We start from the raw sequence: 72,089 nt of genomic DNA, 5'->3' as shown, positions 1-72,089 counted from the left end.
ATGCTTGCATGCATATGTGTGTGTGTGCATGTGTGTGTACATTGCTGTGAGTTTTATTAGTGTGGCTCACAGGAGCATGAGAGGATATTTGCAGCATAAAGTTTGGCATTTACAAAGGGTAGATTGAGGGGCTATTATGGCTTTGGTCTAGATCTTCTTTTTGGAACAGTAGAACGAACAGAAGCCCAGCGAGTTCATACTGCCTTGCACAAGAGCCCACAGTCCCTGATGTACCTGAGGTCACAGCTATATCTTCTGTCTACTCGCTCCTATTTAGACAAAGGTGAGGGCTCCAGAAAGCATTTGGTGCCTATTTCTGTTGACACCCAAATAAACCATCTTCTTAACTGCCTCCTGCCTCCCTGTTCCTCAAGCCTGAAGGTGGGGCTGGTGGATGACTGGCTACAGGCCCATGAGCACACACTCCTCTGTTTTATGCCTCAGCTTCCTTCTAGGGTTTGAGTCATTGGCTGCCAAGGCCAACAAGAGGCTTCTGGTCTTTAAAACTGATGAGATCCATGCTATTCAATGTGAAAGGCAGAGTGTCTTTCCTAGAGCTTGTAGAGTAAGCTCTCTATTTCCCTCGGAGGAGGGTGTCAGATTCTCTAGGACTGGAGTTACAAATAGTTGTGAGCCACCACGTGGTTGCTGGGAACTGAAACCCAGTCCTTTGGAAGAGCAGTCAGTGCTCTTAACAACTGAGCCATCTCTCCAGCTACTGCAGACTCTTAAGTAAGCAGATGCTAGGCCTTGAGGTGAGGGTTTGACTATCCCAGCTGTTTCTGTCACCATGCCTCAAAAGTGAGCCATATGTCCTCGCGGGGAGCCTTAGCTGACCACAAGGGCTAGGGCCCAGGAGGTGCTATGGAGGGTACAGGATTTGGCTTTCTATGTCTCACAGAGGACACAGCTGATTGCCTCAGAACTGTGGGGTCTTGGTGAGCAGCCACGACTCAGCTTCCTCTGTAAGCCATGATGGCCCACTGAAAGATGGGGGTATTTGACAAAATAGGCCTCTTCAAGCCCTGTCATATTCCATTTCCTGCCACCAGAGGCCCCAGCTTCCTTTGAGACATGCTGTGGAAAGAAATTCTCTCTTCATATGTTTGCAGCATTTGACACTTTACAAAAAATATGACATCACGTTGGTTCATCTGATGTTTATTCAAGCAGTGAGAGAGTGTAACAAACCTGTTGCTACTGCAGATGGACATGGAGGAAAGCAGGATTCAGTCAGGGGAGGGTATTTGTTTAGGGGGTTGCTGGTGGAAGGTTGGTGCTTGAGTCCAGGGTTCTGGAGTATTCAGTTAGACTTTAGTTAAGAGGGTTTCAATGTATATCTCCTGATAAGTCTCAAAATGTTTATTGATTAACTTATCCTAATGTGAAGCCATTTGTAGGAGGAGGCTTTGGGAATGGAAAAGATGCAGCTGTGGGAGATGCCATTCAATTTTTACCTTATACTGGGATTCTCATGAACAATAGGACTTTAGCTAAGCCACATGTTTCTGAGCTGTACTCTCCTCAGGACAGGAGGATGAGAATTAGTGCCTATTTTCAAGGCAGGTCTGATATTTAAATGAAGTATTGCACATCAAGGGCCAGCACTGTGCATACAACCAAGGGATCCAGCACTTAAGTATTCTTCCCATCATCTTCACTCTCACACTTAATCTTTAGCACCTCAGAAGAGTCGAGTGTCATCTCACCCATACTCAATTTGTGCCTGGAACTCGTGTTTTTGCTCCATATTATGTTTTAAATGCAGATCGTAAATATACAAAAAAAAAAGCATGTGTAACACTGGCCCTTCATCAAGAAATAACCTTCATTAACCACCTGTGAGCTACCCCACATGTAAGGTACCCAGGGCAGGTCTCAAAAAATGGTGTACCAAGGTTTTATCATTTTGACTTACTTACTTTAGTGGAAAACACATCTGTTCTTAGAAGAGTGAAGCACATACTTTCACCATGCATGCTCAGCCCATGTTCTTTGCTCTTTGATGGACTTTTTGATGCTCACAGGTCCTAGCTTTTGTCCTGGCTGGCGTTTAATGGGACCTGAATGCTCCCTGGGATCATGATGAAGCCGTGGGTCAGATGCTTAGGCAATGCTGGTGATAGCACCGTGAGGCCATTGGATCACGGTGACACAGACCTTACCAGTAGATTAGTCAAGTAATAGCTTTTGGCAAGAGAAGCCAAGAGAGAGGAAGTGGGTCAATGGGGCATTTTAAGAGAATATCTTGTTCTAGACTTCTGCTTGTTCTCTATTTGCTTCCTGGCTGCTTTGAAGCAAGAGGCTTTGCTTTAACTGACCAGCAGCCCTCCCACAGTCCTGAAGATTTCAGTGCCAAGGCGAGCTGCAACTGCAGCCCAACATAGAGTTATAAACTCACTAAAACATGTTGAGATTTAGTTAGTGGTTTGTTTTGTAACTTGAATATCTAATTCTTAAGCTTGAACTCTATAGATGACAGCACTGTCCTGCAACATCAAGGGTTGGGCACATTTGCTATGACATCCTATGGTGCCCTACCACATGCTAGCACATGTTTCTACATGCTTCCTGCCATAATGTTATGCCTTGTCACAGGCTGACAGCAATGGAGATAAATAACTGTGAACAGTAACTTCTGAAGCCAAATGAACCTTTCTTCCTTTTAAGTTGACTTGCATAGGCCCTTGGACACAGCAATGAAATGTGAGCAACGCACACTGGCTCCACAGAGGAGGCAATAGGGTAGATAGAGATAGAGGCAAACACATTGATTTTTAAAGGGAGGGAGCAGATTCCTGAACAAAGGAAACCACCAAGGAAGGGGTTTTAAGGAGAGAGGTGAGATCTTTTGGGTGAGGAACCCACAGCACTTGTGGAGCCTAAAGAGGGATTATTTGTACTGGCAAATGCTTCTAACTGTGGGCTGGGAAAGATCTGTCCACGAAAGTGTAACCTTCAGAATACTCAAAGCCAATGAAGAGGCCCTTTTCTTTTTTCCTTTTGGGAACCTCCAGAGAGGGAGACTCCACCATTAGGCACATAGCTCAGCTCCTTGTGTCTTTCAAACACATACTCTGGCTAAAGTTGGAGCCAGATAATTGTGTCTTGATTCAGTGGCCAAGTCCATGCTAGGCCCAGGTGGAAACACTTAACGCCATCACAGTAAAATAGTCTATAAAAGAGAATGGCTTCCATACTTTCATAGGAGAAATTTATTTTTCCAAAGAGAGTGTGTATTTTGGAATGAGAGAGCCTTGTTTATTTTGGAAATTAGACACATTTCCAGGGTTAGGGGAGGCATTTGAGTTCTTTAACTTAATGTTACCAAGAACTCCCCAAGAACTGGTGGAGGAGGCCCTTTGACTACCATCTTCCAACAGGTGGAAAATCGAGCTCCAGGGATGAGGCAGGCCATCTCGGGGAGGGTTACGCTGCGATGATGGGAGATTGCTGGAGATTCCCAGTTAAACTGAGTTTGGGAGAGGGCCAAGGGAAGAGTTGTAGGGGAAAGGGAGAGAAGCAAGAGTATGAGGCAAGGGAGATGAAGTGTTCTTGAGCTTTCTCTAAAGACAGAGTCTGGAAACATAAGCAAGTGCCTTGTTTTTCTCTGAAACTACCAACTTGAGAAGAGTTTTTCCTTGAGATTTTTTTAGTTTGAACTCAAATATTAACACAGGTTGCTTTACAGAAAGGGAATTTCTTGCATTTCTGTCATTTAAAAATAACCACGTCTTTATTCCTGTTGACAGCCCTCTTGAAACACATGGACACAAGCCCATTCTGAAGGTTTTCAAAGGCTGGAAAAAGCAATGTTTACATAAGTAGGAAGCAATGCCTATTTGTTGGGTGTGTTTATAGTTGTATGACTTTGGCATTTAGGCTGGGGCAAACTTTCTTTGCAGTAGACAGATCAGCTTTGGGGACCGAGTGATATTTATAAAGAGTGAAGTGAAAAGTCCCATATTTACATTTCAAGAATGAAAAGTCTTTGCTTCATAGAAATCTCAGGAATGTCTCTGGAGTTTGAAGTGTGCTTTTGCTGAATTCATTCCAAGGAGACCATTGACACTACAATATATTCGTTTAAGGGATTTGTTTCCTACAAAATATGGGCTCAAATCCCTCCTTCTCTTTGTACCCTTGGCTATGAGATATATTAACCAAACAGGCCCATAGCTTTGATTTATCCACTTGCCAGCCAATCAGTCCTCACAGACAGTTTGAACTGCTTCTCACACATTGATGTTCTGTATTACCAAATGTCTTTTCTTTCTGGATAGGATGATGAAAGAATCATAGTTTTAGAAGGAAGAAGCCTTTAAGTGTGTTTCCACTGCCATCTCTTCTAAACCTTTTCTTGACATTGTCCTGGTTCTTTTCAGAGATCTGCTAATGTCTCTCCTTCTGGTTAATGAAAACTATAGGAGAACATTAGGAGATAATTGTCAATGGAGGCACACAGACAATAATGACTCTCAAATGACTCAGCAATGTGTAGAGCACATGTTTGGTAAACACGTGTGGTCCTTTGTGCCTCTGTCAGCATCACTCCCAATGACAGCTACCCTCAACTTTCTGTCATATGCTGTTTATTCAGTTTTTAGTATTTATTGAGTGCTTTACACATGCCAAATAATATCTAAAGTATTAGAGATATAGAAATGACAAACTAGACCAGCACTGGCCTGATGTATCTCACTTTGGGATCCACGGAACTCCAAACTCTCTTCATACATGAACACTCCATCTCTCTTGCCTCATACTCTTGCCTCTCTCCCTTTCCCCTACAACTCTTCCCTTGGCCCTCTCCCAAATGCATGACCTCTTCTTCTTTAATTATTATTGTTACACACACATACACACACACACACACACACAACTTTCTGTCTGTCTGTGTATATGCAATCTACTAAGTTCATATGTGTATGTGTCCAAGGCTGACTGTTTGGGATAGGACAACCTATGTGTGAGCTGAAGATAATCCAAACTCTTATGTGAATATTATAAGAAATTTTTGAAAATTACTTTATATTTGATAATAAATTAAAATATTAATAGGGTATTTCTGAATTGATGATTGTATTTAAAAACTCCTTCCATAGAATCTAGGTATATAGGTTCACATTAGTGTCATTGGCCACATCAGAACCAGTGCTCAAGTTGACAGTGAAATGCCTCTCAGGTTAGGGTGAAGGGAAATGTACGTGAGCTTTCATAGAGTTATTTTCCTCTGAGGGAGCTGCATGTACTTCTCAATTTTGAGAAGTGCTGGTGTGGAAGCAGTACAAAATCAGGCAGGCTTTCTGTGGCTGCTACACTGCTGCAGACATTAGTATTGTTTCATAATGTTAGTATTTCAGTGTCAAAAAGTCTCATCCCAAAGCTGTCTGCTGTGGTTTGTTTATGGAGTGTCCTCCACAGGCTTATGTGTTTGAACATTTGGTCTCCAGCAGGTGGTGCTGCTTGGAAGATTATGGATCTTTTAGGAGGTGGAGTCTTCCAGAAAGTGTGTCACTGGCTTCCCTTTCTGCTTTCTCTCTGTCTGACTGTCTGTCTATCTTGCTGTTTCCTGTGATCGATCTCCTTCCTGGTTGCTAGGCTAGTCCCATGCTCCTGCTACTATGCCTTTACAATTATGTCAGAATGTTCCCTTTCTGGAATTGTAAGCGAAAAGAAACCTTTTCACCCTTAACTTGCTAAAGTCAGGATATTTTATCATAGCCAGCAGAAAAGTAAAGAGAATAGTGTCCATGCTCTTAGGCCTGGAATCTGAAAAAAAAAAATGATAGCACATATTAGCAGGTGCAGTAAAGGGAGAAAATTTTGGAGTGTCTAGATGATATTCATAACAGTGAAGGCAGAAACAGATGAAATAACTGTACAGCAGTGCATGGACAGATGGATAAAATTGTGTCTGCTTATGCAAAGAGATTTGATTCAGTACTAAATGGAATTAAGCATCAAGGCATGGTACAATCTGGATGGGCCTCTAGCAGGGTCAGTAAAGGCAGGTACATAGGTACATATATATGAAGTGTCTGGAATAGGTAAATCCATTGAACTGGATGTCATTGCTAGGGGCTGGAGAAGAGGCATGGGGAGTGTGATCATTTGGAAGATGCTTTAGTATGAAGTGGTAGAAGTACTTTAGCACAGACAGAGGTGATGGTTATATAAAATATCCCGGTATTATTTACTCACAGTGGTTAATGTCTTATATTCACTTCCCTTCAAGTGGAGAGAAAGAATGGAAGATAAAGACAGATGAGCAGAGCAGAGAGGCAACAAGAGAAGAAGAGACGGGGGATATTGAGAATCTAAAATGAGCTCATCCCACTGCTGTTAACTTTGGAGTTTGAGGAAGGAGCCCATAATGCAAAGGAAGCTGGCAGTCTTTCGAGACTTGGAAGTGACCTTCTTTGACAGCTGGCAATCATATAAGGATCTTACTCTGGGAATCAGAAAAATGAGAGGGGGTAAAAATATTCCTCTCTGAGATCTCCTTAAACATATGGATTTCGGCCCAGTGAAATCCAGACAGGACTAAAAGAATGATATTCAGCAGAAAATGAATAGTAACTTTATGCTACTCTCAACCACAAAGTTTGTAGTAATTGGTTATAACAGTCTTAGAAAATGAATACAAGTCTCCTGCCTAGAGTTCTTGTTTGAATACGAGTTATAGAATGCCAGTTCTGTTTTCTCCTCTTCATTGGTCAAACCTATTCCCAGCATACTTTGGTCACCTGTGTCTTTCCGAGTCTTTCAATTGTCCACTGTTGGTTAAAAACTCTTCTGACATCTCTCAGTGTTCCCAGATTTGCCTCTGTACCTATACCTGGCATGCTGTCATGGTCTGTTCTCTGATTGTTGTTCTTCCATTCCCCTGAATGCTCTTGTGGTTACCACCACCAAGTAGATGCTAACTGCATCCTGCCCCAGCTTTTGGGTCTTCCCATTTCAACCTGAGTTAACTGGAATACAGGGACATCCAGGGTCAGCTACAGAACTGCATAGTACCCACTGTTCAGAATGGGTCTTTACATGTCCTTATGCTGTGCTGCTCCTTTTTTAAATTGGCATTTCTCCAACTGTACCACAGTGTTCCCTGATCCTTCGTGTGACATGGTGCTCCCTGGTCCTTCATGGTAAAACTGATTATGTGCATTTGAATCCTCATCAGGCTCACTTGGTTGAAATTTAGATTGCCTCTGGTTTTTGTATCCCCTGTTTGTGGTGAGGGGGAGATGATGAGTGTTTTGGGATTGGTGGGTGGCTATAATTAGAGTGTCTTCAACAGCCTTCCCTGAGAGGGCAGGTGTGAGAACTGGGCATACTCCAACCAGAAGACATGGAGAAGACTCAGAGGTTCTGTTTGCCCTGAGCACACCTGCGGATAACCATGTAGGAACAGTCTTCACAGCAATGCCAACCAGCCTGTCAGATGGTTGCATGTGCATGTAGCCAAAGAGTCATGGTTACACCCATTAGGCACAAGGTGTAGCTGGAGTGGTGCCCCTTTCCTGGATAGCAAAACTCAACTACAGGTATCTCAATGCAGGGGCTGGAGCCTGTGGAGTCACTCCATCTATTCCAGAGTTCTTGACTTCCTCCATATCATCCAAAAATGAGAGGACAATGGGTCCCAATTTGGAGGCACATACTGTATCACAGTATTTGTATTTTTGCCTATTAAAAATGGGAATGGCTGCCTTTGTTCTGTGTGGAAATGTCCCTGAGGTGCTGTATTTACTATGAATTGGGGTCATGTCTATGGGAGAAAAGTCTGGCTTTGGCTGTCAGGGTTCTTGGCCTCTTCCCTGGTGCTGTGGCTGGATGATGGTTACACACCCTGCTGATTTTTTTTTTCTGATCTTGCAAGAAGAGCCCTTCTCTGTCAGAGTAGACAAAGAAGGGAGGGGGTTGAAACCTGGGTCATTGTTCCCAGCAACCCAGGATATATGAGGGGTCCAGCCCAGGAGCCAACGTCTCATGGAGACAAGAGTCAAATAGCCTGAGCATTTTATCTTAGAAACGTCCCAAATCTTACAACATCAAGAAGACAGGGTTGAACTATGTTGTAAGCCACTTTGTTCTAAAACTTTTCTTCTTTGTATTTTCTTAACTTTTGTGAAAATAAAATAACTTTGACATGACAGTCAGTTGTGAAAATATAAGTCAATGAAATGGAATTTGTAAACGTTGAGTCAAGCAAATGTTTGGATTATCTTGTTTCAATTAAGATGCCATGATTTAGCCTTCCAAGAAGGGGCCTTTGTTCTCATCTGTATTTGAATATATTATGCCCTTAGATTAGCTTTTAAAGAGAAAGGACACAGAAGGGATGGGGGAAGGGAGCAACAAAGGCAGTGGACAAGAAGACCAATTCAGGGTGTTCAGAACAGGTTTGGAGTCAGAGGGACAGAGATTTAAGCCCCGGTTCTGACCGTGCCAGCTGTGTGCCATTGACTATCTTATTTGGCTTCTCTGAGCTCCTGTTTCCTCCTTATGTGAATGGATATATCTGGGCTTGCTATTAAGGAGGACTATTAAAGAGGATAATGTACATAATTTTGCCTCTTGCAGAAAGTCCCGCAGTAAATATTTACTAAACGAATGAATACTCTTGAAGTAGCAGTGTTTCTCAGTTGTGTGTGGAGTATTTCCTAGTGTTCAGTATCAGTCCACCATAGCCCCCTGCACTGATTTTGGAAGCAATAGACTTGAGTGCCCTTAACTATGCTGGCCCTTATCACAGAGCCAAAGGTGATTCCTTCCATATTTTTTTTCTCCTTTTCTTTTTCCTTGAAAATATAGACTATAATTCTGCTACATTTCAGCCACTGGGGTTGGAGTAGTGGTAATAAGCTAAGGAAGGTTGACCTGGGCCCCCGAGAAGGTAGCAGTGACAGTCTTAGGCACCAAGGAGAGCTCTTCTCTTCTATCTGGGTGGGGCAGGTGAGGGAGGCATCTGATTGTCTAGGAGATATGGATTTTATTGATGCTGGTGTGGAAAATAAAGCTCAGAATCACTACACACCAGATGAAGGAAGAGGAGAGTGAGTCCACTGTGCTTTTCCACTGGAGTCCACAGCTGATGGCTTCGGTCCCTTTTTAAAAATGCATTGAGTTAAGTGGAGTTGTGGATGACACCCCTGCAGAGACCAAAATCACCACCACAGGCTACTTGAACTGGGCTTGTTGTTGGTGATCTCTAGTTTCATGTGTGGAAGGCTTCTTCAGAGATCCTTCTTGGGCCTGGGCCTGTGGGGAGGCCAGGAGGTGGTGATGGGGACAAGGCAGGCCTTTGCTTCGATGTTTCTCATCTGTGTTTTCATTACTTTAGTGTAGAGCCCTGGTTTCCTCAGAGATGCATCATCTCACATCCATTGCCTGAGAATCAGAAGCTATATCCATGGGCAGGTTTGAGCCCGGCTCACATAACTATAGGCACTTCTTGTCCATACACAGGAAGGGGCCTTTGTCAGGAGTCTAAGTTAGGTTATTTTGTTGTTGGCTTTTTTTTTTTTTTTATAACTGAATGCACTGTGAACCCAAGCATTGCTCTCTGAATTGGCAATTTGCAATTCCATTACTGGCAATGTTGTTCCACGTGGAACCTAATTCATAATGATGGGATGCAAAAGCATTGAATTTCAATCTTGTCCCATGCCAGTGATATTCACTGAGACTCTCTCCATGCAGGGCATTCTTCCTTGCACCTAACTGATGTATTTTCAGCTTGCTATTAGTTAATCACGGTGCAAGTCAGGGAGTGTAAGGGCAGTGATTCACACACCTAACGCTGGGAGGGCACCCACAGTTACTGAGCGAAAAAAGGTGTGTATGATGGTCCCTTTAGACTCCTGGGTTCTGGTTTATCACAATAGAGAACTGATTTACTTATTTATTTAAAGTCAGATTGAGAGCTTGGGGTGTAACTCAGTTGGTGGAGAACTTGCCTGACACGCACAGTACTCTGGGCTCCCTCCCCAGCACTGCACACACTCGGGTGCACTTGTAATCCCATCTCTTGGGAGGCAGAGGCCAGAGGATTAGATGCTCCAGGACGACTGGGGCCTGGCTACACAGTGAATTCTCTATAACCAGCTATGCTGTATCAGATCCTTTTTCTTAGAAAAGCTATTTATTGAAACACACAGTATAAATTTCTAATTTTTCAGTTGATAGCAGTATGGATTTCAAAAACATTGCATATGGTCCTTTAGATACTCCTGCTCAAGACACACAACATTTCCACCATTCCAGATGCCCCAGGCTGTTCCCAGTGTGGTCCATACTGTATCCCAAAGCACAGCTGCTGTCAACCTTCAATCTACTTCTGCATTTTTAGAGGATACCATATAAATGAAATTGTACATTGGGTGCTGGCTTGAGCATTACTTCTTTTACGGAGCCAGATGCACCTGGCGCTCATCCTTGTTGGCTCACAGGTTATAGTTCTTTATTATTCTTGAGGACAGGCCACACCTGTCCACCCACTTCCCAGTAAGGGCCGTTCGAGTTGCTTCAGTTTTTCTAGAAGCTGTCAATAAAGGCTCAGATTTGGATGCAGCTTGTGTGTGTGTGTGTGTGTGTGTGTAGGGGGGTGTTTCATTTTCAGAAAATACATGATCATTGAATTGCTGGTTCTGACATCTATGCAAAACAAATAAGACAAAACAACAAATAAGACAAAAAAAATCCATACCCAAGTATTTTTCAGAATAGATGCTTCATTTAATGATTCAATATTATAAAATTTAATTTTATTTTGTGATTAAAAAGATAGAATCAAATGCAGTTTTAAGACATAATAAGAACAACCCCAAGATTCTGTGTTTCCTTACTCAGTTTCCAACAATGGAAACAAGAATGTCAGTCACAACCAGAGTGTTGACATCATTATAGCCAAGAGAGGAACATTGCATCACCAGTGACTTCCTTATGTTACTCCATCTTCCAGTCACACCCCTCTGCCAACCAATTTTATCTGCTCTTTATTTCTTAAATTGTTGCTACTTTAAGATTATTGTATGAATGTGATTGTATGGTATGTAACCTTTTAAAATTGGCTTTTCCACTCAGTCTCATTCTTGCTGTTGTTTTTTGAGGACAGGGTTTCTATATATAACTTCCCTGGATATCCTGGAACTCACTTTGTAGACTATGCTGGCCTTGAACTCGCAAAGATCTGCCTCCCAAGTGCTGGTCTTAAAGGTATGCACTGCCACGCCCAGCCAGTCTCATTATTTATAGATTTATCAAGGTTGTCTTATGGACATTGGTTACTTTTTGTTGCTGTGCTGTATTCCTTGTCATGGACATACCTCAGTTTGTTAAACCCTTTACGAGTTGAAGGCCATCTAGGTCCTTTGACACTGTTGGCAATTACAAATCAAGTTACTGTTAACTTTTGGTGCACAGAAATTGCATTTCTCTTGAATAAATATCCCAGTTTGTCTTAGCTTCCCTTCATGCTGCTGTGTGAAATACCCTAACCAACATAACTCAGAGAGAAAGGGTTTATTTCAGCTCCCAGTCCCAAGGGCACAGTTTACAATGGTAGTGAAGACAAGGCAGTGGGGACTTGAAGTGCTGACTACTCACATCTTCAGCCAGGAAGCAGAAAGGGATGAGTACCACTCAGTTCACTTTCTCCTCATCATTCAGTCCAGGACCTTGACCTACAGAATGCTGCCTTGGATTGTCCCATTGCAGTTAACCCAATCAAGATCCCTTAACACGTGTAACCAGAGGCTTGTCTTCTGAGTGATTCTAGATTCTATCAAGTTGACACTATTAAACACCCTAAGCATGTAACCCGTAGGCATGTACCTGGCCTTTTTAAGTGACAAACACTGCATGCATGATCCCACTTCTCTGCCTCCCCATCAGCTTGTTATTGATTCAGTGTCTCTTGGAGATTTTCTTTCTCCAGAGAGAGCAATGTTATGCCCTTGAATTTGTTATTTATGTAATTTAAAATGATTATTTCTGCTGTGTTCTTCTCCATGCAACTCAGTTGCTGTTCAACTACTGTCAAAAGTGAGAACAGTGGACAGTGAGTGTTCCTGTTCACTGTAAATCCGTGTGTTTGATTTGGCACTCCCTACAGAGCATCTTATTTCTTTTATTAACTTGGCTGCTGGGATGTTCAGTATAAAGACTTGTGTTGTCAATATTTATGGTTAGTCTTTTCTATGGCTGGTTCATGTCTTTTTTAAAAAATGATGCTTGCTATAAATAATTTACTTGTTAAAATTGTCACTGGCAGCCTTTTTTATTTGTATTTTTTGATACAGTGGACACTTAGCTTAGACTGCCATTGTGCTCCCAGATCTAAATAACAATTATGCTCATGCATTGGACTTAGCTCAGCTACCATGTGTGGAATCCATTGAGAGTATAACTATCTCCCAAAGATGCTTTGTTCCCCAAAAAGGGTTTTTTTTTTCATATTTTGTCTTTTTTCAGATGCTTAAAGATCATTTTCATGCACTTTGCGTGGGTTTTGCCTCAAGAATGTCCTGATTTAAGTGGGAAGTCAAGCTGTGTATGTGAACAAATGCAATCCAGGTAAAGTGATGTGTAATTGAAAATTGAGATGTCTAGGGAGTGAGATGGGAGGCTGTCATGTCCACATAGAAGATACAGGAGACATGGTTTTATGACTTTTTAAAAATATCTTCAGCCTCCACTATGTAAAGGTTCACTGGACTTGGTAAAATGTGTGACAAATCAGAGGAATGGGCAGGAAAATGACTAGGGTCCTTTGGGGTTCTGCCTGTGGATGATGGCATTGCTGAGGAGAGGTCTGGGCAGGACTAGCTAAGGTACCTTAGTGGGAGCTGAGCCCTAAAAGGAATATGGTTGGATTGATAGAAATGAAGGCATAGGCTACCATTTGAAGCTACTATGATCCATGAGGCATTCCTAGACATTCTAGGAATCAGACCAAGAAGAGTTGTGGGCTTGTATGCATCACAACGAGAATGTGGCAAGCTTACTGTTCTTGGTGGGTCCAGAGCTTATGAGAACCCAGACAAATAAAGTGTACTAGGTTGTAGCATCCTACTCTGTGTTCTTTAAAAAACAAAACAAAACAAAACAAAATCTGCTGATGGTACACATGGCTCCAAGAATCCTGGTATTGTACATTCTTACCAACCAAGAGCCTGTTAGAATAATATCATGACATTGGTAATTCTTAGCATTCAAACTCTAAACAAAGCAAATGGAGAAATGAAAGAAAGGCTTTCTGTTGGCTAAGTGGCCCAGATTTGGAGGAAATGAAAGCATGCTCTTGGAGATGCTGTTGACACATGTGGGCTGATTTCTGTTGGGTCCTCTGGGCCATGACTTCTAAAGACCAATTGGGCTTCACACTGGGGGTAGTCACCAGTGGGCTGTTATAGTCACTGTGATGAAGACAGAGGGACACTCTGCCATAACTCATTTTAAAGACTTGGACTTTTCCATGGTTCTTTTGGGCATGGGATTCTTGGATCATATTTTTGCCTTTGTGTTGACTGCCAGAAATTTCAAGTTGAGCTCATAGCTTCAGTGTTATAAGTATACTAGGCTTCATCTAAAAAATGCAATGGTCAATGGAGATGTCTTAGCTGCTTTTCTTTAGCTGTAAGGAAACATCATGACCAAGGCAACTTTTTAATTAGGGACTTGCTTCAGTTTCAGACAATTTGTCCATGATCATAAAGATGGGGGGCATGATGGTAGGCAGCTGTGGCATTGGAGACGTAGCCGAGGGTTCACATGATCTGAAAGTTGTTGACCGACGAAGAGTGAAACTGGATCTCATGTGAGCTTTTGAAAGCTCAATGCCCACCGCCCAGTAACACATCTTCCTCAACAATCCTCCTAATCCTTCCCAAATAGTCAAACATATTATTTAAGCATTCAAATGTAAGAAAATACTGTGGGGCATTTCTCATTCAAAACACAACAGCCACTTTAGGTCTTGCTTCATTTTAATCTAGTTTTGATTGACTAGCTTCCTTCCTTCCCTTTTTCCTTCCTTCCTTCCTTCCTTCCTTCCTTCCTTCCTTCCTTCCTTCCTTCCTTCCTTCCTCTCTTTCCCCCTCCCTTCTTTCTTTCCTTCCTTCCCTCCTTCCATCCCTTCCTCTTCTCTTCATTTCTTTTTCCTTCCCTCCATCACTCCCCATTTTCTTCCTTAATCCTGTTAAATTTTATCTTGCATTAAAGTTTTAAGTACTTTTAAGACAAGTATGATTGAATAAATAAATAAAGTAATTACTTTGTCACACACTGCAGTGATCTCACTTCTGTGAGAGTGATATTTACTTCTGAAGAAAATGCATCCTCCGGGAATGCTAACAAGACAACCTACTAAATTTCAGCATCTTTGCTCATCCTTGTAGAAATTTGTTTTATGTAATGACAACCTACAGTGGAAGATGCCTTTGCTGCCCTAGCTCACAGGAGAGGAAGCCCAGATGCAGAGAAGCTCAATGGCCTTTGCAAAACCCCAAAATTAGGCAGAGACACAACTCAACTTGAAATCAGGAAGATCAACTTGTCTTGAAGAAACTTTTATTCTCATCAGATCCTTATTACAGGAAAATGCATGAAAGGTATAGAGATGCAGGACAGGTTCTGACTCCAGTTAATCATTTAACACCTGAATAATGGAAGAAATTGACCACCTGCAAGCTCCTTTGCATTGTTTGAAAAGAGAGTTGATGTAGGTGTTTTCCTTGGTTGCCCTGCTGATCAGTGGCATAATGTGAGTTAACTAGATGAGGGAATACTACCAGCTGTCACTCAGTGACAGCCAAGGGTGGGGTGGGGTGGGCTCTGGACAAAGAGGGGTGCTAGAGCTAGGCTCAGCTTAGTCCCCCTGTAAAGGAAATGATGATGTTTTTACATGTTTCAGTAAGACCAGAGACAGGAACATACTTTGCAAAGGTCAGATGGCTGAGAAGTCAGAAGTCATCAGTCTAATGGGAAAGATGTGTTTGGACACTATAGACCTCTATAGGCCTCCCAGGCAGGTGGTAGGGGACATGTGTACTCACTTTCTTCAGTATGATTTTAAATTAAGAATAAGTTTTCTACAGTGTTAAAATTCTGTTAGAGTCCATCCTGAGAATTTAATTGTCTATGGCCACTCCCAGTCTTGCTTGATTTTAATCTACTTTTGTGGTTTTTTTTTTCTTTTCTTTTCCTATTCTTTCTAGAGTGCATATTGTTGTAGGATTGCTATTGTCCAGGACTCTGCAGGTCTCAGTTGAAGAGGGTTGCCTTGTCTTTGAGTCTCTTGTTGTCTGGGCTCCTGAAACTCAACACATCTCAGCACAAACTCATGTCGCATCACCTCAATCTGACACTTCTTTAGATCTTCCTCTCAGACACAACCGCCGTCATCTGCAGTACTCCAGAGAGGAGTTTGGATCTATCATTTGGTCCTGCCTTCTGGCCACCCCGGCTACCTAGTGCAAGCATACCAGGGTCAGATCTGTGGTACTGACCTTGCTGTTCTTCCCTTAACACATGCATGTTTCTCCATCCTTACTGCCAATCAATGCATGCCACCCACAGGAACTGCTCTCTGTAGCTGGTCATTCCTGATCACATTTTTCCAAACTCAGGAGACACTGTAAGAATTTTTCTTTTTATGTCCCAATCCCAAATTCTGATGGATTAAAGAGATCCATCAAAAGAAGCAATCCGTGTCCACCCTCTCTTCCTTTGCTTAAATTTCCTATCATCAGTTACATATTCTTCTACCACCCCAGTATTCTTAGGGTTGTATAGTTGGTAGTTAAGGATCCATAATGTCTTTAACTCTGAGAAGCAGTTGAAATGTCTGATCCTTCTTTCTGACACAGGTTGTAGCAAGGAGGCCCAACACTACAGCCAATGATAGAACAGGGCCAAACTCCAGGCAGACACTCTCGCATCACTCAGTTGATAACATTGTGTCTACCTGGAACTACCTGTCTCTGTGGCTTGCCCAGGCCCTCCACCTGATCTGCTTCCCTGCCCATCAAAAGGTGTAAGCTATTACACAGGGATGCTTTGAAGCAGGGTTTGATAGTGTCTAGTCGGTTCCCACCAGATAAGTATCCCAAGGCTGTACTGTCAGTCACCACCCAGAGGTCAAGGTGCCACGATAGTGAATTGAAATAATAGCCTGCTTCCAGATGAGGATATCATTGTTCTGCCTTTCCCCTGTGGATTCGGGCTCCTTGTTCTCAGCTGAAAGGCTGACATCCACAGTGATGAATAAGACATTTTTAATCACTAGTCTATATCCACAGGCATTCTGTCCAGGCACAATTGAAGATGGTATGAAGGATGGTAATAAGGGAAGCCAGGGCTACATCCTCACAAACAATACTGCAGCTGCTGGCAGGGAAGGTGAGTATTTTCTAATCCCCTGCCCTTGCATCTGGGACTAGATATCGATGTGCAAACTCAAGCCAGATTTTTTTTTTCCTGGCTTGCTTTGGAACCTGCTGGATCCCATTTTCAGAAAGAACAGAGCACCAGTTTCTTTGTGTACTTCCAGAGTCAAACAGTAATTATGTAAATGACTCACTGAACTGGGCCTGTTAGGCAACCACACATTTTAAAAAAATGATTCCTATTTCCTGGAAATCCATGAGTGTGTTTGGAAGAGGCTAATCGCTCTAAATTTCTCCATGCTGAGGCTCCAGGGCATGTACTCCTCTTTGGAGCTCTAGCACAACTCTTCAGAGTTCCCGTTCTGCCTTGCTTCTCTGTGGTTAAGGCCCAATTTCTCTTTTCACTTGATCTCACCAATCATTGAACGTATACCACCAGGGCTTTTATTTTAAGCTTTCCAAATCCAAGATTGTGTTAGAAATGTGGAAATTTATTTTTCTTGGGAGCTGTCATTGCTTCCAACCCTTGATGTTGTAAGAAAAACAGATGTCAGTTTTTGAATTGGTGCATAGCACACGTACATTAAATACTTAGAGATCCCTTGTATTTGTCAGCCTGTTAAAAATTTATGGTTATCTTTAAAGGGAACAAGATAGAAAATATTTTTCAGGATCCATGAATTTTTTTTTGTCCCTTTGCCATCAATATTTTATCACAGAATAATCTCATTTTTATTTCTATCAACTTTATTTAGACTTTCCTTGTGTCTGTGTGTATTGAGGAGGTATGCATGTACTACAGTGTGTGTGTGTGTGTGTGAGTGAGAGAGAGAGACAGAGACAGAGAGACAAAGACAGAGAGACAAAGAGAAAGAGACAGAGACGGGGAAGAAGAAGGGAGAGAGAGAGAGAGAGAGAGGACAAGCTCAGCTATCAGTTCTTACTTTCTACCTTATTTGAAATAGGTTCTTATAGTTGACCATAGCTGTATCCCTTAGACTAGCCCACAAGCATTCAGGAGTACCCGTCTCCACTTCCCAACTCCCTGTAGATGCTCACACTCTCATGTCCAGCTTTACTTGAGATCATTACTCCTGTCCTCTTCTTTGTGTGACAAGTGTTTTAACCACTCAGCCATCTCTCCACCCTAGATTTTCCTGCTTTTGAACTGTCTGTATACGCATCATGCAATTTTTGCACCTGGCTTCTTCTAGCAAAAATATGTTTTTCTAGGTTTATCCATTCATGTATTTATCGGTAGTTGGTCATCTTTTTGTGTTGCCATTATTTGATGATAGCATCTATGCATTCATCCCTCTGTCAATGGTGACTGCAGCTGTTTTCAGCATTGGACACCTACCAACAGACCCACCTTGGATATGCCTACCCAGTCAGCTCTCTCACTGGGAAGCTACTTGTTTCTCCTCTTTATACCCTGATGAGTAAGCATACAAGCTTGCAGTTTAACGCTATTCTTGATTTTAGTACGTACAATCAAATAGCTATCTACTTTGTCTGCTAGAATTCATATTTCAAATATTGACATTTATTGTACTAGATCCTCATAGAATTTATTGTCATAGTAGTATTTTACAAAAGTTTTAGTCTATTGATTTTTTTATTTACCCAGTAGGTATTTGAATGCATTTGCTCTTTTTCTCAAAAAAAAAAAAATAGTGATTGTACATGTATATACATTTGTGGGTAAAATGTCATGCTTGATCTATGCATATATCATAAAAGATTAAAACTAATGAATACATTTATTATGTTATCAAAGTCTTTTCTTTACTAGCAAGTTTCAAATATACTAGGCAGTTTCCCAGCTGTCGTCACAGTGCAGTGTGGTAGAGTTCTAGCGTTTACTTCTTGGGGGAAGCTGAGACTTTGTTGTTATGGAGCCTTCTCTTCCTCTTTCTCCCCTCTTCGGCCTTCAGCTCCCATCTACTCTCTGGTTTCCTTCTTTACTGATGGTTCCTGTAGTGATGTTATTATGACTGCTACTACTATTTTACAGCCTGCGTATGAGATCACAATGTCTTTCTTTGACTTAGAAGGATGTCTCCAAGTTCTACCCGTGTTGTAAATGACACAGTTTTTCCTTATTTTAAAGACTGCCTATCATTCCAATTTGTATTATGTCACATTTTATTTGTTTTTTTATCCATTCCTCTCCTGATTGACACATGATTTGCATTCAGATCTTGCCTATTGTGAATTGTATTGATATGAAGTATAAATAACTCTTTGAAATAATTTAAAATTCATTTGAATCTATCTGTCTATCTATCTGTCTGTCTGTCTAGCTATTTATCTATCATCATCATCTATCTCTTTATTACCTGCCCTCCTCTTAGAAGTTGAGTCCCTGGGCCATACACTGCTTCTGTTTTTAGGTCTTTAGGCATTTTTTTGAATGAACACTATTTTTAAAAATGTCTTTACTGATGTACCTTTCCACCAACATCACCCAAGGGTCCCTCTTTTCCACGGTCCCCATACTTGCCATCACTTGTTTTTTTTTATAATAGCACCTCGAGCAAATGTGCTGATAATCTCATCATGGTTTTAATCTCTATCTCTATGACACTGTGGACATTGATCATATTTTCACATACCTGTTAGCTATAATAATCTCTTTATTTATTTGAAAAACATTGATGCAAGCCCCTGGCTCCACTGTAAATTTAGTGTTTTTCTTTCTCATTTGGAACAGGGTTTCAAGTAGCCCAGGGCTTGAACTCTTGAGCTGACTGTGTAACCGAGGTCTTTCTCTAAGTACTAGTTCTCTTGTGCTTGCCTCTCATGTTGCTGGGGTTACACATTGGAGCTACCACCTGTGTGGTAGACAGCTGTTTGTTTTCTACATATTGAGTTGTTTCAGTTTCTTATACATTTGGGGTATTAACCCCTTGTCAAAGGTGTGGCTTGCAAACATTTTCTTCCAGTCTGAATATTCCCTTTACTCTTTTTTTTTCTTTGCTGCACAGATGCTTGTTAATCACACAGAAATCCTGGATGGCCAAAGCAATCGAGAAAAACTAGCAAAGCAGGAGACACCATACTCCCTGATCTCAAATGTCATTACAGTCCCATTGTAATAAAAGCACCACAGCTCTGGTGATAAAACAGATACATCAACCAATGGAACAGGGCTGGAAGCCTAAACAGAAGTATTTACTTGCAGTCAGTTGCTTTTTTGATAAAGGTGGCAAGAACACACAATGCAGGTTGGGTGGGGTGGAAAGATTCTCTTCAAGGTGTTTACAAAACAGATTCATTCATTCAAAAGCATGAAATTGGTACTGTATTTCACACTTTGCAAAACTCATACACACAAAATGATTAAAAGCATGATACAGAAGACTCTAGAACAATGGCTCTTAACCTTCAGACTCTAGACCAGTGGTTCTCAACCTTCCTAATGCTGTGCCCCTTTAATACAGTTCCTCATGTTTTGGTGACCTGCCCCCACAACCATAAAATTATTTTCATTGCTATTTCATAATTGTAATTTTGCTACTGTTATGAATGGTAATGTAAATATCTAAGATGCAGGGTGTCTAATATCTGATCATGACTTAAAGAAGACAGGATCCACAGACTGAGAACCACTTGTCTAGAGGAAAATGCAGAGAAAGTGCTGCCATAGTCTTGCTCTGGGCAACGTTTCTTGGTAAAACTCTGGAAACAGGCAACAACAGCAAAGTTGTTGATGGGATTGTGACTCTTGCCTTTTAATAACTAAAGTTAGGAGGCGCAGAGATGGCTCCACAGTTAAGAGTGAGTACTGCTTGTTTTAGTTTGGGCTTCTATTACAGTGAATAAAACACCATGACTGGACACAGCTTGGAGAAGCAAGAACTGATTTCATTTTTACAAAAGTCAGATCACCGTTCATCACTGAAGGAAGTCGGGCCAGGTACTCAAGGCAGGAGCCTGGAGGCAGAAACTGGAGCAGAGACTGTGGAGGGGTGCTGCTTACTAGCTTGCTCCTCACGGCTTGCTCAGCCTGCTTTGTGATAGCACCCAGGACCACCTGTCCAGGGGTGGCACCGCACACAGTGAGCTGGATCCTCCCACGTAATCACGAATTAAGAAAATGCCCCACAGGCTTACTACTGTTTAGTCTTACAGAAACATTTTCTGTACTGTGGTCCCTTCTTCTTAGATCACTGTCGTCTAGAGTTCACACACACATACAATACTCCAGCACACCACTCCATGCCATACCACATCAAACACACATGAAAACCACTGTTTTTGCAAAAGTTTGCTGCACCCATGTCAGATCTTAAGGGGCTCACCGCTCTCCATAACTCCAGCTGCTGGGAATCCAGTGCCCTCATCTGGACTCCACAGGTACCTGCACACACTGTGCACATACCCCACCCCTGACATATATAGGTACATAATTAAACAAAATAACTGGGTTCCCCCCCTCTTTTTTGTTTGTCTGTTTGTGTGTTTTTCGAGACAGGGTTTCTCTGTGAAGCCTTGCCTGTCCTGGACTTGCTTTGTAGACCAGGCTGGCCTCAAATCACATTGATCTGCCTGCTTTTGACTCCTTGAGTGCTAGTATTAAAGGTGTGCACCACCAAGCCCAGCTAACAAAGTAACTCTTAAAAAATAGTGTTATGTGACTTTTTTATTGAGAAAATTACTTGACCATACACTTCATTAATAAGTTGCATAAATAGAACCCAGAATCACATCGAAAGGTGTTCTTTCATTCTATTAATTTCAATGCACAAATGAAGATGATGGGTCTTACAGTGTTCCTGGCCAATGGACTGCTCTTGTTTTTGTTCTCTTTTCACCAGATCATGATTAGCTATAGACACAGCTGAATAGTAGGTAGAAATAAACAAGCCTGAACCTGATCCTAGCTCCTAGAATGTTCTCACTTGGCACCAAAGCTGAAACTTCTTTTTTGCCTACTCTAGTATTTTGAGTTGCTGTTGATTTTGATGCAAATTTACCATTTTCACTATTCAGGGTTCTTCTTCTTCTTCTTCTTCTTTTTTTTTTTCTCCTCTCTACCTCATAGTATTTCTTGCAAATTGGGCAGAGAAAATATCTTTTATAAGTTATATTTTTCAATTCATGTATATTTGTTTCTCTGCATGGATAGAAGCACAGTGTACACATACCTGGTGACATCAGAGGCTCTTCAAAGATGGGCCACGTTTTCTGGAACTGGCGTTATGAATGATTATTAGCTGCCATGTTGGGGTTTGAAAGTGAACCTGGGTCCTCTGCAAGAGCAGCAAGTGCTGAGTCATCTTTCCAGCCCCCAGGAAAACATCACTATTCCAACAATTGACATTAGCATTTCTTTTTCAAAGGAAATACTTTGATATGTACTTGGTGCCATGAATTTGTGTATCAATGATAGCTTAAACTCAAAGAGCTTTGTATGAGACAAGAGGAAAAGACAAGTGTTGATATTAGGGGGAAGAGAAGCAGTAGAGAGATGTGGGATACTAAACCCCTGATTGTCTGGCCAAAGTATTTAAAGATAATGACGTCCATGAGTACATGTAAAAATGCTGACACAGCAGATTCCAGACCAGCTGCTTCTTACCTGGCTTCTTGTGGGGAACTCCTCCCTGCACTCTTGGCCACATCATATGCTTCAGTCCATAAATGGTGAGCAAGATGGATGGGCATCACTTTCCAAGCAAGAGCTGTAAGAGTCTGTGAGTAATTTGCTCATCCATGATGGATGGCTGTGTTCCAGAAAGCAAGTGCTCTGTTAGCTCATGTAATATCTTGTGAAGCAGTTTTAGATCCCTGGCCCAATTTGAGTCACTTAACTATTATGTTTAAGAAAAATCAGAAATCCTACTCTTCACATCATATAAAGGTGACACACTTACAGAGGCAGGTGTGGGAAGGGCTTGAATCCAAATCTCTCTCTCTGACCCCAAACCCTTGCTCTTTGTGCTTAGACTCAGCCAAGAAAACACTTTGAATCTGAGAACAGGAGTCTTTGATGGCCTCTGGAGAGTTTCAGGGAATGTGGAGAAAGATCCAGAGGACTAACATTTTTGCAAATACTTTACACAGTTTACAAAACAATTCAAGGTACGAATCCGTCTGTGGAGTCCTGCTAGAATACACCATATTGCATTGTCAATGGAAACACCGAGTCTCAGGGATCAAGTGCATATTCTCTATAGTTCAGAGAATGCTTTATGATAGCCATATTTTTGTTTTGAATGTGTGAGTTTATTAAATATACAGCAAGCTAAAACAAGAAAATAAAATTGAGTTGAAGATAGAAAAGGCAAAGAGATAGCTACTTTTTTATCAAACCAGCACTGGTGACATCAAGCAGAGACAATTGAAGGCACCCAAATAATAAAGGAAACAATAGGCAAACACATAAAATTGGAGGCTTACAAAAATCCTTCAAAAATCTCCCAAGGAAGCCCATGGGAAGCAGCCAGCCACAGTTCCAGACAGAGTCTCTGGAGGAGTGAAGGATCTGCTTGAAGGCTACCAAGAACAAGAATAAACAGCAAGTATCAGATAGACATCATCATCAAATCATCCTGCAGAAACTACCTGGGGAAGGTGAGGCATTTGGCTGGAGTTTTCAGTTGAGCTTTTGCTTCATGGATGAGTGTTCCCACCCCAGGCATTTTATATCATGAGAACAGACAATAACCTTGTTTGGAAATACTTTGCCTTCCAGCTGATCTGAAGGACATAGTGTTCTTAATAACTTTAACTGCTTTCTATTCGCCTTCCTTCTTGTTATAGAGCAAAAGGGCCAGACTGTCCCAAGAAAGCAAGGTTTGGGAAGAGACAAGCTCAAACAACACATGATATTCAACAGGGTAACGTAGCTTACAGTGAAGAATCACGATAATGACATGAACATGTACCACGTGTCTTTGGACCCCCAATGTCAGAAATGTGTTTTGTTAAACCATGCTGGCTTTGAAATATAGTCAGTTAGATTAAAAGAACGGCGTAAACCCTACAGATCTAAAAACAAGAAGTGGGGGTGGGATAGCTCAGTTGGAGTACTTGCCTTGTATGCACAACCCCCTGGGTTTGATCCCCCCCCAACCACACAAATTGGATGTGGTAGTGTAGACCTGCAGTCTCAGTACTAGACAGGTAGAGGTAGGAGAAGCAGATGTTCAAGATCATCCTTGGCTGCAGAGTGAGTTCTAGGATAGCTTGGGCTACAGGAGACCCTGTCTCAAAAATCAATAGGAAAATATCAATAAGTAAAATAAAAATAAGGCACGGGCATTAAAAATAATGAAAAGCAAGGTTCAAACTGGGTATAACATTCCTCAAGAACCATCCTGTGGTCCTCTGTCAGATTCCACAGCCTAGCAGTGTTTCTCCCCCACTCCTGGATACTTAAGCTTCTGTTACCCCAGGAAGTAAAACTGAATGGACTAGGAAGAAAGTGCCTGAATCATCTGTCCCAAGCATGCTGGGAAGTTAGAATCAGTCAGCTCTAAGCCTCAGAATGGGAGGAAAGAAGATCTATGCCAAGCATCAGGCTGGAAAGTTCGGAAAGTTCAGAGCAGAAAACACATCCGGGGATGATAAAATCACAACAGTGTCTCAAGAAGGTCAAGATAGGCAGCAACAGATAGGGACATAGGGACGGGAAGGATATGAACAAGGTAGGACTATGGACTGCAATGAGAATTTTGGTGTCTTAAGAAACCCAGTTATGTTTTGTAAACATGTTTTTGTTTTAATCCCAGGTGTGGGATATAGGGCTCTTTCAGACTGTCCACAGCAGCAGACTGTCTCATGTGTGCTCTGGCAGAGGTGCAATTCTGTCAGCTGAAGATAGTTTAATTCTAGGAACTCTAGAGAGGTTATAAAAAGACCAGGGCCCCCCCAAGAGAGGAGGCATGGCTAGTCTTCCTGCTGGTTCCTGCTCCTGCTGTTGCTGGTTTGTCAAGTGGTTGAGGGAAAAAAGACAAGAAGTTGGAGATATCCTGATGAGATGAAGATTGGGCTTTCCCCACGGAATTCAGCAGGAAGTGAATGCTCGACAGTGCTCCCTCTCCTCACTAACCTTCTTTCTCTCCTACCTGGTGTTAGGGTGTCAGAAAGGATCAGGGTGGACAAGGGGGGGGTAGGCCTAAGAAACCAAAATAGGTGGAAAAAAAAAGTACAGCAAAAATAGACTCTCTGGGGGCATTTCTGGAGTGAAATCTTCTCTCCGCATTCAGAACAAACTGAGAACTGAGTGTGTCTGCTGGGAATATGGGGTACCAAATACAAATCTAACCAATCTGGAGCTAGAGTAAGGATCAGACTGATGGAAAGTCCAACCTCTCATGCAGAATGTGTGGAAGCTGGCCACACCACCAGGCTGCAGAAATCCTGTCCTGTGGGAGGAGGGGCACTCCCTTCTCCTTGGTGGGGATCCCTGGGCTGTGGGTGTCACGCTCGTGTGTAACCTCTGTGCTGTGCCCTGTGGATTCTGCAGGGCTAACGGCTCAGTCCTCAGTGCTTCACACGGAGGTAATCTGCTCTGTGAAATGATGTGCAGTTCTGTACATATATCCTTTACTCGCTCACTACTTTGACACCAACTTGTAGGAAGGAAAACCTCCTGATTGCCTCCATAGACTAGACACTGTGCCAAGCCCTAAAAGGTTCCAGCTAGTCAAACTCTTCGTATTCCCCCCTTCAGAAATATAAAGGCTTTTTATGTTAAGTCAAGCAAATCTGCCTGTCTGCTGTGTGCTCACAAAGAATTAAAGTAAAAGTATTAATTTGTTTTCTGATGCTAATGCACCTGAATGACTCTGCCAGTATCTTTGACTCAGGAGTTAGGAAGCTGGGATTCTCTCAGAATGCCAGCATGATTTTCTTGTTTCCTTCTCCAGTATTATTCTTAAGAAAGGTCCTGACTTTGTGAACCATGGACAATTGATGAAAAAACTATTCTTTCAGACTAATAAGTTGTGAGAGTCCAGGCACCATCTTCCATCGCTCAGAGAATAGGGGTTCTAATTATTCACAGGAATAGAACAATATGTAAAAATACTAGTTTGGAAAATAAAATTGTTTTAACAGAAGTACAACAGAGAAATGAAAGGGAAAAGAGGAAATTAGAAAGGTGAATCGTTAGTATAGTAACACATGAGTAACACACATACATAAATTCACATGCACATGTATGTATCCTCTTCAGGTTTCTTCTCTTCGGTCTATGACAAAGCAATCTGAGAATAAAAACTATTTGCAATTGCCCAATACACACTCCTCACCTATCCTGATTAAATCCATCTTTTTCATGTGTGCATGTTTTTTTTTTTTACATTTATTCTCAACTGTGATCATGATGTACCTAACTGTTTACTTGTATTTATGTGTGCATGTATGTACATGTATGCATATTGGTATGTGTGCAGGTGTGTGATGTGTGTAGACTAGAGGTCAATCTCAGGTGTCATTCATTCCTCATAAACTCCCCTTCTTGTTTGAGACAGGATCTCTCACTGGGACCTTGGGATTTGCCAGTTAGACTAGGCTAGGCTAGCCAGCTTGCCCCAGGAATCCACCTGTCTCCAGTTGCCAGCTCTGGGATCATATGTGTCTGCCATCATGTCTGGCTTTTCATGCTAGTGGTCACGCTCGCTCAGGTGCTTAGGAGTGTATGAGTAGCACTTTACCATCCAACCTATCTCCCTTAGCACAATAGTCATTCTTTACTCGGGGAAGCAACATACAACTCAAATCAGCCAAGCTTCCATCTATAGTGTAAGTGAGTGGGAGACAGAATTGCATTCCAGTCCAGATGTTTACTTCCATGTAGCTTCAGTCCTGGTTCGCTGGGAAGTGGGTTGGGGCAGAAAGGAACTTGGTTTCTGGCAACCACCTCCCCGTGACTCCTTTTTATAGAGAGCAGTCACAATATCACTTTGATTTTTGTTTTGCCCTTATGATCATAGACAAATCACATATTTCAACCCTATGTTTCAGTTTCCTTTCTGTTGCTGTGATAAAACACCCTGACCAAAAGTAACTTACGGAAGTGGAGGGTTTATTTAAGCTTACGGTCTGCCATTGGGGGATGCTGGCAAGAGCATAGTCAAGAACTTGAAAGCCGAAACCATGGAAGAAGGCTGCTCATTGGTTCATGTGCAGTACTGCTGCACTGCAAGGCCTGGGCCTCTTCCAGCAACTCCTAATCAAAACTTCCCTCCCATAGACATGACCACAGGCCAATCAAGACAACCCTCCCATAGACATGTCCACAGGCCAATCAAGACAGCCCTCCCATAGACATGTCCACAGGACAATCAAGACTTCCCTCCCATAGACATGACCACAGGCCAATCAAGACAGCCCTCCCATAGACATGTCTACAGGCCAATCAAGACAACCCTCCCATAGACATAGACATGACCACAGGCCAATCAAGACAACCCTCCCATAGACATAGACATGACCACAGGCCAATCAAGACAACCCTCCCATAGACATGTCTACAGGCCAATCAAGACAACCCTCCCATAGACATAGACATAGACATAGACATGACCACAGGCCAATCAAGACAGCCCTCCCATAGACAGGACCATGGGCCAATTAATTCATTTCTTCCTTAAACATGACCACAAGCCAGTCAAGATAGTCCTTCCTAGACATGACCACAGACTAGTCAAGACAGTGCTTCACAGACATGACAACAAGCTAGTCAAGAGAGTGTTTCACAGACATGACCACAGGCCGGTCTGATCCAGGCAATTCTATAATGGGTGACTCTAGGCTGTCTCTAGGGGACAGTTGAAGCTGACCAGGCACTCTGTATCAATTCTCATAAATGTTATTAGTTCACAGTCCTTGTGCAAACTGGTGGGTTTTTATAATGGCATTTTCATTCAAGTATGTCATTTGCTCTGGAATACTTAACCCAGACCCCCCCCTCCAGTTCCCCATTCACACTAATATCTTCCTTCCCAAATAGTCTTTCTTTTATTCTTATGCCATATGTAATCTTATATACATAATCTTATATAAGATTACATATCTAATCTTACATATATATTACATATGTAATTTTATTTATATATATATGAGAGAGAGCATATTATATGTATAAACTACAGGCTACATATGTGAAAGGAAACATGATATGTTTGTCCTTTGAGCCTAGCTAATTCCACTGATGTCTGTTCTCAATGAGTTGGGGGAAGTGGTATGAGCCTTACTTCTCCTATTCTCTGTCAACTGCAGCACCTGTGAACATGCAGTAGCAGAAGCCCAAGAGTTAAGTGTCCTCTAAATATTAAGCTAAGGTTTTCCATTTAACAATTAGGTTTTCAGTTCTCCTTTATTAAAGATACTAGCTATTGTTTTAATTATTGTTGGGGCTTTTCTTGATTGTTACCTTTATTTTTCTTTCTATGAAATGAGTTTTAGAACTCCAGCATCAGAAAATTGAGAGAATGCTTCTGCTTTCTTCTTCCATTAATGTTATCAGCCAAAGCTGAATCATTCTGGGAAGATGATGTGTGACTGTCAGCCTGAGCTATTGCATGAGAAGCATCCTGGCACAGAGGAGAGCTTCTTGGGCTTGGAGCTTAGCCGACCCTGTCCAAATCAGGCTCCTATCCCATCCCTGCCAGATGGCACTTGGACAACTGGCTTGCGCTCTCATTTTATTGATTCAGAAACACGTACAGTGAGGTCACAGAGCTGTGTTAATGGCTGGAGGCCATGGTGACAGTGTGCAATCTAAATGACAGCCTCTTTTTCTGTTAAATGGACACAATCGGAACTCCTACCGTCATATGCAGTGGCTGTGCTTTCATTTTCCCACATTCCTTCCTCTTCTCCACTGCTCATGCTTTCTCTCGGCAGCATCCAAGCAATCTGTTAAAGTGTAAACACTGCCAGTCAAAGCTGTCCTTTCCTCACCCCAGCCCTCTCTGGTGGAGCTCCCTCCAGAACTCCAGGAATGATCGCTAGGGACTGTAGCCCTTGTGAAGATGCCCTGTCCACCTCCCAACCACGTCTCTCACTCCCCTGCATCCCAGAGTGCTCTAAACACACTGGCTTCCCCCTCATCAAACATGGTGAGTTCTACATCAGGATCTTTAAATGGGCTGTTCTTTGTACTTTTTCCCTGGGACTATAGACAGCTAGATTGCTCCTTTCAGTTCTCTAAGCTCTTTCCTGAAATTCCCTCAGAGCAGAGCTGCCCTCTCCTCTGCCCTTGTTTCACCTCTCAAATCTCTGATACCCTCTTAACTAATATCTAATTTATTTTTATTCCTAACAATAACCACTATCCATAACCATTTAATATGTGTGTGTTTATTTACAACTCCTTTTCTCACTAGAATGCAATCCTCACAAGGCAAGGATCATGATCCTTAGTGCATTATTTTCAGGGAACAGTCTAGTGCCTGACACATAATAGGTACTTACTATGTATGTGTTTCCTGTTTGATCACATGGCTGCCTCTGCATTAATTTGGTTATTTCATGAGCTTAGAAATGCAGAGAAAGCAGAGAGTCTGGTACAAAGGAGATATGCAATGAATGGACCAGCACTGTCTTTATCTATCACTCCCCACCTTGTCTTTTTGTGACAGGGTCTCTGAACCTGGAGGTCACTGTTAAGTTATGCTGGCTTGTCAATGAATTCCAGGGATTCTCCTGTCTCTACCTTCCAAATGCTGGCATTAGAGGCACAAACCACTGTGCCTTGCTTTTAACATGGGTGCCAGGGATTCAAACTGAAGTCCTCTTGCTTGCTGAGAAAGCAGTTTATGGACTGGGCTATCACTCCAGTACCCAAGGACAAGTTTTTAGTATTGACTGAAGCACACCATGGTCACACTTAGATTGATGGGCACTCTTATCATCTACTTATCTTCATCTGCTCTCATCATGGTAGTACAGATACAAGAAAGGAAGATTGGAAGTCTTTCGTGCCACAGGAAATGTGAAAGAATAAAGGTGATAATTGAGGGACAAGGCACGAAACAGAAGGGCTTGCCTTCTAGAGGAAGGCAGAGGAAAGAGATAAAAGGAGGCCAAGGGCCAAGATGGCAGCTGGGATGTAGACTAACAAATGGCCTTAGACTGGAAAGAGACAGGTCTTCCATGGACATAATGGTCCAGGCTGCTGCTTACTTGAGTGATGAGTCACTAGGCTTTGCTAGTCCCAGAGACCCTGCTGTGTGAATAAAGCTCTTCTAACAGATGGGAAATTCTTTAGGAGTTTTCCCTGTTACCTTTTATCTTTTCAATGATTCTGTCACCAGCAATGGCGGATCCTCCTTTTCCCACACTCCTATTTCTCCTAGAGACCATTCTCCTGTACAGCCTTAGGTGTCTATCACTGCCTGGAAAATCACAATTATACCTCATCACTGACTGTCTCATTCTATGTGGCTCTTAGGGAAACACGTATTCATACTTATCTCCATGGCTGATAATTTTTTTTTTACTGCATTTACTGTACTTCTGAAGTGGGAAATATAGAAGTTGATAGAATTATATTAAATTTTAAATCTAAAACAGAATGTTCTCAAGATTGGTAGCATGACGGACCGTCACAGAGGTGGCGAGAGGCTCTGATAATGAAAGTCGAGTATTTTTGATCCTAGTCTCTGAGAATTAATTATACACTTCAAAATAATGAGAAAAGAGTTTGAAGGTCACAGAAAATGGAAAAGGTAATATTTGGAAAGCTAGAAATGCTGGTTACTTTGATGTAATTGCTAAACTCTGTGTACTTGTATTAAGTTATAATACATTACTGCATAAGTAACTACACATACCATGACAGCTAGAGACGGAGAAATTATAGCATAGCAAGGCATTATGAAATTATATGTATAAGCTAAAATGGAAATACAGATGAGCATACACACCTTGATATAGATTTGATGTGGGTGTATATGTGCTTAATGTGAATGATGATTTTTTTTTTCTGATGTGTCACTTTCACTTTCATTTTTCAAACCAGTGTAGGCAGCCATGGATTCCACTAGGCTCTGTCCTTTGTTCACCTCCACCTCCTCCCCCCTGCTATTCCCCACACCATTATTCTACCAGCCCCCCTCTTCTCCTGAGTGCCCCCTCTGTTTTTATGACCACCCCCTTCATATACACGCATACACACACACACCTAAACCTAGATTCAGCATGGAAGAGAAAGCGTGCTGTATCTACCATTGTGAGCCTGGCTCTTTTTGCTTAACATGGTCATTCTACCCATTTGTCTACAAGTGACAGGAATTCACTTCTCTTTATGGATGAATAAGACTCGGTTGTGCATATATGCTACATCTTCTTTATCCATCCACCTGTTGAGGGCCGGCCAGGGTGGTTTAATATCTGAGTTAATATGAATAATCTCATAATAATATGGGGATGCAGGTATCTCAGGTCTGCCGACCGCCAGAGGAGTTCTGTATCTGCACTGTATGATTGTTTCAGTTTAATTTCTTTTGGGGGAGCTTCATCGTAACTACACGTATTTACGTCTCCACCGGTACTGCGTAAGGGCTCTGTTCCCTCTGGATCCTTGCTAGCCTTTGTTGCTGCCATTCTTATCACTGAGGATGACTTTGTAAATGAGGCTTTGTCTTCCTCTGCTCCAGCGTGGAGCTGCAGGCTAATTATTCAGTTTTGCTGCATTGCTTCTCTAGTCCTCCGTGTTTTTCGGGTGGCCCACAATGTATGTTGCCGTTTTTAATGTTCCTTTTCTCTTTCTTGCCCCTGGAGAAAGGTTTGTTTTCACCCTGGTTCTTTTCATGCATAATGTCATACAGAGGTAGCTTGCGGTCCGCCATCTTTCCTCAGATGTTCTAATATATTATTACATTGAAAACTTTGCTTGTGAGGCTGGAGAGACAGCTCAGTGTGACAAGCATTCGCTGCTCTCACAGAAGAAGTTGTGTTCCAAGCACCCACATCCTGTAGCTCACAACCACTTGTAACTCCAGCTGCAGGGATCTGACACCTTCCACTAGCCTCTGTGGACACTTGAACTCATGTGCATTTACGCTCATGCATACACATTCACTAAAAGATAATAAAAATAAGCCATAAAAACCTCTGGTTATACCCAGATTAACATGTGTAACTCGACTTGTATTGAAAATAGTTGTGCTCAAGCCTATGCAGAGAACTATAGGCAACCGAGTAAAGCTGAGAGTGGGAGAAGTGGCCTTCCTGGGGAGGAGCATAGCAAATGGTTGTTTAGCACCAAATGGTCAGCCCTAAAAACATACATATGGACACACATACATACATATATACATGCATTCACAAATACCCTAAAACATGTACACATATACATACAAACATGCATGCACACATATCCTAAAACATACAAGTACCAGTATATATCTATACATACATATACATACATACATATAAACATACACATGCATGCAATAATAACTAGTAAAAAAAGAGGATATGAATTTGAAGAATAGGGAGGGCCATCTGGGAGGGCTTGCAGAGATAAAAAGGGAAAGAAAAATAGTGTAATTCTGTAATTATCTCAACAAATAGTCACACAGGTGAACTTAAGCACACAGAACTCTAATATAAGTGCGTTCACTAGGCAGTGACAGCATCTGCCTCTGTCTCCAGAGTTTATTTGCTCTGCCTTATGCCATTATTGTGCACACGTCAGTGACCAGACCGAGGGCCTCATCAGTGAAAGGGAGAAGGCTACAGTACCCATGTCGTATGATTGATGTCAAGAATGAAGCAATTACTGAGTGGTAGACAGTCTAGATCTTATTATGACCACTATTATTGCTACTTAAGCTATGAGATGTATTTTACTTATATCCTTATGAATCATCCTGTCACAGTGTCACCCACGGTTCTTTATATGAGCAACCAGTGAAATAAACTTCCTTTAACACTCATTATTTAAGCTGCTAGATGATTTAAAAAAAATCTTCCACGATAATTTTTTATTTTATTCTTTTAAACTCATGTTTATGAAAATTACCTATATTATAGTTATTTCATGGGTAAGCAAAATGGGGCAAGTTGTCAGATCTGAAGTCTGCGTCTTTGGGGGTTATGTGTGTGCCACATGTACCTGGTAGTGCGGGCGTGTATGAGCCTGTCACGTGGAGGCCAGAGTTGGCTGTCTTTCCTTGAGTGCTTCCCACTTTTCTGTTTTGAGACAAGCTGCCTCACTGAGTCTGAGGCTTATCTATCGATTCATGTAGATCAGCTCACCGAGGGGCTCCCACACCGTCTCTGCCCTGCCGGCTGCCGTGAGCAGCTTTTTATGTGGGAAGAGGGGCTCATGTCCTCGTGCTCACATCATGAGAACTTTACTGACTGCGCCATTGTCTCAGTCCCTACTGCTAGATCTAAAGGAGACTTTACGTTTTCCCTTCTCCTTAATCCTACATCCATTCTGGCCATCATGTCTTATTAGTTCTTTTTTATTTTTAGAGTAAATTTTTTCTTTTTTCTTTTTTTCTTTTTATTAATTATAGTTTATTCACTTTGTATCCCCCCTGTACCTCCCTTTACCCCCCCAACCCCACCCTCCCTCTCTTTTCCCCACCCATGTTCTTGCAGCTCTAGCATCCTACAAGATAAAAGGCATAAAGCTGTGCTCAAAATATAAACATTAGACTCATCTATTTTTGGTGCAAAATCAGTGTATGCTTACTTTAAAAATCAGATTACCCAGATCTCAGCCTAACATCTCTCTTTCCACCTGTCCTAGAGTGTCCGTGTCAGTTTCTCTTAGCTGTAATTCTACTCAACCCGTTCTGGATACATTTATGGAAGTAGCCTGGGCTAATTTGCTCTTAGGAGGGGCCATATGAAGACCTGTACGTCCTGCCAGGAGCCCATTCTTTGTCACCGCTGCTTTTGCAGGGTCTGAGAGTGCGGTGTTTACCTTGAGCACTGGTGGGACACCTGCAGTTGTCTGACCCTTCCGCCACAGTAACTGCAGCTGTTGATCTGGGTGCTGTGCCAGATACTGAGGGCTTTGGTGGGGGTGGGAGGGGGGCACACGCCACCTTCAGTGACTTAGTGTTAAGCATGGGGAAGACAGCAGTATCCTGGGAACCTGTGTGGCTGTGGTTGCTTCTTTCATCTTGGTCTCTTAGTCTTGCCTCACCAGCCTCACAGCTATTCTAGCTTGCATCATGATTAACTTAGCTCCCCACTACTCAGACACAGCCTGATGGGGGTGTGAGGTTACTGCCTTCCCTCACGCAGTCATTCCCAATCATCTTTGGTCTTGGGCAGCATGTTGGTTACCTTTCTCATTGCTGTGATGAAATACCCCTTCAAAAGCCCCAAAGTTTTGGGGTGTGGCTCATTATAGTAGGAGAGGAGTGGGAGAACAGGCATGGGAGGTGCCTGGTCATATTGCTCATGTAGTCCGAAATGGAGAGAGATGAATGCCTGTGCTCAGCTCACTTCCTCCCTTGTATTCAGTCCAGGTCCCCAGTCCATGGATTGGTGCTGCTTCTTCCTCCAGTTAACTTAGTCTGGAAACTCCTTCATGGCGGTACCCAGTGCTTTGTCTCAAAGGTTGTTCTAGAATGTCAGGCTGATAGTCAACATTAAGTGTTACGGGGAGAAAGAGGCCATTCCTCCATCTGCCCTGTTTCTTGAAAGACTTACTGATTTTTTATTTTGTGTATATTAGTGTTTTGTCTGCAAGCATGTCTACAAACCACACACATGTTCATTGCCCAAAGAAGCCAGAAGAGGATGGCAGATCCCCTGGAACTGGAGTTTCGGGTTGTGAGCAGCCACACAGGTGCTAGAAATGGGATCCGAGTCCTCTAGAAGAGCAGTCAGTGTCCTTAGCAACTGAGCCATCCCTCTGTTTTCCCGTGTCATTTTCTGGTCAAGTCTTTCCAAGTAGAAGCTTTATCTTATGAAAAACTATCACGGGGCTGTATGGTGTGGGAGCCTGACAGGACTGAACAGTGTGAAATTATTGTGGGACTGTATGATGTAGGATTATCACTGGACTGCAGGGTGTGGGAACTCGTGGGACTGACTGTACAGTGTGGGACTCTCACAGGGCTATATGGGATGGGATCATTACGAGACAGTACAATGGACTGTTTGAAATGTCAGGAAGCGAGTTCTATTAGCAGCTGGTAGAAACATGATTAGCATACAGTTCGAAAAATGACCCTAATGATCTCTCTCTCCCTGCAGAACTTCCAACTCCGTTTCCTAGCAAGTGATTCATTCTCTTTCAATGGCTCTCTAAACACTGCCTTGAGCCTTTCACTAAAAAAGCTTCATTAAATGAGCTCTTTAGTTCCTTGATTCATCTATTGACTTATCTATTTATTTATTTGTCTAACAGGTATTTGGTGATTGTGCACATAACCAGATGTGTGCTAGTTTCTGTCGCCTCAGGGGTAAAATTGGAGGCCCCTACTTGCATGAGTCTCAGCGGCAGGGACCTACAGGAAGTAATAGGCAGCTCTGTTCAGCACACCCTTGTGGAGGTGCCACCAGCTCAGGTTCTGTCAGGTGACAGCAGCAGCATGTGACCCAACTGCAGAGACCATGGAGACTCTACCATGGGAGTTGATGGGAAAGCTGAGCTAGGCTTGGAGGAATGGAAAGATGCATCGAGCTGAGAACGGAAGGAATATGCATGTTTTCTAATTGGTGTCCTGCAAGCTATTCTGTGCTGGTTTGGTCTTGTTATTGGTGGATCTGGACCGAGTTCCCTTTAAGATGAAAGCACACTGCTCTCACAGTACACACTGTGTTTGCAGGGTATACTGGGCTGAAAAGGGAGCTCTTTGGTTAATTCCCGGTCATGTTGCCCCACTGATGAGTGCCCTCCCCAAAGCATTCCAAGCTACTGCTTCAAGATGCAGGAAGAGAAAACTGGTGCTGCCCTCCCTACTGTGACAATTTTAACCTACCAAGTTAATAGACTAATTTTTCTCTTACATGCTCCAAAAAGAGTGTCAGGGAATCATAGGTTTGCTTTATTGATTTCAGAGAAAATACAGGCATATAGAAACACTGAGTTTAAAAAAAAATTCCAGGCACAATATAACAAAACCTATTAAACTTCTGCCTCTTGTGAAGTGTTATGTATAATGTGAAATTGCTCATGGATAGAATACTGTATTAGCTACCCCCCCTATAGCTGTGATAAAAATAAGATGAATTGAAGGAGGAAGGTTTGATTTTAGCCTACCTTTTGAAGGACTGCTGTCCACTGTGGTGAAGAACTCACGGTTGAAGGCATATGAGCTACCTAGTCATGTTGCATCCTCAGTCAGAAACTGGGGAATGGAGCTCCAAATGAGACCAGGTAATAATGTTATAGCTTCCAGGGTGGGTCTTCATACCTTCATTTACCTAATCAAGATAATCCCTCACAGGCATGGCCATAGGCCAACCTAAGTTAGATAATTTTTCATGGGTGTGTGTTCTGGTCCTATCAAGCTGATGGTAAACATTAAGAGTCCCAGATGCTAATACTATATATTCATCTAGAAAGGAATATTACACAGAACCTCCAGGGAATCCTCCCAGGGGAATTGTGTCTTCAAGTGTTTTGGACAAAAAACTTTGATGGTTAGCATCACAAAGGGCTGCTGCAGTCTCAGGTATCACAAAGGAGCAGTGTTATGAGGGTCTCTGCTGTCTTGAGGATGAAGAAATGGAAGCGAATATTTATTGGGCACTTACTGTGTACTCAAACTGAGTATTCCAGTTTACAGGATGAAGACACAAGGCTTAGAAAATATGGAAGAAATTGTCCTAGCTTTCAGATTTTGCACAGCTGTCTCAGATCTTCTAGCTTCTGGAGCCTGGAGCCTGCTTTCATTTAACTCTGTTAGAAAAAAGATAGCACAGATGGAAACATGTTCTGAAAAGATGGAAAGGAAAGACAGTTGAACCAAGGAGCTATGGTCATGCCAGCTATGACATGCCAGGAGGCAAGTCTTGGTAAGGTAAGATGGGGAGAGCTAGTGAGCAGAATCATTGCTCGTCCAAGCATCATGAGTGGCCTCTGAGGCATCTTTTAGAGCATGAATTTTGGTTCTGATTGAAAACAAAACATGTGGTCCCAGGCTAACGCTCTTTGTGATACAAAGTCATGAGGAGATGGCAGTGTTTGGTGTAGGGAAAATTCCAGGTCTTTTCAATTAGCAGTAATGTGTGTGTGTGTGTGTGTGTGTGTGTGTGTGTGTGTATGTGTATGTGTGTAAGATAGTAGATTTCTTGTCAAGTAGCACAGCCTCAACAGTGCCTGGAAACTTGACTGGCAAACCCTTCGTTCACTTTGATCCTGGTCTCTGTCCACCATGGGTCATCCTAGTGTTCTATTTGTTTTTAACCTACAATATCATACAAGCTAGCTTAATCATTGTTCCTTCAGAAAAAAACCCTGATTAATGACTCAGTGACCTTATATCAAGGCAAACTGTCCTTTTCACAAAAATTTCCACCACAGCTCAAAGGATATGAACCTGGAAATCAGAGAACTATGTTTGTGGGAGTAAAGGACACCTGTGCAGGAAGGAAGCCCTTCCATTGACTTACAGAATATATAGTTGAAATGGGAAGAACAACACAAGATCAAGGTTTCCTAGCATGGCACCCAGATGCCCCAGTATCTCTTGAGCTTTTGTACCTGTACCTCGGTCTTCAAATATACTTAATGACAGTGTATCTTAGGGTGAGAAGAGAATTTGAGTTGCCGTCAGTGGTAGTACCATTTTCAGACAGGGAGAAGAGAGGCAGAAGGATGTCATGCTCACCTCCTCTGACTGTGAGGAGCAAGCCTTTTGCTAGGAGGTTTTTGAGGTGGAGGCTGATCATTGTCACATAATTTATCCCAGTGAGCCATGCATGAAATTTCCATCCCACAGTCTACTGCCATCTCCCCATGCATCTGGCCAGCCCATCCAGCGATAGCTTTTAGAGCCTATGTATAAAAATAGTGGGCATGGTATGGTGACCCTGGAATTTGGTTCAGCCATCAGCTCTGCCATTCTTTTGGAAGGTTAGTTTTCCTCTCAAGGTCACCACCATATGTCAAGTTCAAGCTCTTGTCACTCTTCCTCCGTTTCTATCTGGTGTCCTTGCCTCATCTTTGTCAAATATCCCTCAATCCATGTATCCCTAGCAGGTCATTGCTACCTAAGCTTTTAATGACAATTTCTCTCTCAAAACCAAAAACAAAAAACTATGGCTTCTGGTAGGTTGCCAATGCTCCAGTGGATGACCTGACGTCTGTGCTCATTTGTGCAGCTCCAATTTGACAGTGGGTTATAATGAAAAACTAAAAACATAAAATTTGAATCTAGGAGAAGTGCTATTCAATCTGGTCCCCAGGCATCCTTCCCTTCCCTGCTCATTCTGTAGTAGAAAGCTCTGATGCTAAAGGTCACTATGTTGGAATTGTTAGATACTCTTGGGGTTAATCTTTGATTGATTTATGGTGCACATTGTGTGAGATTGTGTGTGTGTGTGTGTGTGTGTGTGTGTGTGTCTGTGGTTGTGAACTGCATTGCCCAGTACCCCCTTCTTGTCCCTGCTACAGCTTTTATGAGTTTTTCATTGTCTTTGTATTAAAACTCGCACCATCCTCTGTTCTTGTCAGTCTTGTCCCTCCTTGCAATTGTCTGTTTCTCTGAATGCTTCTCTGTGGTGATTATGGGCTCCCACAGGGTTGGGTTGGAAAGCACAGGCCCCAGATGAAACACTGGGCACAGAGGAGGAAAGCAAAAGTTGGTGTCAGTCATCCAGAGAATGTTTACCAAGGGAATGGTTTTGTTTAAGTTTTCTTACCCTAAGTGCCCTTATTTGTAAAATAGGAATGATAATAACACCCATCTCATGAATTTATTATAAGGACAAAATGAAAAGCATGTGTGAATAAAAGAATTTCTCAACTATGAAATTATGACACATTCCAGTTGTTATGATGCAAACATGAGTCTTAGGAACTGGTGCTGGAGATTTCACAGATCTACCCAAAGTCTGGAATTGTGCTTGGTCTAAAGATTCCCATAATATACAAAGTTTAGTCTAATTATTGGAGTTTCTACTCGCTGATTAGGCCAATACTGATTTTTAATTTTCTTACTTTTGGGAGAAAAGCTGCATTAAGACATGAAAGCCTCCTAACAGCTTGTTAGAGCATTATTTGTTCTCAGCTACTAGTGAATGTATTTTGCCGAATGCTTCAAATCCAGCTTTTAAGGACTAAGCTGCAGCTAGTAATCATTTCATAAATATTAATGGAGAATATGCATGTGGAAAGTTAAATTAAAATGCTACCAAATGGCTAGCAAGCAGCAGAAAATGAGCAGGAGCTCTAATCAGTGGAATCCATCGTTGTATAACTTTTATCCTCCCATTAGTGTGCAAAGCAGAAGTTGATTTTTCTCCTCTTTAAAATCAGTTCATGTGGAAGGGAAATGCAAATTAGCTCAATAGCTGAAAGATTCTAGAAATGGCAGTTTTTTTGTGGCAAGTCAACTTTCTTGATCATAGTTGATTGCAAATGGCTGGACGCACTTAGATGCCAGTAGTTGTGTGGTCTTCTCTTGGTTTGCTTGGCAGGACGTCAACAAGGTTTTGGGGGAAGAAGAGAATAAGCAATAGCTCACGCTCTCCCAAAATTTACCCTGTTTGTCTTCTGGATATTTATGCACTGTAACCAGCATGTTGAATGGCTGATTTTAGGGACGCAAATTGGAAAAGAGAAGAAATATGGAGTACTCGGTTGATCTCACTGTCGTGGAAGTATGATATGTCCTTATCTATATACAACTAAGCATCCAGTCATGTCTCTATTCACCACCCTACCATTAACTTGCCTGCTTAGCCATCCAACCAACCAATGTTCTATCTTCATCTACCCTTCCACCCACTCATCCATCTATCAACCCTTCTATCCACCCTTCCATCTACCCCCCAATCCATCCACCTACCCATCCACCTGCCCATCCTTTTTCATCTGTCTAATAAGTGTTTACTGAGCTCCTAGTATGGAGCCTTGGAGAAAAGACGAGGGCACTAGACAATGAGGAAAAAGATTGGAATAAGTCATGGACAGAGGGGTTCTTTCTCCCCAAGATTTACAACCTAAAATATATGCATTATTTACTTTTCTATTACTGTGGTATAATACCATGACCAAGGCACTTTATGGGAGAAGGATTTTATTTGAACTTATGATCCCAGAGTGTTAAAGTCTGAATGGGTATATGAACTGCAGGTCCCAAGCTTTCTGGCACACAACATCTCTCAGTCCTCTGGGCACTACTCACAGCTAATACATCTATTAGCTAATACACCTAGTAGCACAGCTTTCAAAAAAAATCTCACAGAACATAGCTTCTGCAAACCCCTCTAAGTACCATTGCCAGCACTCTCCTTTACACCTTTACATGAGCACTTCTAGCGCTCCAATATTTAGTTTACAGAATTATAATAATGTATTTCATGCCACTCTATGTCTGCTCCATTTAGATCTTGTTACATTTTTAATTTTATTTGTATTTTTTTTGCACCTATTTCACTTGGCTAAACATCCGGAATCCCAGTTTCAGAGTCTTCAAATCCTCTGAAGATTCTGGTAGAAAAACTTCATTGGGTCATGGTGCTCAGTGAGAAAACTTGATTCTCTACCACCTCACAAGAAGAAACTTGAAAATCAAAAGGAAGCCATCTAACGAGGCTTCTGAAGTGGCAAGTACAGGTACAAGTATTTCCTACCTATTGGTAGGGGCAGGTTATGGGAGTGTAGTGCTTGTGTGTTGTACACTGGAGAAGAGAGTATGCTAATCCAGGGCTTCCAACAGAGAATGTCTCATCTTGGTCCTGCCCCTCATGTACCATCTGGAACATTGGATTCCCTGCTGAAACCCTGTCTGACCTGCACATGTGTTTCCATTTGCCTGATGTCTTTCAGCTTTCCATAAAATAATCATTTTTATTTATTCTCTGACAATCTAAAGCACACATACATATGCACACACACTATATTTTTATTACATCTACCCCATCTTCCCTTCTTTTAACACCCTTATTCTGTTTAGACCCCTCTTTCATGCCTCCTTCCTACTTTCATCTTTAAAAAAAATGAACACCGAGTTTAGTTTAATTATCCTTTACTTTTTAAGTGGGAGGATTAAAGTTTTGAAGCCATCTCAAAGACATAGCAATGATTTAGGTAGAGCACAAAATAATTTTTCCTTAAAAAATTTGAAAGTAAGCTGCTAACATTTGAAAACATTTGCAATAGTCAAAGAAAATGCTTCATCATTCTGGTATATTTCAGAGCATTCTCTCACATACCTACAAAACACAACCATCACAATTTATAGACACTGGCTTCTTCTCTGAACTACCTCATTGTCAGTGTTTCAGAGGTTGTTCTCTTCAACCCCAAGCCCATGCCTTATTGTCATTAAATTTCGGAAGTCCCAGGCAACTGCGTGGCGTACATCCCACTTCATCTCTATAGCGAGCAGTGACTAGATGCCGTTTTCACATAAGTATGAACCCTGAACAGTTACTGACTGAAAGCTACAGGTGCATATGGGAAGTCCAACTCTGAGTGCTTCTGCTACATCAGAGGGTGGAAGGTTCAAAGCTGTACTTAGGGTTGATGAATGACATGCATTATTAAAGGTGGTTCTCAGAGCAGTGTCAATCATCTCTGCATTAACCTTTCTAATTTTATTCAGCCCTGATTACGCTTTTACCTTTTTGTAGAAGCAGGGAATAGACAGTGTGAAAGGCAGGAGGGAGGGTGACATAACACTTCACAGATGTGGTTTTCCACAGGAAGGGAGCTCCCCAAAGTTTACATAGAGGGTAGAGTTCTGCCCATGTCCTGGTTCCCATCAGGAGCTGCTTGGACAGCATTCTTCATCTTGCACAACCTTAATTCTACATTTTCTCCAGAAGGGACCTGTGAAGGAGGGTGGTGTTAGGTTTTAGAAAAGCAGAGAACATGTAGTATTAGAGTCATGGAGTCGGATCAGGCTGCCAGCAGAAGGCTTGTTATTACTGTCGAAAACATAGTGGTATCTGAAGGGGAGAGCCAAGTGTGTTCATTTAAGGTTCCTTGGGAGGGGAAGGTGTTGTAACATGAGGAAGTGCATACATGCTCAACTTCTATCACAAGTAGACTAAAAGACACTGGTCTTTGTGGTCCAGACTGAAGTGTGTATTTGGAAGTTGCCAAGGATAAGAGGAGGTTGGAAGGACAATGGGCCCAGCTAATATATGACTTACGCAACATGACAATAGTCAATGTGCCTCTGGGACTGGGAAGTGGAGCTGGGTGTGATCTTAGTCTGCTTGTAGACCCCTCCAGCTAGGCTCCCTACTTGTCTGATGTGATGAGTAGCATTGCCCTTAGCAATCACACTGTTTTTCTTGGGGTGCCCGGGCTGGAATCCTCATTGGCAAGCTGCTTGCCTCTTCCTTCCGTCCTTTGGAGTCATCAGAGTCTGTGTGCCAACCCTTTCCCATCGCAATCAGAGCTACCCCTCCAGAACAGGAGCGAGGACGGACATACCTTTGTGTCTCCATTAGGCGCAGTGCTTGGTTCTGAGAAGAAACTCAGTATGTATATAACGGGAAAACTGGATGGCTAAAGTGCTGACCAGCTTGGAAAAAAAAAAAGTCTGTCTTTTCACTTACCAAAATATCACTCCCAGTCTCTCGCACCACAAAGTGATTCCCCACCCCATCCCCTTTCCTGTTGTGAGCAAAAAGCTTCAGCAGAGTACTCTGAGTGGAGTCAGGGCTTGTGATGGAGGGAAAGAAGAAAGCCTGCCAATGGGGAATAATAAAATGCAAATGTGTGTCTCCTGGATCTCAGGAGCAAAGGTGACATTTCAGATCCTATCTCCCTCACGCAATTCTTGGCTTACATTTCTCCAACAGTCCAGGTAAAGTAAAAACATTCACAAAAGAAGCATTTTTCTTCTTGGCCTGGAAAATCGATTCTGATGTTTATCTTGCTTGTTGGAATGTCCTTCCCCCACCCTTCCCACCTAGCAAAATACACCTCATCTTCTGCAGCTAGCCTCTGGCTCTCCACCTGGTGGCAGTCATAGCAGGTATCTGCCTCATGTTAACCCAGCTTAGTTTTAGGTGCTTCCTGGTACGTGTGTATGCAGGACCCTGGACTCCTGTTGTGCTTGCATCAGGAGCACATCAGTCCCTCTGGAGCCTTCTGTAACTCCTCTGAGACAGAGCTCTTAGTCCTCATCCTCAGTGGTGATCACCAGAGCCTCCTGTCTGTCCTTCTGACTCCAAGCTTAGTATCTGCAAAGACACCAGTGCCAGTCCAGTCCTCCATCACATTCTTTTTTTCTTTTGTACTTGGCACTCTCTTGACTTGAGGTTGCTGCCCTTTGTCTCCCCTGTTTGTTTCCATGCCTGTCTTCTGCCCAAGCCACTTCTTGTTCATCCTTCTGAGTTTTCTTTTCCTCAGCATAGCTTGAGGAAGTGGCACACCATCCTATGTTCTCCCCGCCTAATGACACCAAGTATGGAGCGCGTGACTCACCCTGGACAGCTGACAACAGTGATGGACGGACTTGGATAGACTTTATCGTTATTGACTCTTTAGACGTCATCATGCCAGCCAATTATTTTCACAGAGTTCACCAAATAATCGATATAGAACCGTACAATTAAAGCCTGTGATTGCATGAAGGAGGGCTTCTCCTGCCCAGCTGGAACTTCTCTGATCAGGAATTTTTAGTAATCTATAGGAAGGTGTTTCAGATAACTCTCCCTTTTCTCAGCTCACAAATTCACATTTCATACACACACACACACACACACACACACACACACAATGTATACACACATATGTATATATGTGCTATCTCAAGGACACATTTTCTTCTGCTTTTGCATGTGTATGTAAGCCTGGGTGAGTATGCACATAGCATGTGAGTGCGATGCCTGAAGAGGACAGAAGAGGGTGCTGGATCCCTGGAACTGGAGTTACAGGTGGTCATTAGCTGCCATGGAGGTGCTGGGAATTGAGCCAGAGACTGCTAGAAGAACCGCAAGTGCTCTTAACCACTGGGCCGTCTCTCTAGCCCCTCTATTAACTGCTTGAAAGGGTCCATCTCACAACAGATTTTCCTGAGGTGCTCAGAGAGGTGCTCCTCAGTGTATGCTTCATATCTGACCCAAGTGCTCCTTCCCACACACTACCTGGGCAACTGGAGCCACTGAAGAAAGAGGAAGAGTCCAGATTTGTGTTGCTACTTCTGTTGACAGCAAATGCTATGGGAACCCTGAAGCTGGTACCAAGTTTTGCCATACTAATTATTAGAAGTATAAAATGCCAATTTTATCATCAGCAATCCCCTCCCCCCTTCCCCTGTGCTCCATGGGTCACACATGTTGGATAGGCAGAACTCTGCTCTGTAAATATTCATGGCCTGGAAGACAGCAGAAAGGGAACGGAGATGACAGCTGAGAGCTGACAGTGACTTGCCGATCTGTAGTAAGGCTGAGCAATGGCTGAACTCTGCAGGCCTCAGTGTGGTCACCAAAATGTGATTGTTAACACCGATGCTACTGCCACCTAGTCTGCTGGGTGGTTACAATGATGGAATGATTTAATGTGTGCCATGTCTTAGGTAATCGCAAAAGCATGCCTCTGGAGCTGGACTTCGGTTGGAAGAGAAGAAGGCCGAGTCTTCTCTCTGTTACTTGCTGCCAGCCTAGTTGATTTCAGGTAAGTCAATCTCTCTCTCTTCTCCTTCTCCTTCTTCCTCCCTCTCACCTTCTCTTCCTCCCTCCCTTCAGCCCCTCCTCCCCATCTCTCTGTGTTTTTTCAGCCCAGGCTGACCTCAGTCTCACTGTGTTGTTAATTTGAACAAGTCTGGGATTACAGGCTTAGGTCATACACGTTTTATTCAGTGCTGGGGCTAGAACCCAGGTCCTGTGCATGTAAGGCAAACTGAGCTACATTCCATCCCCACGTAGGTCAATATTTCTGACTATAAAATCTCTGCAGTGTGAATTATAGCTTCATGTCACACTTCTGTTGAGAGCAGAAGTGGCTTTCTGGTGACTTACAAGCTTGTGGTCTGCCATTGTGGCCTGGTCACCCACCCCCCCACGGCCAACCAGGTTTACACCAGTCCAGGCTCATGAATACGCTGCCTTCTCTCAACTCAGGGCTGAATCCAGATCTCCCCTTTATATAAGGCTCTCAGACACACTGGATTAGGACCTACTCTAATAACCTCATTTAACAGCATTTCCTCTGTAAAGACCCTGCTTCCAAAGAAGGTCATGTTCTGAGGGGCTGGACCTCAGGACATCAGTGGATTTTAAAGGAACCCACTGTTAAATCCCCACTGCTTGGGTCAAACACAGACCTGGGGCTCACAGCCTCTGGTGTGGTGCTTGTGTTTTCCTTATTAACCCTGCCGTTCAGCCTCTGGGAGACTTCATTCCTCATGAATTTACAGAGAGGCGCTCGGGTAACATTTCCTGAATTCTAACTCCTTTCTCTGCTGCTGCAAAGCTGCTATGCTCTTTGGTTTCTTCTTTCATCCACCTGGCTGCCAACCAAGGTCTAAAAAAAAAAAAGTCCCCATGCTAGCTGAATTCCTGCCTCGGGTCGATGTAGGTTTATTGATATTCCAGCATGGTTTGCTTCACGATTTATGCTCTGCAGTTTGTGAACCATAGACCCAGGGGGGAAAAAGATAGTGAAAGAGAGCATTTTTCCATCACTTTATATGCAGTACATTGAACCTCAATTTCCTGCCATGTTATTTCAGAGTCCTTAAATATCCTTTTCTCTGCATGGACATTAGGAACGACAAAGACCCTGCATTCTTTGGGTTGAAATATGAGTCCTGTAAGAGCTATAATCACAGTGGCCTCTTACTAGTGAAAACACTTACCTGTGGACACATGCCTTCCTGTGGCTTGGGGTTTAGGCCTGGGAGACCTGACCCAGGATCTAAAATGATATACAGCACTACATAGGGGTCTGTAAGGGGCCTCATTATTACTGGATGTGAGGACGCTGCTGCACAAAAGCTGCTTCCTCACTTCCTGTAGCATAGGTATAAAGTGAAAAACAATAAAAGGTCTGAATACAGCTATTCAGAATTCAGACTGCTGTCCAGAGAGTGGCACTTCCGACCATGCAAGCCATGGCAGGGCTCTTGAACTCTGCAGGTCAGGCTCAGACTAGGAAACAGTCTATACGGCCAGAGCTGGACTAGACCACACTGTTTTCCATGGTGGAAAAAAAAAAAAAAAAAGGATACCCAGGCCAACATTCTAAATTCTTCATAGGTATTAGAATCATACTAAGATAAAAGATAAAACAAAACTAATAACCACAATGCAGAAAATACTCTTATTATTTTATTCCTGGTTATGTGTAGAAATCATTATGGGTGATTTTTCTAAACACAGAGAAAAGTAAAGAAGAAAAGCCAGATCAGGGCTTGGGAAATATATCAGTCACTAAAGTGCTTGGCACACAAGCTCAAGGCCCCAGGTACAATCATTACAAGCCATGTCGTGTTGTGTACCTGTAGTTCTAGTGCTGTGGATGTGAGGATCCTTTGATCTTGATAGGGAGCCAGAAGAGCTGAGTCAGTCAGTCCCAGGTTCAGTGAGAGAGACTGTCTCAGAACAAAAGTGGAAAATGATGGAGGAAGACACCCAGTATTGATCTCTGGTCTCTAAATGCATGTGCACAGACATGCGCACCCATTCACTTGGCTGTATGCACAAGCACATACATATACACACAAAAAGTAATAAGTAAGAGTGAAAGGGAGTGAGGAAGGAGGAGGAAGAAGAGGGAGAGGTAGAGAGGGGGAAAGGAAAGGTGGAGAGAGAGAGAGGAGAGTTCTATATGCTGTCTGGCATGATGGCCAGCATCCTATTTGCTGTGGAGCTTCCCAACTGTTTGAGTTAATGAGGCAAGCTCGCAGGGAAGGAGTGTCTCCAGGAGCTGCAGGCAGTGTGTTTGCCCAGAAATAATGATTCACAGCATCTGCCAGATGTATGGCTCCACGAAGCATCATTCTGACTGTCTCTTCTTCAGTCCTAGCAGAAAGGGGGGGCATAAAATAAGCTCCTGAGTGGGATGGTATCTGCTAGTACAGAGAGCACAGGGTTAGAAATACGGGATCTTGAGACATTTGGCAGTGCAGCTCGTGGCTGACAGATCCAGACAAGACTGGCATTACGTATGAGTGAGATGAAGAATTTCCTGTGAAGGCACCTATGAAGGCCAGACTTTGGCAAAAATGAAAAAAAAAAAGTGTCTATCATGTCTGGATGCACAGTGCTAGAGATTAAAGAACACTAGGCAACACAGGTTCACACCATCATGGGACAGTAATAAGCAGGTGACTAGGCAAAAATGATTCCTATTGAAATTAATACTGGCAAAAATGAAACAAACAAACAAGCAAACAAAACAGGCACGATGCTATGAGAAAGAACAACAGGGTACAAGGAAGACCATACTGGAAAGGCATATCAGTCAGTTTCTTGATACCACAGTAAAATACGTGAGATGAATAACTTAAAAGACAAAAGTTCATTTTGTATTTTAGTTCTAGAAGTCTGACTTCAAGGTTCTGCAGTTTTTTTGCTTTGGGTCTTTAATGAGCGTAGCTTATCATGGTGGGAGCCTGTGGGGAGCAAACTGCTTAACCCCAAAAGTCAAGCAGCAGGGACAAAGTGAGAAACTTCTCTCCCACAGTGCCTTTCAAGAATATGTTCTCAATGACCTAAACATCTCCCATAAGGCCTCATCATCTGTGACGGTTAACATTAATTGTCAACTTGACACACTCTAAAGTCACCTGAGAAGAGAGTCTCAATGATGGACTGTCAAGATCAGGTTGCTTTGCAGGAATGTCTGTGGGAGATTGTATTGACTATATTAATGAAGATCTGTCCACTTTGGGCGGCACATTCCTTATGAAGCAGATTTTGAATTGTGTAAGAGTAAAGAAAACAATCGGAGACACAAGCATGCGTACATCTATTACTCTCTCCTTTTGACTGGGGACACAGTGTAACCAGTTTTCTTAGTCTCATCACAATAATGGAGTATAATCTGAACTGTGGGTGGGAATAAGCCCTCTCTCCCCTAAGTTGCTTTCATCAGGGTATTTTTGGCACAGCAATTAGAAATGAAACCAAGATACCATTGAATGGTCCATACATTCTCTGATAGTGGCATCCTAGAGGCCAACACTTTAACATATGGTTCTTTGGGGACACTCATTCAACCCATAGCAACAAGTGGACTCTAATCTCACACTTGACAGATGTAGAGAGCTGGCCATTTAACATGCCAGGGATAAAGATTCCCAGCTGTGGAGCCAGTGGATATGAAGCCCTGACAGCAGAAGAGAAATTAACTGAGCAGTAATTGATGAAGCTGCAGAGAATGAAGAGACAAAGTATTCTGGGTATTCAGGACCCAGTTAGAACTCTGGATGTTATTCTGCAAGTCAGGGTGCAAGTGGCCAGGGGTTGAGATACTTGGCTTTGCTTAATGTGTAAAATGGTTCATATGTGGATATGACAATTCAGAGGCATATTACAGAACTGCGGGCCCTGGCAGGAAGGGGGCTCACTTCCTGACAAGGACAGTTATTTTTCATTTGTAGAAATACTGCAGAGAAACGAGAGGCCTTCTCTCAGAGGCACCTGGCCATGCACTTCTGAAGGACAGACCTATACCCTGGTCATTGGCTTTGGCTGAGCATGCAGCACTTTTAAGTGTGTGTGCAGAAAAGATATTGCTTACTACCGAGCACGTGAGACCTGGTGCAGGGCAAAAGACAGTGATAAATGAGACACAGAGTTACCTCTGCTTGACAAGTGCTCTTCTCTGCTCCAGGTGGCTGACTTATGGCAGAGTATCACTCTGTGGCTTGTCAGATGCAGCTGGGGAGGAAAGCATCAGAAAGATACTGCATTGACACAGAAAAATAAAAGTTCTTTCCGTGGTCACAGAATAGGCATGACAGGAAGGTAATGAAGGAAAGTCACATGTCTGGCCCTTCTGACCTCTATCTATCTGATGAAATGGATTCACCCTGAATTCCATTCCCTTACAGTCTAGTTTTCTTTGCAAGTGAGAAAGTAATAATTTGAGACAGTGACCCAAACGATAAAGGAAAATGGGTTCTGGGAACATTACATTATCATTCTTGGATGCAATGTTTCAGTCACTGTCGGAGATATTAGGGGAATGTTTCAGCAAGAAGAATACCTTTTTATTTTTAAATATTTTTTACCTACAAATGATAATCATGACAGAACAATGAGATATTATAAGTCACATGTACTACATGTAATATTACTTGTGCTTTCATGTAGCATAATTTGTCACAAATGCACTTATAATTGTCATATCATTTGTATGTCTGTTAATATGATCAATGTTTATTTAGCACTTGTTGTATGCTAGGCACTGTGTTAGACTTTGGGAATTTCCATTTGAATCAGACATGATCTTCACCAATAAGGCCCTCACAGTTCTAGGGAGAATCAAAGACAGGCAGCATGTTGACAAGAAAGGTGCTATGTTCTGTACTGCCCTCAAGGGTAAAACAGAGATCAAAGGATGCAGTAAGTGGATTTCACTTCAATATTAAGAACAACCTCTCATTTTATCCCATGAAAGAATGACTTTTATAAAAAAGACCAAAGCAGTAAGTACCGGGGCTTCGAGGGAATTGCTTGGTTCATGAAGTGTGTGTTGCAGGTGTGTAAGGATCTGAGTGCAGATCTCTAGCACACATAATATTTCATGCGCCATCTTAGGCCATAAATGCTCCATACAAATTTTCATTTTACTTTCATGTACCACAGTTTATCAGATGCCAGAACTAGCATCACACACCTGTAATTTCAGTGTTGGGGGGAGGTAACAGAAAAATCTCTGGGTCTTGTCCACTGCTAGTGTTACTGAATTGTAAACTCTCTTCCCAGTGTGAGAGAGACTATCTAAAATGTGGAAAACAATGAGGAAGATGACATTGACTTCTGGCCTCTATAGGTACTTACATGTATATAACACACACACACACACACACATGCCCATACACACACACAGTTGAAAGCAAGAGGCCTGAAAGCAAAAAGAGCTCATATATTGTTGGTGGAATATGAGTTAAGCCGGCCACAATAGAAAACAGAATAGAGAAATTGTCACGTGATCTGAGTATATATCCAAAGGAAGTGAAATCGCCATGTTGAAGAGACATCCACACTAACATGTTTATTGAAGAGAGAGTCATAACAGCCAGGACACAGACTTAGATGAGGTGTCTATCAGTGGATGAACAGGTGAAGAAAATGTGAACTATATAAACAAAGGATTGGTATTCATCCATAAGAACAATAAAATTTTGTTAGTTGTGGCAATGCAGACAGAACTGCAGGGTATTCTGTTAAGTGAATTAAGTGGCACACAGAAAGTTAGCCATCCACATAAATGCAGATGTGGAATTTAAGAGAATTTAGCTTCTACTGGTTGAGTGTTTGCCAGAGGGTGAGAAGTGGGGGTGGGGGAGGGGATGGAGAGAGGATGGTGAATGGGTTCAGAGGTCAGGTGGGTAGAAGGAATAACTTCAGATATAAAGCAGAGGTGAGTAATTATGAGTAACAGAATAACAATTAACAGTTTAAAATATCTAGTAGGAGCTTGAGTATTCCTACTACAAATGGTAAACATTTGAAGTTATAATTGTGATAATTATCCCAATTTAATTATTACATATTGTATACATGTTTCAAAAAGTGGATTAAAACTCATAAATATATTCATTATATACTGTAGGCATAAGGTTATTGTGTTATTTAAATGCTGGTTTTTGTTCCATCAATATTGGGTTTTAATCCTTATTCTGAGATTCTCCTGTCTCAGTGTGGGTAAACACAGCTTCTCAGTTGCTCCTGATGTGTCAATAAAGCAGCTTATAACCAATCCCTAAGCAGGGGCAAGAATAGGGCTGGACTTCCTGCCAATCAGGGGTTGGAGGAGTTACAGGAGGAAGTAGGGGGTTCAGCCAGTGGAGAGGTTCAGGAGACACCAGAAGAGAGAGCTCAGCAGGAAGCTACAAAGTACAAGTATCTCTGGGATGTAGCTGGGAGGAAACCAGATTAGCTTAGTGGGTTAAGAGCTGGGTAATAACTGCTCAGTTCTTGTGCTGTGAAGCTTTTAGTATTAAGCAAATATAAGAGTCAATTATTTGTGTGATAGCCAGGTTAAGAGAGAAACTGAGAAACAAGCACAGTTTTATAAAATAGCTAACAATATACCAATTAAAAACTTTACAAAGAAGAATTTTTAAACAGTTGAGTTGATCAAAGGTAGGTAGTTGCCAGCTCATAGGCTGGTTCCTGTCCTCTAGACGGAAACACAACCAAATGCTAGTTTGTGGCATCACTGGCCCTTGGTGGTGGTGGTAGGGTTGCTACAGAAAGGACTAGCAGTGTGAAAGGCTGGTGTTTGCAGGCTTTGGAGGCCTGTGGTTGCTTCTGACACTCATTTACATTCAAGCTGACAAGTTCCTGTAGTAAAGAAGTTCTTTTTGCCCAGCCAGGCCCATGGCAGCCCTCGGTTGAAGCAAGACTCCTTCAGATTCAGGAAGTGGGGCTGGATGACATCAATCTGACTGTAAAATGTTCCCCATGAGCTTATGGGCTGAATTCATGGTCCCCACTGCTGACACTGAAATGTTAGGAGGTGGGAAGTAGCTAGAAGAAGTAGGTCACTGGGGGGTGTTGTCCTTGGGAGCTGTGGTGGTTATTCTGCCCTGTCAACTTGATGGGATTCAGTCACTATGGAAACCTGCCTCTGGGTGTTCTCTGTGAGAGTGCATCCTGGAAGGTATAACTGAAGAGGGAAGCCCTTTCCTGAATGTGAGTGTATCTTCATGATAGCTTAAGCTGTTTTTCAACAAGGAATACATCATTTCAGAATCAACAGCAGTTCACTTTCCTGTGTGCTCCATGTATAAAGAATGTCTTCACCGTTTTCAGTTAATTTGCCCTTTGTTGTAACTGTGAGAAAAGACAATAGGAAGGAGTTGGGGCGAGTTCTGATGGCTCAATGACTCTCTTAAAGTGACAGAGTGGGAATCAGATTTGGAGGGTTCTGAATAGCCAGTGGCAGCTCAAGACATTGGCATATTTTCACCTGCCTGCTTACTGCTAAAAAGCACAACCTTTCCTTGTTTGTGGAAATGACTTACATGAGTCTTAACAAACAGCTTGTCTATTTATTTTTGGCCTCAGAGGAATTTAAGCTGTTGATTGACTAAATTATGTATATGAGGTGTCCCCTGCCACAGTAGCTTTCAGTAAATGATGGCTATTTTTGCAATAGGCTTAATTGAGCCCCTCGAAATTTCAGTCACTACTTTGTCATGACTCCACTCAGTAACTGATTATATACCATTTTCTAAAACCAAAAGAGGCCATGATGTACACATCACTCAGTTTGTAAATAATAGCTGCAACTAAGAGAAAATGAAATACTTTTTCTCCAGCAAAATTTTTCTCTATGATAAAAATGCAATTCTGAATTGGAAAAGACTTCAACAATGTGTAATCTAACCTAATAGGTAATCTAAGTCCTAGGGAAAGGAGAAAGGTCATACATGTATCAACTCGGGCCAGAGGCTGGGCCTCTATTCTCCTGATTCCCTCTGTGGTGTTCTTTGTCCCTTTGTGATGCTATTAGTCAAAGATCAGTCTTCTTGATCATTGTGGAAATCCTATGTCTCCTACCAAATGCCACTGTGCTTAACACAAGCATAAGTATGACCATTTTCTGTCAATCTCAATAAACTACATATTTTAAAACTGTATCTCAGGCCAGCCATAGTGATGCATCCTTATAATCCAAGCTGCCAGAAAACTGAGGTGAAAGACTCTAGAGTTTAAGGTCAGCTGGGCTGCATCACAGAACCCTGTCTCCAAAACAAGACAAATCCAAACCAAAAGAAACAGAAATCACCTATCTCAAAGGTGCCCAGTTTGCATTTGAGCAGGTATCCACTAGCTCCACCATGATGGACAGAAACCTCTGATGTATATGAGCTACAAGAAGCTGTTTCTCCTTTACAGTGTTTCTTCCAGCTATTCTGTCACCAAGATGCAAAAGTGACTAAGGTATGTTCTCAAAAGCATTTCATGTGTTGATCACTAGCCAGCTTCCCCTCCCTGGATGATGATGGCTCATCTGGATTTTCTAGCTCCAGAAAATTCTATAAAGTATAAAGCTCTGCTGATGGACTGAAGGGGGTCACATAGACTAATATATATATTAGTATATATATATACTTGTGATGGAGGAAAAACTGAGAAGAGATTGAAGGTCCCAGAGGAAGAGCTGAGCAAGTTCAGGTCCTTTGGGCTCTATTTTGATGTTTGTGGTTTAGATTCAGTCCTATATATAAATGATAGAAATGGCCATTAACTTGCCTCAAGCTGTCTTTGGAAGACACTTAAAGGCCAATGAAAAAGGCAGCTACAATTCAAGAAGCTTATTTAAAAAAAAACAAACAAACATCAATTTGGGGTGGAAACTTCATTTAGCCATCACTTTTTAAAAAATTTAATTTTATTAATTACACTTTATTCACTTTGTATCCCCCCATAAGCCCCTCCCTCCTCCCCTCCCAGTCCCCTCCTCCCTCCCCCTTCTTCATGCATGCCCCTCCCCAAGTCCACTGATAGGGGAGGTCCTTCTCTCCTTCCTTTTGATCTTAGTCTATCAGATCACATCAGGAGTGGCTGCACTGTCATCTTCTGTGGCCTGGTAAGGCAGCTCCCCCCTCAGGAGGAGGTGATCAAAGAGCAGGCCAATCAGATTATGTCGGAGGCAGTCCCTCTTCCCATTACAATGTAACCCACTTGGACACTAAACTGCCATGGGCTACATCTGTGCAGGGGTTCTAGGTTATCTCCATGCCTGGTACTTGGTTGGAATGTGAGTCTCTGGGAAGACCCCTGTGTTCAAAATTTCTGGTTCTGTTGCTCTCCTTGTGGAGTTCCTGTCCTCTCCAGATCTTACTATTTCCCACTTCTTATATAAGATTCCATGCACTCTGCCCAACAGTTGGCCATAAGTCTCAGTGTCTGCTTTGATAGTCTGCAGGGCAGAGCCTTTCAGAGGCCCTCTGTGGCAGATTTCTAGGTTGTTTCCTGTTTTCTTCTTCTTCTGATGTCCATCCTCTTTGCCTTTCAGGATGGGGACTGAGCATTTTAGTCAGGGTCTTCTCTCTTAATTAGTCTCTTTAGATGTACAGATTTTAGTAGGTTTATCCTGTGTTATACGTCTATATGAGTGAGTATGTACCATCTGTGTCTTTCTGCTCCTGGGACAGCTCACTCAGGGTGATCCTTTCCAGGTCCCACAATTTACCTGCAAATTTCATTATTTCCTTATTTTTCATTGCAGAGTAATACTCCATTGTGTAGATGTACCACAGTTTCTGCATCCATTCTTCAGTTGAGGGACATCTGGGCTATTTTCAGCTTCCAACACAATTATTTACAGACCTGGAAAGAAAAATTCTCAACTTCGTATGGAATAACAAGAAACCCAGAATTGCTAAAACAATCCTCTACAATAAAAGATCTTCTGGAGGTATCTCCATCCCTGATCTTAAGCTGTACTATAGAGCAATAGTTATAAAAACTGCATGGTATTGGCATAGAAACAGAATGGTGGATCAATGGAACTGAACAGAAGACCCAGAAATAAACCCACACACTTATGGACACCTGATCTTTGACAAAGATGCCAAAACCATACAATGGAAAAAAGACAGCATCTTCAACAAATGGTGCTGGTCTAACTAGATATCTCCATGTAGAAAAATGCAAATAGATCCATACCTATCACCCTGCACAAAACTAAAGTCCAAGTGGATCAAAGACCTCAACATAAAACCAGACACATTAAATCGGTTAGAAGAAAAAATGGGGAACACCCTAGAACTCATCGGTACAGGAGACAACTTCCTGAACAGAACACCAACAGCACAGGCTCTAAGAGCAACAATCAATAAATGGGACCTCATGAAACTGAAAAGCTTCTATAAAGCAAAGGACACCATCATCAAAACAAAATGACTGCCTACAGATTGGGAAAGAATCTTCACCAACCCTTCATCTGACAGAGGACTCATATCCAGTATATATAAAGAACTAAAGAAGCTGAAAAGCAGCAAACCAAGTAATCCAATTAAAAAATGGGGAACAGAGATAAACAGAGAATTCTCTGTAGAGGAATACCGAATGGCAGAGAAGCACTTAAAGAAATGCTCAACCTCACTAGCCATTAGGGAAATGCAAATCAAAACAACCCTGAGATTTCACCTTACACCCATGAGAATGGCCAAGATCAAAAACTCAAGTGACAACACATGCTGGAGAGGTTGTGGAGAAAGGGGAACCCTTCTCCACTGTTGGTGGGAATGTAAACTTGTACAACCACTCTGGAAATCAATCTGGCGCTTTCTCAGACAACTAGGAATAGCACTTCCTCAAGATCCAGCCATACCACTACTGGGCATATATCCAAAAGAGGCTCAAGTATACAAAAAGGACATTTGCTCAACCATGTTTGTAGCAGCTTTATTTGTAATAGCCAGAAGCTGGAAACAACCCAGATGCCCCTCAACTGAAGAATGGATGCAGAAATTGTGGTACATCTACACAATGGAATATTACTCAGCAATGAAAAATAAGGAAATCATGAAATTTGCAGGTAAATGGTGGGATCTGGAAAGGATCATCCTGAGTGAGTTGTCCCAGAAGCAAAAAGACACACATGGTATATACTCACTCATATAGACATACAACATAGGACAAACCCACTAAAACCTGTGCATCTAAAGAAACTAAGCAAGAGAGAGGACCCTAACTAAAATGTCCAATCCCCATCTGGAAAGGCAAAGAGGATGGACATCAGAAGAAGAAGAAAACAGGAAACAACCTAGGAACCTACCACAGAGGGCCTCTGAAAGCCTCTGCCCTTCGGACTATCAAAGCAGATGCTGAGCCTGATGGGCAACTGTTGGGCAGGTGAACGGAATTTTAGGTAAGAACTGGGAGATAGTAAGAGCTGGAGAGGACAGGGTCTCCACAAGGAGAGCAACAGAACAAGAAAATTTGAACACAGGGAACTTCCCAGAGACTCATACTCCAACCAAGGACTATTCATGGAGATAACCCAGAACCCCTGTACAGATGTAGCCCAGGGCAGTTCAGAGTCCAATTGGGTTACATAGTAATGTGAAGAGGGACTGCCTCTGACATAATCTGATTGGCCTGCTCTTTGATCACCTCCCTCTGGGGGGGGAGCAGCCTTACCAGGCCATAGTAGAGGACAATGCAGCCACTTTTGATGTGAACTGACAATTTTTTTTTATTTTTTTGACCTCCAATCATTGAGATCTGTGCTCTGTGACAACAAAAGAGTACAATGGACACAAGCTGTTGTGTAGCTGTTTCTTATGAATTAAAGCATTTTCTCCTGGAGAGAGGAGAGGATCGCAGGAGACTTAGTAGTAGATGAAATTATCAAGACTCAAGAATTAAGGAAAGTTACACAATTTTCAAGGCCCTCTTCCCAAGAGGGAAGGCCCTCTTCCCAAGAGAATAAAACAGTTTTCAAGGCCCTACCCCCTTACTGCCCCAAGGCCAATTGCCAATGAGGGGAGACTCTCCAACTTGTTGAGTGGCCTGCAAAGGATGCAGTAAACTCCAGGGAGACAGCTTTTGAGTTGCCACCCATGTTGGGGTGGGATTTTTGATGATGTCTCTGCTTTTCTAAAAGTAACCATGAACTCACAGTCCCATAAGTAACCCCAAATAAATGTATTGTTTCAGTCAGCTAGAATTTGCCATCGCTGCCCTAGCCAGAGTGAAGAGATGTTTGTTTGTTCACATCTCCCCTGGAAAAGTCACTCAAGACAAGGCATGCCTTTAGTGACTGGAAAGAGCATCCTCTTGGCTGGAACGAGGAAAGCGAATAACATTCTATTACATAGTAGGTCCTTAAAGATGCCTATCAAAGGGATAAATAACACAGATGTAGTGGAGAACCTAAGTTGAGGTTGAATTTGTGTTTTCCCTAATGCATTTTCTATAAATCAATCATTTATACCATGAGTCACCCAGCTCTGGAATGTTCTGGGCTAGGAGGCTCTTTTACAGATGACCAGTCTGTTTTTATTTTATATTCAATTATAATTGTCAATTATGATTATCATTAGAATTTATTATTATTTTTTATTATTAGAAAGAGAATTGGTGACATCTTCTTGGTTCTAATTCTAGTTCTACTCAAAGACATTAAGTTTTCTTTTCACTAAAGCTCCCTATCATCACTACCCAGGAATGTCCTGCCCACTTTAACCCAAGGTGTTAATGAGAATAGCTTACATCTACCCACACCTGCAGCTTGAACAACTCCCCACATACCCATGCCTGCTGCAGGGGTCTAGCTCATCTGACTTTCATTCTGCTTGCCTGGCTTGTAGAATACCTTCTATTGCTATAGAGCCAAGATGGAATCGGTTTTCTTCTTCCATCTTTCTACTTATTCAGTATTTCAGGGAATGAGACAGAAGACTGAGATTCATTCGAAATGCCCGACTAGCCACATCTAATTGCTCCCCAGGTCTTACTGGCATTATTCCAGAGACACCATTTTTGTTTTCTTTAATTAGGGACCTGGATTCTTTTTATGGTTCCTAAAGGCCTGGATCAATCCACATTTGGGGCTGCTTGTTATTTTTCCAATAAAGAGACTTTGAAAAGTTAAAAAAGAAACCGTGCCTCTTTCTTGGATTCACATATGATTTCTTTTTTAAAAAAGATAATTACCTTTTCCATCTTCAGCTATGATTCTATTTTGGAATCTTCTTCTAATTAAAAAAAATGCCAATGCACTCTCAATGCTTTTCAATCTCAGTCATCTGTACAGCAAAAATCAGCAAAGCTGCACAGGTAAATTTAAAACGTGGAGATAGCATGCCTGTGGCCTTGTGTGTTGGCAAGAGATCATGTGATCATATGTTGACACTGCAGACAGCTTTCTCAGGTCACCATGGGCAGGTGAGGTGCACTGCATTTGGGGTTAGTTAACACCCACATTTCTCTTGCAGTACATATTATGCATCATTATTTTCTTACCTTGTGTATTCTCGCCAGTGTGTTTTTTTCTTTTACACCGTGTGTGTGTGTGTGCAGTGTTTGCTAATGTCTGGGTGGGTGCTTGTCATGCGTGCATGAACATGTGGCGCCCAGAGGTCTATTTAAGGTATCTTCCTCAATTGCTTTTCATATTATTATTATTATTATTATTATTTTGTGACAGGGTCTCTCACTGATCCTGGAGGTCACTGATTCTGCCTTGCTGTGTAGTGCATGAGCTCCAGGCATCCTCGTGCCCCCCCACCCCCACCTCAGGGCTGGGATTATAGATGTGCACTTGTCTGGATTTTGGTGGCTACTGACAGGTTTTCACGCTTCCTGTCGCCACTGTAGCGAGCATGCAGGTGTGCCACATGATCTTCATCCCACTCATCCAAGCTCCACAAAACCTGGGGACCAGAAACTGCAAAGAATAAGTAAACATCGTTCCTTATCTTCGCAAGAGTTACTGAAGCGACATGTTTCTATTACCTCAGTTCGGTTGTAAAGGGTCCTGAGTTTTAAAATTATATGCAGGTTTCACGTTGGTGCCTATCCCCTGAAGAGCTCACCATAGACTGTCCCATGTGGAGTTAGCAATGCTGCAGCTGCTTTGAAAGTACCTACGTGTCCAGAATTGGCATAGAAGTGACAGAGATAGACAACTGGTCTTGTTAGTACAGGAGAATTTGGATCCTTGCCAAATGGATATGAGGATGGAGGGAAGGGGATGAGCAAAGGGCAGGTTGGTTTGCCTCCCCTCTTAACAGCTTTAGCTTCTGCCATTATCATCCAACTGCTTAGACAGAAAGCTGGGTGGTTTTGATTCGTGTTTTTCCCCATTTTTACCCACTGAGCCCTCAACTCCCACCCATTATACCTCCTGAATCTATGCATATTCATCCACCTGTCTCAGTCAAGTAAAAGCCATCACCATCTCTGTCAGAACTACCATGAACTGAGACTCCAGCAGCTCTCCCTGCTTCTACTGTGCCTCTCAGTTACTGTGCCAGAGATACCTTTGAAAATGAGAGTCCAACCAGGTCACTCAGTTACACTGATTAAATCACACAGGTAACGTACAACATTCCAAACACGTTCCCGTGGTCTTCAGGTTTTGGCTTGCTTACCATCCTGGCCTTGCTACATTTGTCACAGTTTATTCCCACTAAGCTGGAGTATTTGTGTTCCTCGCATCAATCTCAGTCATTATCCCACATTTCTCTCTTGTGTAAGGTGCTTCTAGTGTCCTGTGTGGGTAGCATCCTTCACTTCTCAAACTCAGTGCACATGGCATCTACTCTGAAAGACTTTCTTGGCACTGCACCATCTCCCACACGTCCATTTATATCCTTCTTTTCTATAGTACTTGCTGAACTGTGGTCTGGTCCTGTTGTCTAACTTGTTTGTTCCCATTAGACTATTAAATGCCTAACACAGCAGGTGCTCAACAAATAGCTGTGGGCTATATTGAATTTCTCATGTAAAGACCATATTTTGATGGCCATGATTTGGGAATTGCCTCAGCCAGGTGCAGCTAATGTATAGGCTTACCATTCACTAATGAGAGTCCTATTTTAAGAACTTAGTCTGGGCGGTATTAAGTCTCTACCGGGTAGATGGTGAATACTAGGGTCTTTAACATATCTTCATTTTGAGATGGGGTCATTGGGGATACAGTAAGCTGGGGTAGTTAGTCAGCAGAATACAAAGAAGGGAAACAAAGTAGCAATGATGGAAATTATGTAGATTCTCAAGCTGGAGACGAACCACTGAATCCTTACTCTTTTTTTTTTTTGCCCTAAAATGCCCATTTCCATTCTCTCTTTATATTCCTGAATTTTCCCATTATAAAACATCTATATTCCAACCAGTTGAAATGATTGTGCATTTCTTAAAACAAAAGGTGTTTTGGAAGGTTAAGAAGACCACTTTAGCTACAATATTGGATGTGGTCTAGAGCCGAGGGATGCAGACAGGAAGTGAGACAGGTGAATTTTACAACAGACCAATGGGGAGATGACACAGTTTGAGCCAAGTAAAGTTGAGGTAATTGGGAAGAAGTGATTCAATAGACACCCCATGACTGACGTGAGGCCAGTTGTACAGAAGGGATTAAAAGCATGGCAGACCAGGTGGGCCGTGTTCTAGCAGGAACCACTGAGTGATAATCCTTTCATAAGCTACACTCCTGATAAGGACTCGTGACTATGGGAGTAAAGAGGATGAACAGGGACTTCTCATGACTGCTCCAAGGCTAGCCCATTTAGGCCATTTCTCATCCCTCCCTTCTGTGGTCAGCACTGGCTGTCTCCTAGCTAATCTGCCTTTCAGTGGTTTCCTTCGGGCCCAGTCACCATCCTTCTCAAGCACAGTGGAGTCCTTTGGCCCCAGTCATCCCTGCTTACCTAGCATCTTCCTAATGGACAGTCTCCTGATCTTTCAAGGCTTACTCAGATTTCATTTTCTTCAGAAGAAAATGGTTACTGTTTCAGAGACACTATGGCCCTCAGACTCCTATGACATTTAAAAAATGAAATATGAAAAGTATAACCATGTTTCATATGCCATGCATGACATATAGAATTTAAGGGACTGACCAGGGGTTCATACATTATCTCCTGATATAGACAAACTGTTGAGAAAGCATCTGGACTATCATTTGGATGTAACTTTGCCTTAAGTTTACCACAAATGGCTTATCCTCTGTCCTACCCTTTTCTTGGGTAGCATTATTATTTTCCATAGTTGCATTTGAGCCTTATAATTTACTTCTTTGAGCTTTTTGTTTAGTCCCTGAGGCAGAGCAAAGCTGTATCAGGTGAATAAAAGCCTTGTCCCCTTACCAAGAGCATGGAAGATGGAAGCAATATGTATGAGGACTTGTTTGAAGGACGCACTATCTATCTCTTCCCCTATCAGACTCATTTTTATTCCTGCATCAAGTTGAACGCTTGGACCATATGTTCTTCATCCCCAGCAGAATTTTCATGCATTTTAATGTTGTTTCTTTGGCTTATATCCAGAGATATTATACATAATGGCTTTATGAAAACTATTACTGTAGAGATGTCTTTGAGGTAGTATTCATGAGGTCACTCAATTCCTTCTAGATGAATCCTGGATAAGGCAAAGTCTTAAAAAAGGTAAAGTCCAGGGAATGTATTGATTTCTCTAGGGAGCTGGATGTACTTTCTCTGGTTTGGTAACAAGCTCAGATCTGTCTTCCTTTTTGGACTTGAAGTATATCACCATGCATGGTGTGCAGGATGCATTTGTGCCTTTTATTAGCCTCTGTTTCTTAGCTCAAAGTCAAAGATGAGGATGACTCAGATCAACCATGAAAGCCCCTGTGGTTACATAAGGGAAGATGTAGGCATCCTAGGGGAACACCCCTGTGGATATTTCTATCATCAAAGAGAGAAAATGGGGACTAGATTTGCAGAGGTGGGCTGATGTTCTTGATGGATCCATTATCTAGGAGCCCCACAAAACCTACCTTCTTTATGGATATTACCAGTTTAAAGACATTACTTTTGACCCTATCTGGCCCATCCATCCATCCATCCATCCATCCACACATCCACACATCCACACACCCTGTCTTCTGCCCTACTGTTTCTCTTCTTCTTGTCCATTGCAGTCATCTGCATTATTCTATGCTAACCCTCTTTGGTATTTATTACATGATAAACACATATGTTTCTTACTTTTTGCCCTAGTTAGAGTTAACTGTCAATTCTAGAGTCATCTGGGAAGGAAGTCTTTATTGAAGGATTGCCCAGATCAGGTTGGTTTGTGGGCATGTCTGTGGGTTTTCTTGATTGTTGATTGATATAGGAGGGTCTTGCTTGCTTTGGCAACACTATTCCCTGGGAAAATATATAAGAAAGCTAGTTAAGCAAGGGCCTGGTTGAACATCTGCAGGTAGCCATCTTGCATGATTTCTACTTCAAGCTACTGCTTGAGCTCCTGCTCTGACTTCTCTAATGATGGTGTGCAAAGAAGGAAAGAAGCCTTTCCTTTCCTAGATTGCTTTTGATCACAGCAAAGGAAGGAAAAGTGATGAGTACCTATGCTGTCATGTGTTTACACACATGACTTTGGTCAGTGACTAGAAAATAAACATCTTGAAGTCACAGGCATCTTGTACATTTGGCACTTAGATCATCCTAAGTGTTTGTTATATTAGCGAACAGGTAGGAAACTTGTCTTCCCTTCTTGGATGAAAAGTAAAGTTGTCTAATGTTGATTCTACAACTTGACTTGTGACAATGATTCTGCTTGAGAAGATAACAAAGAACAGTCCCCTGGAGCACTCCACTGACACTGTAACTCCTGTGGCTTTTCAAATGCTGCCTGAGTGACCTGGCTTTGCACTCTTGCCCAGGATGCAGCCTCCACTCTCCCCCAGACACCAGTCCTCATCTCTGCAGGCTCAGCTCAGATCTCTGCTTGTGTGGAGGGAGATTACTCATTCTCTTCTCCATACCTGCTTCTATGCCTCTGGAGTTCCACATGGACCTCCCATCATACAATCGTTCTACTCCACTGCCTGTGTCTTTTTATCTTTCTGCTACAGCACTCAACATGATACCCAGCCCAGGAGTTTAGTGAACTTCTGTTCAATGAATAAAATGAATGAATGCATGAATGAATGTGGAAGCACCATTAACCACAATCTCTTCTCCTTTGTGCTCACTGATTGTCATCCAAAGAGCAATAATCAAGACAGAGTATTGCTGGATACCACCGTGACATAACCAGGGTGCCGGATCTGACTTTCCCCTGCAATCCAAAGCTATTAGCAGAAGTAATGTTCCACGGTGGGGGTTTTCCGCTGTTTCTCAGCATCCAGCCTGAGCCTGGAAGGTGGCAGGTTGCCACCAGTAGATGGGGAGCTGCGTGTTAAACCCAGTGGGAAACATCCACCATTCCTGCTTTTCCGCCCATGCAACCTGCTGCAGGTGCTTTTAGAGACATTTACTGTTTGCCAAAGGACCCTGAGGTTGCCTTGGTGAGTTGGAAAGCCCAAGGCACCCTGTCAGCTTCTGTCAGGTGCCATTGGTTTCAGGTTGACTCTGTGCTCATGAGTAATGCTCCTGTCTTGCAGAAGAAATGACGTTTGCTATTATGTGATTCAAGCATACTTGCTAATTATCATATTTTTAGCTGATACATAACATCCATTTTTAGAACGCTCAGCAAAAAGGTTGTCAAGTCTTTGAAGACATGTCTAGGGAACAACACTCAGGAGAGTCATTTAAGAATTTTCTCTTACATTTTGTCTTTTTTGTGTAAATTATAAGACAGAAAGAAAAGTGCAAATTATTTTTAAAACAGTGATTTAGCTATGTGTGTGTGTGTGAGAGAGAGAGAGAGAGAGAGAGACAGAGAGACAGAGAGACATAGATAGAAAGATTTAGAGACGGAGGCAGACAGAAACAGACTTAGATACAGAGAGAGACAGGCACGTACAGAGAGACAGGCACAGAGAGACAGACAGACACATACAGAGAGACATACAAAAAGAGACAGAGAGGGAGATGGAGAGAGATTAGGACATATTATAACAGAATTTCCAGTCCAGGAACTATGACCTCATGCCAAGGACAAGACTGTTGTAGGCTAAATAATTGTGAGTGAAATGGAATCCTGATGACATTAGGAGTCAGGAGCTAGGTAGTATAATTTCTGTAAGGGTGGAGCATTCACAAACAATGTTTATGCTCTTATAAGAAGATGGCAGGAGGCTAACGTTTCTCTTTCCATTGCATGAGGAGGCAATAGGACTCTTGGAAAGGACCCTCACTAGACCCCAGCCAGACTGGCACCCTGACCCCAGACATCTGTCTCCAAAAGATGAAGCATGTATTTCTGATTTCATAAGTCACACAGCAGCCCTAGCTAACATAAATCCACACTTGTACACAGGATGTGCCCAGCTGTATATTTCAAATATCAAGAGCAGCTGTTTGACATGAGAAGAATGAAGACTTAGTTCATTCTTAGTTCAGGCTTGGCTTATATTTGTTAATATCAGAATTCAATCTCTGCCTTAAATGAGATCATTAATAACATAGAATAAATAAGAACTGCTTAAATTTCCTTCTTAGGATTGGATAGTGTTTTGTTCTTTTAGGGTTTAAAAGTACTGGCTGAACTTGGCCAGTCTGTCCTATGTGTTCTCATTGAGAAAACACTATGGACAAAACTAAGGGAGGAGAAGGTTTACTTTCCTTACACTTTCAGGTCACAGTCCATCACTGATGGAAGTCAAGGCAGAAACTCAAGCAGGAACTTGAAAAAACACGGAGGATGGCTACTTGCTGGCTCACCACCAGGATCACATGTACCTAACTTTCTTATCAGAGTTCCATCTCTGCTTTAAATGAGGCGACCGAAGGCATAGGAATCCAATGGGTCACCTTTTTAGGAACTGAGGCTTCCCACAATGGGCTGAGCCTTCCTGTATACATAAACAATCAAGACAGTGTTCTACAGACATGCCCACGGGCCAATCTGGTTAAGGTTCTTTTCTCAGGTGACTCTAGAGCAGTGGTTCTCAACTTGCATAATGCTGTGACCCTCTAATACAGTTCCTCATGTTGTGGTGACTGTACAACCATAAAATCATTTTTTGTGGCAGCTTCATAGCTATAATTTTGTTATGAACTTTAATGTAAATATCTGACCTACAGGATATCTGATATGTGACTTTTGTGAAAGGGCTGTTTTGCCCCCATAGGGTCATGACTCACTGGTTGAGAATTGTTGCTCTAGATTGTGTTCAGTTGACTATTAAAGCTAACTGATGACACTTTAGTATTCCCTGGAATAAAGGTGTAAAGTCTTTAGTTTATCAGACAGATTAGGTGGGGGTGGGGAGATGAAAGCATTGTACAGCTAGAGAAAATGTACTTGTGTCCCTCACTGTGGGGGAGCCCCATGTTTGGCATGAGGATGTCCAAAAGCATATGACTGATTTTTGCTAAGGGTTCTTTGTGCTGTGATTTTGGGGGCCTCTTTCTCTAATAGCCAGATGAACACAGAACCACGGAGCTGGCAGCTGCTAGCATGTTCACAGCTATGCTGCACTCCCACCAAGTATCCTACCCACTTTGGTACAGAGATGCGCACAATAGTTCATGCTTTATTCATGCCTACTGTGGATAAGTTCTTGCTGGAAAATGCAGCTGTCAGTGAATTTTCCATATTTTCGTAGACCCAGAGTTAGGATGAGAACAAAGGCCAGAATGGGTAGTGAGAGTGGAAGCCGATCTATGTAACAGAGTCATGGAAAGTTTCAGAAATCTGAGATCTTCTTGATACATTTCACAGGGAAGGAAAATTTCTCAGAACACTTCTCAGCTAAATAATGTAACCCAGAGCACAGGTCAGAGTAAGAGCTGGGCCTTCCCGCTAAGCCTGAGAGCCCTCACTGTTTGCCATTAAAAGGTGACAGGGGCGGGGTAAGGGATCGAGGAAGGAGTGGGTAAAGAGAGAAGAGGAAACTGAGTGAGGATGTGAAGAGGTCCTGTAAGAACTGCTTAGCTAGGGACAAACTCTGGGGGTTCTTCTGACTATGCAACCAAAGTGTGGCTCCCCTCTTTTGCTCAGGAGCAAGAAGCAAGGCTCTGAGATCCTGTCTCTCACTCTTCTGAAGCTGTTTCTGTAGATGTCAGCAGCAGGGTTCTGATGCTGCTAAATCAAATGGTTAATTATCTGTAACCAGTGGATCTGCTCACCAGTGGCCACAGACACCGCCCACACATGACTCTTTTTCTTTGATGTAACTTCTGCACTGGGATCATTCATTCTCAGAGCTCTTTCTCCTTCTGGTCATTTCTCTACAGCCTTTCCTCATCTCTTTGAATACTGGATGGCGAGAGGTTAGGCTCAGTCCTTGGACCGTTTCTGCTCTCTGCCTACACTCTTTCCTGAGGTGGTGGTCTCACTGCATAATTTCTCCCACCTAATAGTGTCCTTGTCATCCTCATTGTACGGGTCACCTCAAACCTAAGGTGAAGAAAGCCAAACACTTAGTCTTCTGCTACTATCATTGCTTTATCTATCTCAGAAATTGACAATTCCATGTCAGGTAGATCATCTGGTAGTCAACCCCCTCTCCCTTCAGTATAGGGCTCCTTCTCCTGGTGTATCCTGTGGCTAGTCTGACTCTCTTTGATCCCATCATGTCCCAGCTTCCGAGTGAGTCTCAGCACCGTCAAGGTAGCAGCCAGGCCAAGCTGCTCTTCTTCCATCTAACGGGTAGTCTCCCTCCTATCTGTTGTACTTTTTCATCCCTGCTTAAACATGTTGCCATGGTGATCAAAAGTAAGTTACATCATATCTCTTACTTGCTTATCCTGGGTAATAATCTCCTTAGTGTCACCCACCCCTGAGCCATTTTGGAGCCCTAGGCTCTGCCTGTTTCCCACTCTCCTGTCCCTTCAACCATCCTCTCTACTTGGCTCCTCTGTGTCTCCCCTAACCTTCCCAATACCCCGTTAATACCCTGAGCATCCACCGTCACGTCTGGAAGCCTCTCCTCCCACACCAGGGTGAGTGCTACCCACGGGTTGTCCTCCCTCGACTCCCTCCTTGACCGACTTGTCCCACAGTGTTTCTGCCTAAAGCAAGTAGCTTGTAGAGTTGGAATATCCAGTCTCTCTCTCCCCAGGAGGGTAGAAAATCATAGACAGTTGCCTGGATAATTCACTACTGTGTCCCTGACACTTGCCAGAGTGACTGACACAGAGCAGATAGTGGCACATGCACACAAGATTGAAGGGTAGGTGTTAAGTAAGTGGTGGAAGACATTGAAGAGATGGGTGACCAGACCTGGCTGGAACAAGAACCAGGTAAACTGCCTGGGAGCAGTGAGGGTGCGGGAGAGGTGGCGGCTCCCTAGATGTGTCTTATGTGGCTGTGTTTTCAGGCTTTGGTCTGACTGCATCCCATCTACTCTGAGGCTTCTGAACCCACTACAGGTGTCCTTTGGCTGCTCGGCATGACATAAACGAAGAAGAAAATTGATCCCCATGGGGCCTGGGCTCACTGCTTTCCACTTCTCTCCTTCTCCCTCAAAGGCCTTTATCACTGATAGGATATATGTGTTTCCTGACTATTGTTGTATTAGGACTTCCACTTGGCCTGAGCAATGCATTCTGCCAGCCCCTTTATCTCCTCTTTGTATTTCCCAAGGCTGAAGTTTTTATGCATAACATAAGCTTTGAAGCTCTCCTGGGAAAGGCTGCTTTTGGCCATGGCTGCATGCTCAGTGTCAAGGGAGAAGCCAACTGTGGTTTGGGCCACACGTACAGGCTATAGCTTCTGTCTTGATGAAGACAGACACACACAGAAGAACGATGTTCACTTTGTAGAGAATAAGGCAGTAGGTTTGGGCATGTGCACTCATGTATGTATGTGTGTGTGTGTGCCCATGAGCAAGCATGTGTGTGGCGTAGGTGTGGTGAGTGCACAGGATACAGCTGGAGCCTTCTACATATCTGTGCATCAATGAACTACACTTCCCTCAATTGGTACTAAAGTAGGTCCCTAAATTCCTGGAGAAGCTTAACCCAAATAAGAGAGGATGAAGCACAAAAGTCTAAGTAGTCACCACACCTGGAAGGAAGAGAGGACCATATGGAATAGGACAAGCAGGTTGTCCTTAAAGCAGATATGACTTCATTGTCAATAGACAGTGTTCAAAAAGCCCCACCTGGGTACTCAGGTACTCCTGGGAGCAAGAGGCTCACAGATGGGAAAGGCCTAGAACATAGCTGCACAGCCAGCTAGACCTGAAGCCTCCCATCCTTCCTGTGTCACTTGTGGCTCACACTCTTGTCCATGCTAGAAGGTGGTAATTAATAGAAAGAAGGACAATGAAAGATATTAGGACATAGGTGATACTGTGTTGTGGAGCGTTTCCAAGACACTCTCTAGGAGCCAAAGGGATAACATCAGTGTGAGGCTGGCATGGCAGGCAGTTGAGGATGGTCCTGTAAGGGTGAGAACAAAGGCTGGGAAGCGGTGGTACCATCACCGAATATGCTAGACCACCGAGAACTCATCCAAATGCTTCAGTCAGCAGAAGAGAAGAGCATAGGAAATCCAGGCTGAAGTTCTGTCCTTCATTTAAAGCTGTGACCATGAGTCTCTTTGACTTCCTGAACTTACATAGCAGTAGATGTGGAGAAAAATCACACACTATGTTTTGGACATCAGAGACAGCAAATGTAATGAACCTAGCTCAGCCTGGATACCGTAGCAAATGGTACCTCTTGGGCACTAAAAGGGAGAGCAGTAGGCGGCTGGTGTTTGAATTCCCAATAGTTTGGCTTAGAGTGTGGCAGAGCAGACCTTTATTTACTGACATTGGTGGAGGGATCCCTAAATACGAACAAGGCTGGATGCTTTCAGGATGGTTTGGCATTAGACTGGATTTCTAAATATGGTAGGAGGCCTGAGAAGGAGGTGCTGGTCTGCTTGATGAATGTGTAAATTCTGCGTTCCTAGGGCTGTCTCAGTTGGTGCCCAGGTGTGGTAGGCTTCAGGGCAGAGTCAGACGGTAACTGGGGAGATGCCTGGCTTTGGAGTTTGCCACTGATTTGCAGGAGCCACAGATAACATCCAAGGCAAGTCTCCAAGTCCTTGGATTCATGACTTCATGGTGCCTTTCTGGATCAAACTGATTTACTTTAGAAGAAACTTCTGCCAATTCTTTTCCTGTTCAAACACGTCAATTGTGCAGTGAAGCCACATTAGGCAGAGCCATTTATGGGTATTTTATCCTGGCAACAAACCTGGGTTAAGATGTGTGTGTGTGTGTGTGTGTGTGTGTGTGTGTGTGTGATCTATGTGAACCGTGAGAGTGTGCAAATGTACAGGGGGTAGGAGCAAGTGTGTTGAAAGACTTATATCTAAAGGGGATAACCATGACCACTGGCCTTCCTACACTTCCTGCTAGCTCACAGTGGCAATTCTCCCAGTTCTCAAATCAAACCAGATGGGGAATGATCCTGGAGAACATGGACTCCTGCCAGGTTTGTGCCCTTTAGAAAGCACACCCCCCTTTCTGAAATGCAGCCCTCCTAAAGATGCATTTGCACACACTGTATCCTTAATGCCCCAACAGGCTCATTCTCTGTCTTTTTCTCTGAGCTCTGGAGACAAAAATCCATATTCATAATGTGATCATGTTTTCATCTGACCAGCAATATTTAATATGCATTGTTTAAGCCTGTAGCACAGTACATTAGGAATGACAAGTGCGAGCAGGAATGGGGACTTCATCTGCCTTCTTCTTTTCAGAGTGTGGGGAAAGTGCCATACTATGCAACATACTATCATTCATTCATTCATTCATTCATTCATTCATTCATTCATTATCCATCCATTGTGGTGCTTGGAATGAAACCCAGAACCTCATGCATGATTTCAGAGTGACTGGCTCTTCCATCTCCGGAGACTCTTCTGAAGGCTTCTCTCCTCTCTCTTGGTACAAAGCCATTCCTTTTCAAGGCATTGGCTAGTTTATAGTTTGACACTCTAAGGTTGTTTAAGGCTCTGTGCTCTCACGCTATATCTATTGAAGAGAAAAATGAAACAAATTAAAATTTTAAAATGCTCTCTGAAAGGCAAGGATTAGTTTGTAGGGACCACACAATGGTCAGCACATAAAAAGGGTGACAAAATACTATATCCAATGGTGTCTTGACTCCATGAAGCAGTTCAATATTTGGGGGTCTATTTTTTAAAATATTAGTTTCAAATAAAGAAGAGAGGAGTTTGGGGGTTTTGAGGAACCATTGTTGAAAACCCACTTTCTGGTGTATTTTCTAGGGAGAATGAGAATGACCCCAGCACCCCAAGAAGCAGCTGGCTTTTGGCTTCCAGGTCCCTCCACAGTCCTTCATGACTGATTCTGTTAGACTTGCATTGGGCCTTGGGCTTGGGGACACCCAGTCTGTGCCATAGGGAAAATAGTCCAGTCAGAAGAGCTAGACAAAGCCACCATAGCCCACACCTTAGATGCAGAAGCTCTCACAGCAGCTTAGAGCAGGGCTATCTCTGCCTGTGCTGGGGATGGCTGTCCAAAGGAGGCATTTGCTTTGGAAACTTTTGTCCCCACTGCAGGAGACGAGAGTGGCCATTTTAATTTTTATACTCTGAAAGGTGCATGGCTTCTTTATGGAGCACAATGGGAAAGTATTCAGTATCTAAAGATGTGTTTTTTAGGGTGGTGGTGAGTTCTGGTGATACAGTTGTATTTAGCTCAGGCAGTGTGTGCTCTGTGTCTGTGGGGGATAGATGCCAAAACCCAGGCAGGGATAGGTCAGGTTCTCGGAGTAGGGTTTTCTAGAGGACGAGAACCATTCCAATGCGCACATATGGTAAGGTAGATTCATTACCACCAATCACAACCAGTGGTAGTCTGTACACTAGAGAGGCTGAACCCCAAAAGCTCAGTCCATAGGCTGGGTGGCTGCTGTCCTATTCTGATACTATAGGCCTCCTGGGAAGACTCTTTCTTCATCAACACTGGAAAACTATGAATCTGGATTCTGATGTTTATGAAGGATGAGAGCAGCAGCAGCATAGATGCACTCACTAGCAAGAAGGGAAGGCAGCAAGGAAGGTGCTGGCTGTTCATCACACCTCTTTCTTTCCAGGCTGCCTGGCCACACTGGTGAAAGGTCTGTCTTAATCCTTCCTGGCAATGCCACCACATGGTCACTGGAGGTGTGCCTCTTAGTTGATCCCAGAGTCTGTCAAGCTGACAGCTAAGATTAAACATCACAGGTCCCTTACAGAAAATATGTTGATACTTACATATAACTCAGGCGCATCTCCCCACACATGCTAATAGCTCCCTATATCAACTCACAGTCCCCAAGACCATGTGAACACCATCGAAACTGTTGCCATGCTGTATTGCTTAAAGAACAGTGACAACCAAACATCTGTGAATGCTCAGCCAGATAGAGTTTTCTTTTTTCTAATATGCTCATCCAAGTTGGTTCTATCAATGTATTTAATCTGTCCCTTTGAGGTAATGTGATGCTTAAAAAATGAGTTAGCTGGATTTTGAAAGACATGCTTGCTGAGAAGAGAGTATTTGAGCATGAGTGAGTGGATACATTTTGATTGCTTTGTGATTTTTTGTTGTTGTTGTTGCTAAATTAATGGATCACTTAAAAAGGATTCATGCTTGCTTGAGAAATAAAACCAGTGTCATTGTAACAGAATTAAATGCCAAGTTAAAACTTTCCTAGCTAAAGAATTTGTTTTCCTTTCTCTGAGGAGTAAGTGATCTGGATAGAGCTGAGGGCCTTTTGTACACTAGGAAAGCATTTTACCACTGAACTACAACTCCAGAAGGTTTGATTTGAATGCATTTGTTTCTCGTGTTTGTATATGGCTGTAGTTTCATTTACTGTGAACTCATTTTTTTTTTTTCAATAAAGTCTGTGTAATCACTGGAAAGACTTGGAAAATAATATGCTTTACTAAGACACGTGACAGTAGACTTCTTTGCTTTGCACCCACTTCTGGTGTATTTTCTAGCGAGAATTAGAATGACCCTAGGACCCCAAGAAGCAACTTTATTTGTACTTCGAGGATTCTGTACAATATATTTTGATCATATTCATTCCTTCCTCTAACTCTTCTCAGATCTACCCCTTCCTCACCAACTCCACTTTGTGTCTTTATATATATATATATTTTTTTTTAACCCATCAGGACAAAAATGTGCAGCCCAAATAGTCTTGGATGTGTGGCCTTCCTCTAGAGCACAGACTACTCACCACGGACTACACTCTGAAAGAAAATATACCTTTCCTGTCCCAGGAACCAACAAAGGCCAGTGGATCCTTTCAATATGTGTTCTGAGAAATATCCTTTGTCTATGGAAATCGTTCAAGCCAAGAATTAAAATGAGTTGAAATGAAAACCAGATCTTTACATTTCTGTTTTAAAAATTTAAACTGAATGTTTATGCAATCATGTAGTTCTGCACAGACATACACATACATATATATGTATTTTTGCTCTAGAAATGAAAGAGGAAAACCTTTAAATCAGCAGTTTTTATTTTAGATTTGGCTCATTTAAAACATTTAGTTTTGCTTTTTTCTTATTATATTCCATTAAAATGTTTTTATTTATTATTTGACAATTTTATGCACGTATACAGTGTATCTTGGTCATATCTGCCTCCTCTCTTACACAGCGTTTAAAAAAAAGATTTATTTTTATTTTCATTTATGTGTATGTGTATACGCACACACATGTGTAGGTGCCCTGTAAGGCCAGAAGAGGGCATCAGATCCCAGGGACCTGGATTTGCTGGTGATTGTGAGCCATCTGACCTGGGTGATGGGACCAAAACTCCAATCCTCTGCAAGATCAGCAAGCAGTTTTAGTGGCTGAGCTGTCTATCCGGCTTTTTAT

This window comes from Meriones unguiculatus, chromosome 1 (genome assembly GCF_030254825.1).
Source record: "Meriones unguiculatus strain TT.TT164.6M chromosome 1, Bangor_MerUng_6.1, whole genome shotgun sequence".
NCBI lineage: Eukaryota > Metazoa > Chordata > Mammalia > Rodentia > Muridae > Meriones > Meriones unguiculatus.
Note: the sequence above shows the minus strand (reverse complement) of the source record.